This window comes from Macaca mulatta, chromosome 15 (assembly GCF_049350105.2).
Source record: "Macaca mulatta isolate MMU2019108-1 chromosome 15, T2T-MMU8v2.0, whole genome shotgun sequence".
NCBI classification, from domain to species: Eukaryota; Metazoa; Chordata; class Mammalia; order Primates; family Cercopithecidae; genus Macaca; species Macaca mulatta.
Window position 1 is genome coordinate 50,881,271 of NC_133420.1, and position 71,526 is coordinate 50,952,796.

Genomic DNA, 71,526 nt, shown 5'->3' on the forward strand with positions numbered 1-71,526 from the left:
GGGAGAACACTGAAACGACGGAAACAAAGGAGAAAGAATCTGTGTTATACTAAAATAAAGGCAAAGCCACTCTAAGAACTGCTTTTGTTTAAGCAGACAACAGATTTTTTTTTTAAAGGAACAAAGCTACTTTACAAGCTCAATTTTCAGAAGAGTTGCAAGAAGAGCTAAGGAGATAGAATGTCTCAGCCTTGAGAGCCAGCTGGTCCACTGCTCTTTACATTTCTAATGTGAGAAGATCTAGACTGGGTCACATGCAGTGGCTCATGCCTATAATCCCAGCACTTTGGGAGGCCGAGATGGAAGGATCACTTGAGCCCAGGAAAAAAAAAATTAGAATATCTGGGCGAAAGCCTTCCACCCCAAATCAAGAACTGACCTAGCCATCCAAATGAATCCTGACACTTTTGAGCCACAAAGACTGGCTTATCTCCCTCTTCTTGCTACAGATAAAGAGCCTAGCCTCTATGGGCTATGTCACAATCACACTTTCAGGAAGGTCCAGAGCTGAGATTAAGCATCCCTACCTGTCCTGTGTCTAGGTATGACATAGGTATTTATTTATTTATTTATTTATTTATTTTGAGATGGAGTCTTGCTCTGTCGCCCAGACTGGAATACAGTGGCGTGATCTCTGCTCACTGCAAGCTCCACCTCCCTGGTTCACGCCATTCTTCTGCCTCAGCCTCCCAAGTAGCTGGGACTACAGGAGCCTGCCACCATGCCCGGCTAATATTTTTGTATTTTTAGTAGAGACAGGGTTTCACTGTGTTAGCCAGGATGGTCTTGATCTCCTGACCTCATGATCCACCTGCCTCGGCCTCCCGAAGTGCTGGGATTATAGGCGTGAGCCACCATGCCCGGCCTCGAGTCAGCACCTTTTATATGTTGGGTCCAAGTACACAAATGACAATCTTTCTTTTTTGAGACAGTCTCACTCTGTCACCCAGGCAGGAGTGCAGTGGCACGACCTTGGCTCACTGCAACCTCCGCCTCCTAAATTCAAGCAAGTCTCCTGCCGAAGCCTCCCAAGTAGCTGGGATTACATGCACCTGCCACCACGCCCAGCTAATTTTTGTATTTTTAGTAGAGACAGGGTTTCACCATGTTGGCCAGGCTGGTCTTGAACTCCTGACTTCAGGTGATCCACCCGCCTGCGCCTCCCCAAAGTGCTGGGATTACAGATATCAGCCATCGCACCCTGCCAAGAGTGACAGTCTTAACGATGGATCGGATTTGTGTATGTGTATCCGTTCTGCACACTGTGTCTCTATAGTGAAGTCACAGCCTGAAAAGTGTACTTAATCTTTGACTGAGAGTCACCAACCCACCTGTGGACTTTAACCACATATCAAAGTCAATTTTTCAACTTTCTCTTTTTTTTTTGAGATGGAGTCTTGCTCTGTTGCCCAGCCTAGAGTGCAGTGGTGCCATCTCGGCTCACGGCAACCTCCGCCTCCCAGGTTCAAGTGATCCTCCTGCCTCAGCCTCCTGAGTAGCTGGGATTACAACTGTGCACCACCATGCTAATTTTTTTTTTTTTTTTTTTTTGTATTTTTAGTAGAGACAGGGTTTCACCATGTTGGTCAGGCTGGTCTTGAACTCCTGACCTCATGATCCGCCCATCTCGGCCTCCCAAAGTGTCAGGATTACAGGCGTGAGCCACCATGCCCGGCCAAGAGTGACAATCTTAACGGTGGATTGGATTTGTATATGAGAGCCTCAATCCATTCTTTTTTTTTTTTTTTTTTTTTTTTGAGACTGAGTCTGGCTCTGTCGCCCAGGCTGGAGTGCAGTGGCCGGATCTCAGCTCACTGCAAGCTCCGCCTCCCGGGTTTACGCCATTCTCCTGCCTCAGCCTCCGGAGTAGCTGGGACTACAGGCGCCCGCCACCTCGCCCGGCTAGTTTTTTGTATTTTTTAGTAGAGACGGGGTTTCACCGTGTTAGCCAGGATGGTCTCGATCTCCTGACCTTGTGATCCGCCCGTCTCAGCCTCCCAAAGTGCTGGGATTACAGGCTTGAGCCACCGCGCCCGGCTGAGCCTCAATCCCTTCTGCACACTGATAGTGAAGTCACAGCCTCAAAGGTGTACTTAATCTTTGAGAGTCACCAACCAACCTGTGGACTTTAACCACATATAAAAGTCAATTTTCAACTTTCATCTGCCTTTGTGTAGGAGATTCAGAACCTCAACAGGTTCTGAACAGTGCAAACACAGACCCAAGCTCCCACGTGTGCGGTGGCCAAACCCAGACTAGAGCCCAGGCCTTCCACCTCTGCAGTCAGGCCCTACCCCTGCCTAGCCTGCTCTGTGGCTAGATAAGACCAGACATTAAGCCTCTACCTCCCCACAACCAGCATGCCAGGCAAAGCTGACTGGCTGCAAGCTTTGCCTTCAGATCAGCCGTTTTCACTCCACATACACTCTTCTATGGTTTATTATCTCTCAGTGGCTTTTCATCCCCACAGGCATTCCTGAAACATCTGCAAATAGTAGCAACTTGGAAAACAAGTAGTGAGTCTATTGGTACTATCTTTTCTTCAATATTAACTGGTTTACAGGCAGCCTAAACTGATTGTGTTGCATTGGTCTTGAACACCAAGACAAGAGTATTTTAGTTGGCCCCAAGCTCTTTGAGGGCAAGAACTGTGTCTGATTTATTGGTGAGACCCTAGTGCCAAGGTTGACATCTGGCTTATAGTAGGATAACAAAATAAGAGGTTGTCCGAAACTCACACAAAATTTTGAAATTGAAGCTGGGGAGAACTGGGTGAGAATCCTTAAGCGGAAGCTTACAAAGTTACCTAATCTCTATGGGCCTCAATTATTCTCATACAAAATAAAACAGGCAGCCAGGCACGGTGGCTCACACCTGTAATCACAGCACTTTGGGAGGCTGAGGCGGGCAGATCATGAGGTGAGGCGTTCGAGACCAGCCTAACCAACATGATGAAACCCCCATCTCTACTAAAAATGCAACAATTAGCCAGGCGTGGTGGCACACACCTGTAATCCCAGCTACTCAGGAGTCTGAGGCAGGAGAATCGCTTGAACCTGGGAGGCGGAGGTTGCAGTGAGCCAACATCAGACCACTACACTCCAGCCTGGATGACAGAGTGAGACTCTGTTTCAAAATAAATAAATAAATAAAATAAAATAATACAGGCCAGGTGCAGTGGCTCACACCTATAATATCAGCACTTTAGGAGGCCTAGGCAGGATGACTGCTTGAAGCCAGGAGTTTGAGACTAGCCTGGGAAACAAAGTGAGACTCTGTCTCTACTAAAAATTGAAAAATTAGCCAGGCCTGGTGACACGCACCTGTAGTCCCAGCTACTTGGAAGGCTGAGGTTGGGGGATCCCTTGAGTCCAAGAGTTCGAGGTTACAATGAGCTATGATTGTGCCCACTGTGCTCCAGCCTGGGCAACAGAGCAAGACCCTGCCTCTTAAAAATAAAATAAATAGGCTGGGTGTGGTGGCTCATGCCTGTAATCCCAGCACTTCGGGAGGCTGAGGCGTTTGAGACCAGCCTGACCAACATGGTGAAACCCTGTCTCTACTAAATACAAAATTAGCCGGGCATGGTGGCGTGTGCCTGTAATCCCAGCTACTCAGGAGGCTGAGGCAGGAGAATCACTTGAACCCAGGAAGTGGAGGTTGCAGTGAGCCAAGATCACACCACTGCACTCCAGCCTGGGCAACAGAGCAAGACTCCATCTCAAAAAATAATAATAATAAAATAAAATAAACAGGCCAGGTGCGGTGGCTCACGCCTGTAATCCCAGCACTTTGGGAGGCAGATCGCCTGAGGTCAGGAGTTCAAGACCAGCCAAGACCAGTTCAAGCATAGCCAACGTGGTGAAAACCTGTCTCTACTAAAAAATATGAAAATTAGCTGGGTGGGGTGGCAGGCACTTATAGTCCCAGCTACTTGGGTGAGGCAGGGAGAACTGCTTGAACCCAGGAGGTGGAGGCTGCAGTGAGCCAAGATTGCACCACTACACTCCAGCCTGGGCAACAGAGTGAGACTCCATCTCAAAAATAAATAAATAAAAATAAAAAAATAAAAGTAAATAAAGGCCAGGCACAATGGCTCTTGCCTGTCATCCCAGCACTTTGGGAGGTCGAGATGGGTGGATTGCCTGAGCTCAGGAGTTCGAGACCAGCCTGGGCAACACGGTGAAAGTCCATCTCTACTAAAATACAAAAACTTAGCCAGGTGTGGCAGCATGCGCCTGTAGTTCCAGCTACTCAGGAGGCTGAGGCAGGAGAATCGCTTGAACCCAGGAGGTGGTGGTTGCACAGTGAGCCGAGATCGCGCCACTGCACTCCAGCTTGGGAGATAGAGCAAGACTCCATCTCCAAAAAAAAAAAAAAAAAAAAAAAAAAAAAAGTAAATAAAATAAAATAATACAAATACCACCTACCTTATAGAATTGCTATGAGAACAGAATGAGATAACAATGTATATGGAGCACCAGGCAAAGTCATAGCCCTGACAATAACCATGTCCCCCATCAATGTTAATGCAATGAGAGGATGAAGTCAAAGTCAGATTGGTTCTTTTCTAGGAGACGAGCAAGAAATAAAGAAAAAGAAGCAATGAATGCAATTACCCAGCCTGTGAGTGGTCAGTGTTTCTTTTGCTACTTGTTGTCTGAGCTTACAGTCTTGTTTTAAAGCTGGTCCTGCCTCATCTCCCAGCTTTTGCTTCATCTCTCAGTGAAGTCATAACTCTGGGCTGACTCTGTCTGTCTATTGACACAGAGAGCCTGTGAGTCACAAATTCAACAGGATGACTTTGCTGCAGGGTGATTGACTGGAAAATGTTCCCTCATCTGAAAAAATCTTCTTTTCAAGCAAATGGACATGCTTATTTTTGCAGCATGGAGTGCAGGCTCTTTATTTATTTGATATTGGTTTCTTGACATTCAAGTTGACCAAGGGAGGGCTCACGATATTCACGTTTTGCCTTGTGAAGTGATATATACTTTCCCCCCTCCTTCCCCTTCTCCCTTCCTGCTGACTATTATATCTAAAACAAACAGTCCCAGCACAATAGTTAGATTGCACTTGAATTTGGTGTTTACTTGACATTTACACACTGGCCATGCTGGACAGCTCAGTCATTCCAGAACACGGCCCGGCCAGCAAGGATTGTGTTCTACTTGTGCTCAACCCTGAGCAGGACAAGATCCTGAGACAGCTAGACAGCGTCTTGAGAAAGTGTTTTTGCTGACTCTTATGCCTGAATTACTCTTACACCTGAGTAAGTGTATGTTAGGGGAAAAGAGGGTATCAGAATGTCTTCAGTCTAACCAAAAAATCTCTCCCTTACCCACGCAGGGCAGACTGGTGGTACTCATACCACTCTGCCTCTTCTTAAATCCAACTGGAACACTGCCCAGTGCTAAATCTCCTCGGGACTGGTTGGAGATTACTAATTTGATCAATTTCATCTCCAGTTCTTTCATTTCCTCCTCTGTGTAACAGAATTAATAATACTTTAGGCCAGGCACAGTGAATCACGCCTGTGATCTCAGCACTTTGGGAGGCTGAGGTAGAAGGATTGCTTGAGACCAGGAGTTTGAGACCAGCCTGGGCAACACTGTGAGACCCCATCTCTACAAAAAACTTTTTAAAAGTAGCCGGGCTTAATGGTGGCTTCCTGAAGCCCTAGTTGCTCAGGAAGCTGAAGGGGGAGGATCACTTGAGCCTAGGTATTTGAGGTTGTGGTGAGCTATGATCATGCCACTGCACTCCAGCCTAGGCAATGGAGACCTTGACTCTAAAAATTAATAAAATAATAATAATAATACCACCTACTTTGCAGGATTATTTTGGGTATAACATATGCAAAGTATATGGGGAAGTTTCAGGCTTTTTAAAGGTTCTCTAAAAATGTTGGTTCTTGGTCGGGCATGGTGGCTCACGCCTGTAATCCCAGCACTTTGGGAGTCTGAGGCAGGCGGATCACAAGGTTAGGAGTTCGAGACGAGCCTGGCCAACATAGTGAAACCCCATCTCTATTAAAAATACAAAAAATTAGCCGGGTGTGGTGGTGGGCACCTGTAATCCAGCTACTCAGGAGGCTGGGGTAGGAGAATGGCTTGAACCCAGGAGGCAGAGGTTGCAGTGAGACGAGATTGTGCCATTGCACTCCAGCCTGGGTGACAGAGCAAGACTCTGTTTAAAAAAAAAAAAAAATGTTGGTTGTCACCCTCTTCTGAGGTCCATGCTTCTGGTTTCGAAAGGTAGATGGGCTCATAAAAGTAAAGTGTCAGGGCAGGGCGCAGTGGCTCACGCCAGTAATCCCAGCACTTTGGGAAGCTGAAGCGGGTGGATCACCTGAGGTCAGGAGTTCGAGACTAGCCTGGACAACATGGCGAAACCCCGTCTCTACTAAAAACACAAAAATTAGCTGGGCATGGTAGTGGGCACCTGTAATCCTAACTACTTGGGAGGCTGAGGCAGAAGAATCGTTAGAACCCGGTGAGCTGAGATCATGCCATTGCACCCCAGCCTGGGCGATAAGAGCGAAACTCTGTCTAAAAAAAAAAAAAAGAAGTGATGTGTCAGGGGTTCCTGCGTCATTGCTGTCTGATGCAGAGAAGGAGGCTTGGACTTGGCTAGGAGTTAGGACATGTGTTTTCTCTGCCAATGTGTGGCATGGGCAAGTTACCTCTGTTCCTTAGGCCCCTTTCATATGTGCAAAGTGGGGGCTTCCAATTATATTCTAATAACGTACAATTTCCGTATCTTCAGAGTTCTGAGGAAGTGCAAACTAACTGCCATGAAAGTTTCACCAGCCAAAAGCTGATTATGTAGATGCTAACATTTGAAAGATTAAGATCATAATATTCAGTACTGGTTAGTATGTAAGGAAACCAACATGTTGATATCTTGCTGATGAGAATGTAAACTGATGTACATTTTTTGAGGAACAATCTGAAATGGTTGAAATTTATTGTAAATCAATTTCTACGAATTGAGCCTAAGGAAATAAGTGAATAAGAGTACACACGGAAATTCTGTAGTAATGAAAAGTTGGAAACAATCTAAATGTCCATCAAAAGGAGATTGGGCTGGGTGTGGTGGCACATAACTGTAATCCCAGCACTTTGAGAGGCCAAGGTGGGAGGATCCCTTGAGCTCAGGAGTTCCAGACCGGTGTGGGCAACATAGTGAGAACTCATCTCTACAAAAAGTAATGAGCCAGATGTGATGCAAGAACCTGTGGTCCCAGCTACTCAGGAGATTGAGGTGGGAGCATCACTTGAACCTGGGACGTCGAGGCAGCAGTGAGCCGTGAGTATGCCACTACAGTCCAACCCAGGCAACGAAGCAAGTCCCTATGCAAATAAATAAATAAATTTTATTATTTTCACATATGTATAAAAAATATGAAGACTTATACAACAAATTGAATTGTGGTCATATCTGGGGAGCCAGTCTGTATATTTTATTTAAAATACATGTGTATTGATTTATTGATTTATTTTTTTGAGACAGAGTCTCACTCTATCACCAAGGCTGGAGTGCAGTGGCTTGGTCTCGGTTCACTGCAACCTCTGTTGCCCGGGTTCAAGCAATTCTCCTGCTTCAGCCTCCCAAATAGCTGAGATTACAGGAACCCACCACCACGCCCGGCTAATTTCTGCATTTTTAGTAGAGACGAGATTTCGCCCGTCATCTTGGCCAGGCTGGTCTCCAACTCCTGACCTCAGGATCCACCCGCCTTGGCCTCCTAAAGTGCTGGGATTACAGGTGTTAGCCACCACACCCGGCCATATTGATTTATTTTTAAAAAGTAAGCATGCATTTTTGAAACCAGAAAAAAAAATGTACCTTTAAAAAATGAAATAAAAAAAATGAAATAATAGGCCGGGCGCAGTGGCTCACGCCTGCAATCCCAGCACTTTGGGAGGCCAAGGTGGACAGATCACTATAGCTCAGGAGCTCGAGACCAGCCTGGGCAACATATAGTGAAACCCCATCTCTGCTAAAAAAAAAATGCAAAAATTAGCTGGGAGCAGTGGCACACGCCTGTAATCCCAGGTACTTGGGAAGCTGAGGCGGAAGAATTGCTTGAACCCCGGAGGCGGAGGTTGCAGTGAGCCAAGATCGCGCCACTGCACTCCAGCCTAGGCGACATAGTGAGACTCCGTCTCAAAGAAAAAAAAAAAATTAGCCAGGCATGGTGGTGCGTGCCTGTAATTCCAGCTATGAGCGAAGCTGAGGCAGGAGAATTGCTTGAACCTGGAAGGCGGAGGTTGCAGTGAGCTGAGCTCATGCCACTGCACTCTAGCCTGGGCTACAGAGTGAGACTCCATCTCAAAAAAAAAAAAAAATATATATATATATATATAAAATAAATAAATATAAATATATATATATATAAATATATATATATACACACACACAAGCAGACAATCCATTCATCCACCCATACGTACAGACAGACCCAAGACTCCTCACTAGCCCCGTGCAGCTGGGTGACTGCTTTTCCCCAGTCTGGACAGAAGGTTAGAGGTTTACTCTCTGGGGAACTTGATCCAGGTGCTCTGAACTCAGAGAAGCCAGGCACAGCTGAGGATAGGCTACTTACAGAGCAGTCATACAGCAGGCCTCCTCCTCTAGGTGGGCTCCGAGACACTGGCTGACTCCCTTACTTAGCTGCACAATCCTGGGCTGGGTTTAACCACTCTATACTGCAGTTTATTTGGTTGTTTTGATTTTATTTTTGTTTTTATTTATTTATTTATTTTTTGAGATGGAGTCTCCCTCTGTCACCCAGGCTGAAGTGCAGAGGCAAGACCTTGGCTCAATGCAGCCTCCGCCTTCAGGTTCAAGCGATTCTCTGCCTCAATCCCAAGTAGCTGGGATTACAGGTGCACGCCATCATGCCCGGCTAATTTTGTTTCATTTTGTTTCAGAAAGAGTTTTGCTCTTGTTGCTCAGGCTGGAGTGCAGTGGCGCGATCTCGGCTCACTGCAACCTTGGCCTCCTGCGTTCAAGTGATTCTCCTACCTCAGCCTCCCGAGTTGCTGGGATTACAGGTGCCCGCCACCACGCCCGGCTAATTTTTTGTATTTTTAGTAGAGACAGGGTTTCATCATGTTGATCAGGCTGGTCGCAAACTCCTGACCTCAGGTGATCCGCCCACCTTGGCCTTCCAAAGTACTGGGATTACAGGCATGAGCTACCATGCCCAGCCAATACTGCAGTTTTTTAAAAACTGTAAAATGGGGTTTATGTATTAAACAAGCATGTATTGAGCACCTATTATGTGCCAGCAAACTGTATTAGTCAGTTACTTCCTGATGACAGGTCAAAAAAAAGAGTAAGTCAGCCAGGTGCAGTGGATCATGCCTATAACCCCAGCACTTTGGGAGGCTGAGGCAGGAGGATTGCTTGAGCCCAGGAGTTCAAGACCAACCTGGGCAACATAGTGAGACCCTGTCTCTACAAAAAAATTTAAAAATTAGCTGGGCATGATAGTACATGCCTGTGGCCCCAGCTACTACGGAAGGTGACATAGGCGGATTGTTTGAGCCAGGGAGTTGAAGGCTGCAGTGAGCCATCATTGCGCCACTGCACTCCAGCCTGGGTAACAGAGCAAGACCTTATCCCAAACAACAAAACAAAAACTTATGATTAAAAAGAAAGTAATGGCTGGGCACAGTGGCTAACACCTGTAATGCCAACACTTTGGGAGTCTGAGGCGGGGGGATCACCTGAGGTCAGGAGTTTGAGACCAGCCTGGCCAACATGGTGAAACACCGTCTCTACTAAAAATACAAAAATTAGCCAGGCATGGTGGCATGTGCCTGTAATCTCAGCTACCCAGGAGGCTGAGGCAGGAGAATCACTGGAACCCGAGGGGCAGAGGCTGCAGTGAGCCGATATTGCGCCACTGTACTCCAGCCTGGGCGACAGAGCCAGACTCCGTCTCAAAAAAAAAAAAATATTAGCCGGGCAGGGTGGTGCATCCTGTAGTCCCGGCTGCTCAGGAGGCTGAGGCAGGAGAACCCCTTGAACCTGGGAGGCAGAGGTTGCAGTGAGCCGAGATCATGCCACTGCACTCCAGCCCGGGTGACAGAGTGAGACTCTGTCTCAAAATAATAATAAATAAAATGACATAAAAAATAAAAAGAAAGTCACACAACTGTGATGTATCAGTTTTTAAAAGAAACACACAAAAAGAGTAAGTCAGGCAGCGTCTCTGCCCCCTGATGCCTGCATTCTAGCAACAATGGCAGCACCAACCTCAGAGAAGTCATGTGAAGACAAGTGACTTACTGCATGAAACTACTTATCACAGTTACCCGGTACAGAGCAATGATGTTAATGAATTTGAAGGTGCCTGCTCCCTCCTTTTCCTGGAGCGAGAACCCAGCAGACCCTTTCAGTACCCTTCTAGGAAAGACAAGGTTAGAACTCTGCTAACATTGTCAACGACTATAGAATTCTTCAGTGCTGAATTTGACTTTGAAATTACCTTTCGTCCAACCTAACTCTTGACTGGCTTATGAAGGGTCAAGGTCACTGTCTTTAGCGATTTGACAGAGCTACAAAAGGCCTTTGCAAGTCATGGAGTGACCCTAGGAAGTGAGATTCCCAAGTTAATGTATACCTTCCCTACTTAAAACAGTGTCTTTGTGAGATTTTAGGTGAGCCTGGTCTTTGGTTGTGCATCTGTAGTGACACTGAAATATTTGTGGAAAGAAAATACTGTGACAAAGCATTTCACTCTTCAAACCAATATATTGTATCATCTTCCAGTGCTGAATACTGCAGGACCAATTTGAAGTTATCAAAGGGGGATTAACTATGTAAGGTTTCACTGGTAGAGAGGACACACTAACATTAATGCCAGTATCTCATTAATGTTCACACTAGCCTGGTGAGGCAGGTACCTTCGTAGACCCATTTTACAGACAAGGAAAGTACAGTGCAACTAGATGATGTAGCTTGTCCAAGGTCATCTGGCTAGTAAGATGCAACTCGGGCCTGGAGTCCAAACTCTTGCGTGGCAGATCCCACCTAAGTCCCCAGAGTCTCTGCACTACTCATTCCCTGTCATTTCTTCTCCCACAGCCCAGTGAATTCTGCCAAGTTCTCCTCCTTAATTGAGTTATGGCAAAATGGCTCTAAGAATTAAAGCCAGACAATGACACTCTAATCTGCACTCAGATAGACCAAAGATATTGTCTTGTCTTTAAAGCAACCCAAATAAGCTTCTTTTCAAATGGAAAACTAAGTGTGCTGAATGAAACATCAGAACATTGAAATTCAACACTTTGCCCTGAGAACTTTGTTGGGTAAATGTAGCAACCAGAAAAATTCATCACTAACTGACACCATAGGCCAAGTTCACTCTTTGACTAAATTACCTTTTTTATTATCAATGATAATGCTGGGAATTCTAAGATTAGGCAACTATTCCAGGCGCTTCCCCCTTTAAGAAGCTTCTGGTCATCCCTGGATATAAGAGGAGTTTGTGTCTAGATGTTAGTTTGAAATAAGGCATCACACACTGTATGAGATATTTAGTTGCTGCCAGAACATTTGCTTGGCTTTTTTTTCCCCCCACATTGGCACTTGCTAGCCCCCTTCCCACCAGCCAGGACATTGAAATTGATTAACGAACACAATGTTTGTGGAAAAAAAAAAAAAAGTCAGCTACAGGGTAATCAAATGCATTGTTAATTTTTTAAAAAATCATTTCCCTGGTTCAAAGTACATAATTTCAATTGGCAAAAATAAGCTCCCCTCTTGTCCAGCCCACAAACTAGAAGAAAATTAAACACAGAATTGTTTGTTTCTTATTTATAGTTCTCAGGGTGTGAAGCATTCATTTTTATACCTTCAACATTCCTACATTTTCCATAAAACAAAAAAGTTCCCTCCAATCCAATCTAAACCTAGGGACTTTGTTTTCCTCAGAAGAACTATATTGTCTTAGTCTAAGAATCTGAGGCACTGAGGCTTTTAAATAAAGGAAGTAGAATCTTGTTTCTCTTCAGAGATAATTCTCCCCTCAAGGGAAGCAGGCAGGAAGAAGTACTTTTATTTTTTCATTAAAATTAATACTTTTAAAATTTGCTAGTTCATTTACTTTTAAATGTGTTTCAAATGCATATAGTATTGGAGTTGCGCTGTATGAAGATGGTAAATGCTAGCCTGTAATTTCTTTTGTTAAGGGAAATATTACTGAGATGCTCCTCATTCTTACAAAATCTTTCTTTCTTTTTTTTTTTTTTTTTTTTTTTTGAGGTGGAGTCTTGCTCTGTTGCCCAGGCTGGAGTGCAGTGGTGCGATCTTGGCTCACTGCAACCTCTGCCTCCTGGGTTCAAGCAGTTCTCTTGACTCAGCTTCCCAAGTAGCTGGGACTACAGGCATGCGCCACCACGCCTAGCTAATTTTTGTATTTTTTAGTAGAGACGGGGTTTCACTATATGTTGGCCAGGCTGGTCTCCAACTCCTGACCTTGTGATCCACCCACCTCAGCTTCCCAAAGTGTTGAGATTACAGGTGTGAGTCATTAAAAATATTTCTCTCTACTTAAACATTTAAAAATAAGCAACCTGGCTGGGCATGGTGGCTCATGCCTGTAACCCAGCACTTTGGGAGGCCGAGGCAGGTGGATCATGTGGAGATCGAGACCATCCTGGCTAACACGGTGAAACCCCGTCTCTACTAGAAATACAAAAACAGGCCGGGCGCGGTGGCTCAAGCCTGTAATCCCAGCACTTTGGGAGGCAGAGATGGGCGGATCACGAGGTCAGGAGATCGAGACCAGCCTGGCTAACACGGTGAAACCCCGTCTCTACTAAGAAATACAAAAAATAGCCGGGCGAGGTGGCAGCGCCTGTAGTCCCAGCTACTTGGGAGGCTGAGGCCGGAGAATGGCGTGAACCCGGGAGGCGGAGCTTGCAGTGAGCTGAGATCCAGCCACTGCACTCCAGCCTGGGCTACAGAGCGAGACTCCGTCTCAAAAAAAAAAAAAAAAAAAAAAGAAAAAAAAGAAATACAAAAACAAAATTAGCCAGGCGTGGTGGCAGGCGACTGTAGTCCCAGCTACTCGGGAGGCTGAGGCAGGAGAATGGCGTGAACCCGGGAGACAGAGCTTGCAGTGAGCTGAGATTTCGCCACTGCACTCCAGCCTGCGTGACAGAATGAGACTCCATCTCAAAAAAAAAAAAAAAAAAAAAAAAAAGAGGGATTTTTTTTGTGTGTGTGTGTCCTTTTTAATATCTCAGAACAAGCTGAGGACATTGAAGAGCTGAATTTAATATACTGCAGTCAGCATACTTCAAAAGTCTTGAAGATAATTTCATTAATTTTAGATTTTCTTTTTAAATAGCTTAAAGGATGTATTGGGCCTAAGTTTTTTGAGCTAAGAATGTAACTTAAGTGATCAAACCTAAGGGTTCACGAAAAAGATTCTAATGAAATTTCTGAGAATTCATTTTTAAATGTCTGTGATTCATTTTCTGCTCTAAAAATTTCAATGCTTAAGGTTTGGGTTTTGAAAGGCAATGAATTTGGCTGCAGTAAAGAGTGGACTCTTTCTCCATTTGGTTTTGGTTTGGATTTTGGTTATTTTTGTTTGTGTTTTCAAGTTTGTTTTATTACAATGCCTTGGCCAGCACTGTTCTATTACTTTGTCCAACTGTTTTTGAGAGTACAGAGTTATGAAGGATTTTATTTCCTTCATAACTGTCTTTGAAAAGTTTTCCTTCATAGAACTTTTCAAAGAAAGAGATGAAGTGGTGAAGAGAAGGGATGGAAAATGAAGTACCAAACCAGTGACCTCTCAGAGAGAAACGCTATTGACAAGGACCGGGTCCCCCCACTCCCTGCCTCCACCCCATTAATAGTTTGCCAAGTCAGTTTTGCTCTCTTCATTCATTCCACAATTAATGGTCATTGGGCATTTGTCCTGAAGATGCCACAGGGGAACAGGAGCTACAAACAACCAGATCATGCAAGTCCACTGGGTAAACATCATAGCAGTCATCACACAGCTTTGTTAGAGCTTGGAGAAAAAAGGACTGGCTTAAAAGGGAACTCATAGACCAAGGAACAATTAAGGGGGACTTTTTGGAGTTTGGGTATGATGAGGGCCCTGAGGGGAGAAAGGGCATTTCAGACAGGAAAAACAGCTGATGAAAATACACATCCTGTATTCAGGGATTTGAGAGAACATCCAGTTAAGTTTAGAGAGGGTGAGGTCAGTCTCTAGAGAAGATTCTGGAAAGTTTGTCTAGGGCCAGAGTAGTAAGTGTTGGGTACATCAAGCCAAACAGTTTGGTTTTATTCCTCTAGGCAAAGCAGAGCTGTTTAAAGATTGGCTGGTGAGGAGGTGAGTAGAGACAGAACTGTGGTGGTATGTGAACAAAATGGATTAGATCTAGCTGGAGAATGCCAGTGGGGCTCTGAAGGAGGAGACAAGAGGACTGTTTGGAGTGTACAGACATAATTAAAAGCTGTAATTGAGGCTGGGCACAGTGGCTTACATGTGTAATCCCAGCACTTTGAGAGGTCAAGGTGGGTGGATGGCTTGAACACAAGAGTTTGAGACCAGCCCGGCCAACATGACGAAATCTCTATCAAAAAAAAAAAAAAAGAGAATCAGTGTTGCACGATACTCGCTACTCGGGAGGCTAAGGTGGGAGGATCGCTTGAGCCCAGGCGGTGAAGGTTGCAGTGAGCCAAGACAGTGCCATTGCACTCCAGCCTGGGCAGTAGAATGAGACCCTGTCTCAAAACAACAACAACAACAACAACAAAGCTGTAAATAAGGCGAGCTTAAAGCAAAGCAGCACAAGAGTAGCAAAAAGATAGTGGAGATATTGAGGAATGGAAATGGATGAGTTCTGCGGATGTCTGGATGCTCAGGTCAAAGACAATGAGGGAGGAGATGAAGAAAATCCAGGTTTCTATCTTAGAAACCGGGGAGAGAATGATGAAATTTTAAGTCTGTGTGTGTTGTGGTTCTTGATAAGAAAGGGGATTAATAAGTCTACAGTTGATTGCTGAAAGATGAGCTTCCTGCTAATGGATTATTCAAAAAGAAAAAGTACATTAAATGTGCATTATTCATTCATTCAGCAAACACTTACAAGGCATTACCATGTGCTAGGTAGGCACTATAAGACCTGGGGATACAGCAGTGAACAAAACAATAGCCTCAGCCTCATCATGTTTATGATACCCTGGGGAATACTGGTGATAGTAATAGCTACTATGTATTGAGTGTTAAGTCTGTGCTAAATACTTTACTTTAGATTATCTGATTTGATCCTCGTCACTCTAAGAAGTAGGCATTATTAATATCCCCGTTTTACAGAAGAGGAAACAGGCAAAGTGCAAAGTAAGGTCAGTAACTTGCCCAGCTACAAAGCAGCAGAGTCATGTTGGGAAACAAGGGTCAAAGCCCACTTTCCTGACCTCTAAAGTCTACACAAGACAGAGGGTAAAAAGAGGCTGGTGTTCACCAGGAGATGAGCGTGGAGGCTGAGAAAAGCTTTGCCACCTTGTGAAAGTTGCAAACTCCTTTTAGTTACTAGCAGGGATTTCATTTCAAAGCAATTTGGGTACTCAAAAGCATCTCGTTTTCACCTTTTTAAAAAGCAGTTTTTCAGGCCGGGTGCAGTGGCTCATGCCTGTAATCCCAGCACTTTGGGAGGCAGAGGTGGGTGGATCACCTGAGCTCAGGAGTTCGAGACCACCCTGGCCAACATAGTGAAACCTCATCTCTACTAAAATACAAAAAATTAGCTGGGCATGGTGGCACGTGCCTATAGTCTCAGCTACTCTGGAGCTTGAGGCACGAGAATCGCTTAAGCCCTGGAGGTGGAGGTTGCAGTGAGCCAAGATCACGCCACTGCACTCCAGCTTGGGCTACAGAATGAGATTCCGTCTCAAAAAAAATAAAAAAAAAGTAGTTTTTCTTGAGTCCTGTGGCAGTTATGCAGAGACACCCAGCCAGGGTGCAGCCAGGTCAAGGGGTGCTCTATGTGTCCAGACCCCATGCCCAGTTACGGGTCCTGAATCTTTCATCTGAAACATGGATGCAGCTTCTTCAGTCTATCGCACCCTTCCATGGCTCCACATTAATCCCCTAGTACTAATGGTGTTCATCACATCTTCTGCCAACTAATGCAGTTTGTGCTGGGAAAAAAATTATTTTATAACTCCAAGGATATTAATAATTAACTTCCAGTTCACAAAACTAGTAATATCAGTTTGTTGAAATAAAGTCACCAGTGTGTGTTTAATTCTTCTTTAAAGGGTGTCTTCTATTATTATTATTCTACAGTGCAATTTAGTCATCAAAGGTTTACTCAGCCTCATGTTTATAAATTATATAGGGCAAGGATTTAACTCTTCTGGCCCTACCTGTTCTGAAGACAGGGAGGGCCATAACCTTGTTGTCATACAGGGCACCTGCCTTGAAAGACTATTTGTGAACTTGAAGTTCCTTGCTTCTTTTAGAACTAACTCTGGGGTGAATATAGAGATTCCCCTTTATGACGCAATCAGAGGAATAACCAGAGTTGCCTGCCACCAAGAGAGACTGGCTTTTACAAGGCCGGTTGGAAACAAGTTCATCTTTTTCAATGGAGTTTCAGAATCTTGTCTTGATTATATGACATAATAATAGTGGCTTTCCACTTCATCTGTGCAATATTGTTTTTTCATTGTGGTGGTTACGGATAGTTTTTTTGAGGGGGAAGGGCTACTGCCTTAGAGAAATGAAAGTAGAGCAGAAATAATCTAGTGTGCTCCCTACCTAAGTTGGAAATTCCAAGTCCTGACCCACATGTTTACATCCCAAGGGAGATGGCTGCCCATCAAGGGCTCATCCACTGATTATCCCGGGTAAGGGACTTTGGCTTTCCTGAAAAAGTGGTGAGTTTTCCATGCAGCCCTCAAATCACAGCGTCCCAAGATGTTGCCATCACAATTAAAGGAGTAGGGGAGGAGGTGGCAGTTGTCTTCCTTTTTTGGTTCTTCCGTTTGAAAAGCGCTTAAAGTAAAAATCAGAGTTAAAGTAACTGGCCTGATCCTATGGGGGTGGGGTTGAACCCCTCGAGGCCATGGGAAGGGGGACCTCAGTTTCCCTGCCAAAACACTCCCCTCCCTCAGCTGCAGCCCTGGCAGCCCTTGGCCAGAGCCAAACTAGAGGATGGAAGTCACACTCAAGGGTGTCCGACTCTGGATCTTAAGAGGGATTCCTGGCGTTGGCAGGGAGGGCCTAGTCAATTCATTCTGGGCGAGATGCATTCCAAGAATGCTTCTGTGGTTGGTGAGGAGTGGAAAAATCAGGTATCACAAATATTCTGAGGAAACCTAATAGGTACCAGAATCGCAGGGTTCAAACAGGTGACAACGACAAAGGACGTTGGCAACTAGAACTCAAAAAGGGGTGAGCGCACTCTCTGCCCGGTGCCCGAGCTTCCATCCCTTTCCCCAGTCTCCCCTCCCTTTTCTTTCCTAGGTTGACACCAGGCTAAGCGCCAGCATTCACCGGTGAGGGGGCTCCGTGGAGAGGGGGGCGGAGCCCCGCGCCGCGCGCCCGAATCCAAAGTAAACACCTCGCCAAGCCTACGTTTAGAAAGTGATACCGAACACCACATTCACGTTTAAAAAAAAAATACTGTTTGCTGAGAAGATGAGAGCAAAACATTTCCCAGCTGGAAAATTACTGATCACAAACCAAGAGGAATGGGGGTTGGGGGGGGGCAGCGTTATAAGACTGAAGATCGCCGTTTCCTATTCCCTTCCCGGTGGGCGAGGACGCCTGCGGCGGCCTCGGTGTGCACTTTTCGGGAGCTAGGATCCTGGCACATAGTCACTTCCCAGCGAAGTCGGGGGGCCTGACCTACCCGGAGCCTGAGCCGAAGGAACGAGTTGTCCTTTGACCTTTACTGGCCATTTCACCTCTTTATGACTCAGTTTCTCATCCATAAAGAGGAAAGGAGAGTGCGTGGCTTGAAAAGTGTTTCGAGGCCGGGCGCAGTGGCTCACGCCTGTAATCCCAGCACTGTGGAAGGCCGAGGCGGGCGGATCACTTGAGGTCAGATGTTCGAGACCTGCCTGGCCCAGAAACTCCGTCTCTACGAAAAACAACAAAAATTAGCCGGGGTCGTAGAGCACGCCTGTAATCCCCGCTACTCGGGAGGCTGAGGCAGGAGAATCGCTTGAACCCAGGAGGAGGATGTTGCAGTGAGCTGAGATCGTGCCACTGCATTCCAGCCTGGGTGACAGAGCGAGTGTGTCCAAAAAGAAAAAGAAAGGAAAGAGAAAGAAGAAAGAAAGAGAGAGAAAGAAGGGGAGAGGGAGAGAGGGGGGGGGGGAGAGAGAGAGAGAGAGAGAGAGAGAGAGAGAGAGAGAGAGAGAGAAAGAGTGCTTCGAGACGGCTGGTTGAAAAGTGTCTCCGCGCCTCACAGTCCCTCTTCTCTCCCTCACCCCTTTGAGTAAATCTTGAGCCCTTTCATTCCCTTTCTCGCTTTTTAAAGTATCAAAACCATAACTCCCCACTCTTGCCTCTTTCTGCCTGTTCCCGGCGGAACACTCCTCTGGCCTTCTCCTGAGGCTCCCAGTTCACGCTGCACAGTGCTGGGCACCCGCTTCCTCTCCACACCCCTAGCGCCCCCCACCCCTCGGCAGAAGGGACCGCGAGGAACCGTGCGAGGTCAGGCCGAGCGCCGGCACGGGCACTGGCGCTGCGCGGCGAGAGCGGACTCCAGCGAGCGCAGGGAGGGAGGGGGAGACCGAGGGCTGGATGAGTCACGCGGATAATCGCGCTCTTCTCCAGCGCGCAGACAGCGCGGCAAGCGCGTATGCGAGCAGGGGTGGGGACGCGTGACCGTCCCGCCCGCTGACCCCACCAGTCTTCGCGGGCTTCGAACCCACGGAGCCGACAATGGCGGTGAGTACTGCCCTGGTCGCGCAGAGACCGAACCTGCGCCCGGTTCCTCGCGCCCAGCTCTGGGGCGGACGCCGCCGCCGCCGACACCACTGCCGCCGGCGTCAGCTCGGCTCCAGCCCGCCAGCTGCCCGGCTGGCGTCACGGCCCGGCCCGGCCCGGCCCCGCCCGCGCCCCTCCTTCCCCTCCCCCGCCCCCACGTGCGCCGAGTTTGTTGATTTAGCTGCCATAGCAACGATGGAGGGGAGCCTCGGGGGGGGCGGAGAGAAGAAAGGGAGGGGCGGGGCATGGGAGAAGGCGGAGGAAAAGGCTGTTAGCGAAGGAAGTTATAAGTAAGGAGCGCGCGCCGGCGGCCGGCAGTTCCCCGACCAGAGAGAGCGAACGTGTCTGCGGGCGCGCGGGGAGCAGAGGCGGTGGCGGGCGGCGGCGGCGGCACCGGGAGCCGCCGAGTGACCCTCCCCGCCCCTCTGGCCCCCCACCCTCGCACCCGCCCGTGGCCCGCGCCCATGGCCGCGCGCGTTCCACACAACTCCCCGGACTCCGCGCCCTGCGCCGCCAACCAGTTCGCAGCTCCGCGCCACCGCAGCCAGTCTCACCTGGCGGCACCATCCGCCCACCGCCCCGGCCACAGCCCCTGCGCCCACGGCAGCACTCAAGGCGACCGCGACAGCGGTGGGGGACGCTGCTGAGTGGAAGAGAGCGCAGCCCGGCCACCGGACCTACTTACTCGCCTTGCTGATTGTCTGTTTTTGAGTTTACAACTTTTCCAAGAACTTTTGTATACAAAGGAACTTTTTAAAAAGGACGCTTCCAATTTATATTTAATCCAAAGAAGAAGGATCTCGGCCAATTTGGGGTTTTCGGTTTTGGCTTCGTTTCTTCTCTACGTTGACTTTGGGGTTCGGGTGCCCCAGCTGCTTCGGGCTCCCGAGGACCTTTCTGGGCCCCCGAATTAATGAGGTAGGTGAGGCGCGCGGCGCTGGGAGCAGGGAGGGGTGAGGACCGGTGGGACGCGCCGGAACGACGGCCGAAAGCCGCCCCTGACTCTGTCTCTGCGCCCTGCCCGGCTCGCAGGCAGCCACCTGGCGAGTCTGACATGGCTGTCAGCGACGCGCTGCTCCCATCTTTCTCCACGTTCGCGTCTGGCCCGGCGGGAAGGGAGAAGACACTGCGTCAAGCAGGTGCCCCGAATAACGTGAGTATCGTATCACCCCGGGCCGCCGGGAACGCCCGGTGGGTTTCCGTGGGTGTGGTGGGGGCGGGCGGAGCTCTGGGGTCACTAAGCCACTGAACGAGGGTAAGGAGCGGCCACCGCGCGGACTCCGCAGCCTTCCCGGGTTAGCTTCCGTGCCCTTGGCTCAGCTGTACATGCCCGTGGTGCGAGCACTGCGGAGCCGCCTGGGGCGCAAGCCGGGTCTTCACCAGTCCCCGGGCGCCCTGTCGGTAGGGCGGGCGCGCGCAGGCCACCAGGCGGGAGGTGGCCGCATCCCCAGACACTGGCTGGGCCAGAGTGAGTTTAGCGCGTAGGCGGCCCCGTGGCTAGAGCGCACCGAGAGAGCCTCGGTGTGCCAATTCCGGGGACGTCCACGGGACTTGGCGGGGGAGGGACCAGCCGTGGCGCTCGCTCACACGCAATTGGGTAGACAGTACATAACGCCCGCGATACAGACGCATCACCTCTTCTCCGACCCGGGTGTGGGCCGAGATTGCAGCCCTGGCGCCCTGGGTTCCCGGGTGATTGCTGCCTGACCAGTCCCCATGTCTGGGCGGTGCAGTTGCGTGTGGCCCGCCAGCACGTCGGTATGTCGGGTGGCAACAGGGGACCACCACTGACGGGCCTCTCCCGCCCTGTCCCCTCAGCGCTGGCGGGAGGAGCTCTCCCACATGAAGCGACTTCCCCCGGTGCTTCCCGGCCGCCCGTATGACCTGGCGGCGGCGACCGTGGCCACAGACTTGGAGAGCGGCGTAGCCGGTGCGGCTTGCGGCGGTAGCAACCTGGCGCCCCTACCTCGGAGAGAGACCGAGGAGTTCAACGATCTCCTGGACCTGGACTTTATCCTCTCCAATTCGCTGACCCATCCTCCGGAGTCAGTGGCCGCCACCGTGTCCTCGTCAGCGTCAGCCTCTTCCTCGTCGTCCCCGTCGAGCAGCGGCCCTGCCAGCGCGCCCTCCACCTGCAGCTTCACCTATCCGATCCGGGCCGGGAGCGACCCGGGCGTGGCGCCGGGCGGCACGGGCGGAGGCCTCCTCTATGGGAGGGAGTCCGCTCCCCCTCCGACGGCTCCCTTCAACCTGGCGGACATCAACGACGTGAGCCCCTCGGGCGGCTTCGTGGCCGAGCTCCTCCGGCCAGAATTGGACCCGGTGTACATTCCGCCGCAGCAGCCGCCGCCGCCAGGTGGCGGGCTGATGGGCAAGTTCGTGCTGAAGGCGTCGCTGAGCGCCCCTGGCAGCGAGTACGGCAGCCCGTCGGTCATCAGCGTCAGCAAAGGCAGCCCTGACGGTAGCCACCCGGTGGTGGTGGCGCCCTACAACGGTGGGCCGCCGCGAACGTGCCCCAAGATTAAGCAGGAGGCGGTCTCCTCGTGCACCCACTTGGGCGCTGGACCCCCTCTCAGCAATGGCCACCGGCCGGCTGCACACGACTTCCCCCTGGGGCGGCAGCTCCCCAGCAGGACTACCCCGACCCTGGGTCTTGAGGAAGTGCTAAGCAGCAGGGACTGTCACCCTGCCCTGCCGCTTCCCCCCGGCTTCCATCCCCACCCGGGGCCCAATTACCCATCCTTCCTGCCCGACCAGATGCAGCCTCAAGTCCCGCCGCTCCATTACCAAGGTCAGTCCCGGGGATTTATAGCTCGGGCTGGGGAGCTCTGTGTGTGCTGGCCCCTTGGGGCACAGGGGATGATGCTCACCCCACCTTCTCCACCCCTAGAGCTCATGCCACCCGGTTCCTGCATGCCGGAGGAGCCCAAGCCAAAGAGGGGAAGACGATCGTGGCCCCGGAAAAGGACGGCCACCCACACTTGTGATTACGCGGGCTGCGGCAAAACCTACACAAAGAGTTCCCATCTCAAGGCACACCTGCGAACCCACACAGGTAGGGGGACAAACTGCGGAAGCAAGGGGTTAGCTTCCAGCCCTATGGGGCTACCAGTGGACACTCCTCAGTGCTTCCTTGGCTTCCCAGGGCAGTCTATCACCTTGATCTCTGGGATCACTGGGGAGGACAGCGAACCGGCGCCTACTTTTCTTCCTAGCCTTTTGCTTGATGGATGGTATCTGTGCTTGAATGTGCAATTTTGTTTGGCCTTTAAAAGGCAGAGATTCCCCGCGGTCTGTGGGCCTCTCCTAGCTTGGGCATTGTAATCAAGAAATTATACTTTGCTATGCAAAAGCATGATGGCTTTTTTTTAAACTAGGTTTTTAATGTTACCTTCCCAGGTTCACCCTCCCTTTCTATTATTTTGAATTTTGGTCTTAACAATTCGGTCTTATTTATTTTTTGTTATTTGTTTTGATTTGCATTTTTATTTTTTTTCCCCCACAAGCAGAAGGTTTTATTTTAAATTCCAAGAATATGATGGTCAAAATTGCTGAGGAGATTCTGATTTAGGATTGTCACTGCAGAGCATTTCCATGTCAATGTAAGTAGGTACTCAAAGTCACTTAGGCGCTTAGCATTCAGTAAGGTAAAAGTAAAGAAAACAAAATTGCCACCTGTGGCTTTTTATCCCCAATCGTAGTAGGAATAAGATTGCCTGGTTTGCACACACCACCAATCACAATTTGCAAATTTCATTTTCACCACTGACATGTCTTGACTCAAAAGAAACATTAGTATAGGTTTAGGTGGCGTGTTTGTGTGTTTTTGGTGAAACATTAGTATAGGTGTAGGTGGTGGTTGTGTGCTTAACTGACCCCCTAAAAACAAGACCAAATAAGTAACTTAAGACACGGAATGTATTCCTGTTTATGACATGGAATTCAATACAGCCCGTCAGTGGTATAAAGACTTTTCCTGGATTCCTTTAGGATAGGGTCAGAGTTGGTTTAGTATCTGGCCTTCAGTTTTTAAAAGGGCCCATTCTTTGATATAGCAGTGGCGTTAATTTTTTTTTTCTTTTGCCTTTACAGGTGAGAAACCTTACCACTGTGACTGGGACGGCTGTGGATGGAAATTTGCCCGCTCAGATGAACTGACCAGGCACTACCGGAAACACACTGGGCACCGCCCGTTCCAGTGCCAAAAATGCGACCGAGCATTTTCCAGGTCGGACCACCTCGCCTTACACATGAAGAGGCATTTTTAAATCCCAGACAGTGGATATGACCCACACTGCCAGAAGAGAATTCAGTATTTTTTACCTTTCACACTGTCTTCCCGATGAGGGAAGGAGCCCAGCCAGAAAGCACTACAATCATGGTCAAGTTCCCAACTGAGTCATCTTGTGAGTGGATAATCAGGAAAAATGAGGAATCCAAAAGACAAAAATCAAAGAACAGATGGGGTCTGTGACTGGATCTTCTATCATTCCAATTCTAAATCCGACTTGAATATTCCTGGACTTACAAAATGCCAAGGGGGTGACTGGAAGTTGTGGATATCAGGGTATAAATTATATCCGTGAGTTGGGGGAGGGAAGACCAGAATTCCCTTGAATTGTGTATTGATGCAATATAAGCATAAAAGATCACCTTGTATTCTCTTTACCTTCTAAAAGCCATTATTATGATGTTAGAAGAAGAGGAAGAAATTCAGGTACAGAAAACATGTTTAAATAGCCTAAATGATGGTGCTTGGTGAGTCTTGGTTCTAAAGGTACCAAACAAGGAAGCCAAAGTTTTCAAACTGCTGCATACTTTGACAAGGAAAATCTATATTTGTCTTCCGATCTACATTTATGACCTAAGTCAGGTAATACACCTGGTTTACTTCTTTAGCATTTTTATGCAGACAGTCTGTTATGCACTGTGGTTTCAGATGTGCAATAATTTGTACAATGGTTTATTCCCAAGTATGCCTTAAGCAGAACAAATGTGTTTTTCTATATAGTTCCTTGCCTTAATAAATATGTAATATAAATTTAAGCAAACGTCTATTTTGTATATTTGTAAACTACAAAGTAAAATGAACATTTTGTGGAGTTTGTATTTTGCATACTCAAGGTGAGAATTAAGTTTTAAATAAACCTATAATATTTTATCTGAATAATGTTTTTTATTGTTTTGTTTTTCTCCTGGAAAAATATGAACAGTAGTTGGTTTAAACACACTGGGGTAATAGGGCATGTAAGAAGCACGCACAAAAAAGCCAACTTTATGTCAACAAATTAAAATACCTTTTTTTAACAAAACTATTTAGTTTTACAATAAATACTATCAATATAGGGCTGAGAACTCTTGAATATTCTAAGTTTAAAAATTATAAGATTAAAAACTCAGTTCAGGTTTTCTCTTTCCAAATGTACATAAAGCTACATGAAAGCAGTTTCCTTACCTCTGATTTTCCCAGTAGAAACAGCTTAATCATTCTTAAAATTGCTCAGTTTAGTATGAAAATATTTATGAAATATATACATTTCGGTTTCACACTGAAAAAAATCCTTATGGTTTGTCTTTTAAAGTAAATAAAAATATACAAGTTTTCTGTGCAGGCCTGTCCTAGCACCCCTCACATTTGAGTAACAAAAGAACCTTCCCACAGCAGACAACCCTAAGAACGTGGTTCCACAGTGCCCTCCTGAGGATTAAAGGATTCATTTATGCGTGGTGTGTGTTACAAATACATTATTTCTACTAGTTATAGCCCTAAAGAGGTCAGAACTGAAGTTTCTGGCAGATTGTTTTAAAACTAAGTCAGTTCCCCTGATTGAAGGTGGGCAAACAAACTGAAAATAATTTTAAAATTATTCAAATTCACAAAACTAAGTGTAAAGTTGGTGTTTTTGTAAGTTTGTAGCATTTATATTAGAAGTTTTAATATTAAAACTCAAAACTGCCCTGTTAGAATCTCAAGTTCTTGAGGTGGGTGGCTGAGAGATTGAAATTCATTTGGGGCTATCACAAAATGGAAAAAGCATTTGTGACACTTGTTGACACCTTATATACTTGTAATAGTGATGTGGGTGACTAATACTTAACATCATCAAGGGGACAGAGCTCACTGCTCACTGGCATTTTCTTTACAGTGTTTATTAACTGTTGATTATATCTAGCGTCCAGAGGTATGTTTGTACCATTGGTACATTTACTAAATGAAATAAAAAATGGACATTTATAAGAGGCTTATGGTAGATCAACACAAGGTATTTTCTTTGGCTTTTGAGAGTCCAGCATGACTGGAAAGCATGGCATGTGTCTCTGCTTAAAAGAAAACAGGTGCATCAATAGGATGGAATTTTATGTGGCCAAGAACATATTCAAAGCATATATAATGACATGGAAAAATGCTCATGGTATGTTAAGTGGAAAAAGCAGGATATAAGACTATAAACAGTATCAATTCAACTGTGTACATTTAAGTGTATGTGTGCTTTGAAGGAGAGAGAGAAACAAAAGGAAATTAAGAGAAAACACTAGAAGGAATTGCCAAAATATTCATACTGGTTTTCTCAGTTTTAATTTTCTTTTTCTTTGTTTTTCTTTTTTCTTTTTGAGATGAATTCTTGCTTGTCACCAAGGCTGGAGTGCAGTGGTGTGATTTCGGCTCACTGCAACCTCCACTTCCTGGGTTCATGCCATTCTCCTGCCTCAGCCTCCCGAGTAGCTGGGATTACAGGCGCCCGCCACCACACCAAACTAAGTTTTGTATATTTAGTGGAGACAGGGTTCACCACGTTGGCCAGGCTGGTTTCGAACTGCTGACCTCAAGTGATCCGTCCACCTAGGCTTCCCAAAGTGCTGGGATTACAGGCATAAGCCACCATGCCCAGCCTAAATTTTCTTTTTTGCAGTTTTCAAATATTCTAAAGCTGCTATAATAAAGTTTGAAAAACTTTTTCATAAGAATGAAGATATAAATAAAGAACCATTAAAATTATTTAAACACAAAGCCTTCATTAGAACACATTATTCTGTAAATTATGTTTAGATTTCTTTAAGTTTAAATTTCTTAGATTTCTGTTAAATTGTGGTTGGTTGCTTTCATCATCCACCTCTGTTATACAGAATCATCTGGCACACAGTTGCTGTATGAAAATGACTATAGGCCGGGCGCGGTGGCTCACGCCTGTAATCCCAGCACTTTGGGAGGCCGAGGCAGGCGGATCACGAGGTCAGGAGATCGAGACCATCCTGACTAACACGGTGAAACCCCGTCTCTACTAAAAATGCAAAAAATTAGCTGGGCGAGGTGGCGGGCGCCTGTAGTCCCAGCTACTCGGGAGGCTGAGGCAGGAGAATGGCGTGAACCCGGGAGGCGGAGCTTGCAGTGAGCCGAGATCGCGCCACTGCACTCCAGCCTGGGCGACACAGCGAGACTCCGTCTCAAAAAAAAAAAAAAAATGACTATAAAATGCCATCTTTATATTTGCTAAGTTCATATTATCTCAAATAGAAGAAACATGCATAAATTATCAAGAATTTTAAATTTATTTGAAATTTTCTGATGTCATAGATTAACATTCCTCTATGTTAACTTTTTCTTCATTTTAAAATTTTTATGTAATTTTTTTCTTCAGCTTTTAAATTCAGGGTACATGTGCAGGATGTGAAGGTTTGTTACATAGGTAAACATGTGCCATGGTAGTTTGCTGCACAGATCATCCCATCACCTAGATATTAAGCCCAGCATCCATTAGCTATTCTTCCTGATGCTCTCTCTTCCTACCCCTAATTTTTTTAATTTTTAATTTTATTTTAAAAAGTTTTATAGAGACAGGGTCTCACTATGTTGCCCAAGTTGGTCTCGAACTCCTGAGCTCAAGCAATCCTCCTGCCTCAGCCTCCCAAAATGCTGGGATTATAGGCGTGAGTCGCAGCACCCAGCCTACTTAACTTTTTCTAGCCTGAAAAAGAAAGCTTCACTATCTAAAATGAATGACGAAGATTTCTCAAAACGGTGACCAAACAAAATACTATTCAACGTACACCAATAGCTAAATTATTTACTCTGGGACCTATCAGCTGTGGGCTCCTAGGTGTAGTGTCATTATGGTGTTACAGAGCCGTTTATACACTGTACAATAAGGAGTACCTAATAATTGTGATGCCTGCTTATTATATTTTCCTTATGACACTTAATTTTACTGCTTTTTATTTTAACTTGTGTGCCTACACACACAAAGGATTAATAATGATGTTTCCTACACACATCAACAGACTTAGTCCACCTATTTTCCAGCAAAATGTCTCTTCTGATAAAATTCTTTCTGCCTCAAAATGTATTTGACTCTTGCTACCCTGTTTCAGTTTGTAAAACAAAACAGATGCCTTCACTATCTCATGTAAGATGGTCATGGGGAATATTTCTTTTTCATCCAAAAATTGTTCCAGGCCAGGTGTGGTGGCTCACGCCTGTAATCCCAACACTGTGGGAGGCTGAGGTGGGAGGATGGCTTGAGGCCAAGAGTTTGAGAGCAGCCTGGGAAACAGCAAGACCCCATCTCTACCAAAAAATAAAAAATAAAATAACTGAAAAAGTGTTAAAATTTTTAGAAACATGAAATGCTCTTCACAGTTGGAGATTACTAATTTTTACATATAATTTATTTCCATATAAGGAAGCCCAGGTGAGGCCGTCTTTATGCTATAGAAGCAAGTCCACAGAGAAAAGATTAAAACAAGCAGCAGAGGTACCTGTTGTACTTCAATAAATGGGAGTATCTAAATTTAGCAGCCTGTGTCAGCCACCTGTCCTATTAAATATTCTAGCTTCTGAAGCTCCATTCAACACAACATACATACATAGATGGATTTGTAGCCTAGATACTTACTCCCTCACCCACTCTTGTCCATTTCCGTCTCTCTCATACAGACATGAACGCCACCCAGTCCCACATATAAACCCTTTTACTTTATGTATTATTATTATCGTTTTATTCATGATTTTATTACATATTATATTTTATCTATTTGTTTTACTTCTTTGTATTTGCTTAGCACCTTCTACAGGCTATTGTATAGTGACATGTTTTTATAGTGCTAAACCAAAGCTATGTCTGCCTCCTAAAGGATGTTTATGAAACTATCATTCATTGTTCACATGCAGAGTCATTCAATAATATTTCATATAAAACCTCCAAGACCAGTCTACATAATGAATGCTGTAAAAAATATCACGGAATGTTCTACCTGTGGGAAAAAAAAAATACAAACCACAAACTACTGTTAAAGTCAGAATACTGCATGAAAATAAAAACTTTTTTTTCTACATTAAATGAAACTAAAATGAAAGTTGGAAAGTTTCCCTTTGGAAAACTTAAACAAAAAGGTGAATCTTGAGCAAATTTCTCACCATCTCCTGAAAAACTAATAAATTCTTAAATCAGTTTGAAGAACCTGGTTCTTTAATCTCCTGGTCACAGTCAAAACAGAGGGAAAGCAACTGCTAAAATGTTAGCATACACAGAAAAATCTTTCAGGCTGAAATCAAGTCTACCACAGCCAGTTAACTTAGCTGGAGAGGAACGGGTGCATGGGGTAGAAATATTAGTCAAATTGCTTCTCTGGAGTCATGTGCATCTGGAGCCCATCTTTTTAATTGTTTTCCATGGTGCCCTTGATATAATATACTTTTTTGAATTGCTTTGGTCTTCTTGACACCCTAGATGAGTCAGCATGTTGCAATCGTTCGCCCAAATGTCTTTCTCCACTTGGTCTGGTTTTTTTTTTTTTTTTTTTTTTTTGAGACGTTGTCTTGCTCTGTCGCCCAGGCTGAAGTGCAGTAGCGCAATCTCGGCTCACTGCAACCTCCACCACCCGGGTTCAAGCCATCCTCCTGCCTCAGCCTCCAGAGTAGCTGGGACTATAGGCAAACACCAACACGCTCAGCTAATTTTGCATTTTTAGTACAGATGGGGCTTCGCCCTGTTGGTCAGTTCTCGAACTCCTGACCTCAAGTGATCCGCCTGCCTCAGTCCCCCAAAGTGCTGGGATTACAGGCGTGAGCTACCACACGTGGCCTCCACTTGTTCTTAAAGGAAAGGAGAAAAAAACAAATTCAATTTAATAACAGCAAAAAGTAAATTCACAGTTAGAAATCCCTTTGACATCTCATCTGAGGATACCTAACGGAACATTTTTCTTTTTTTTTGTTTTGGTATTATTAGTAGAGATGGGGTTTCACCATGTTGGCCAGACTGTTCTCGAACTCCTGACCTAAAGTAACCCACCCGCCTCGGCCTTCTAAAGTGTTGAGATTACAGGCGTGAGCCACCGCACCCGGCCTGCTTTTGTTTTTTGTAAAGACGGGGTCTCCCTATGTTGCCCAGGCTGGTTATGTTTCTTTTCATGTCCATTTTACATGTTACAATAATATAATCTAAACAGAGCAAGAAACAAGAAAGTTAGCTCTTTAGAGGGACAGAGAGGACCAGAAGGTCAAGTGGGGCTATAATTCCTGTCTCACCTATAATATTTGAATCTGTACAAACTGGCACTGGATCAATATATTACTAAATAGTGGCCAAATCCCCATGATACAAAACCAATGCACTCAGGTGCTATACCTATATACCCGTTTAAAAGCTGAAATGAGCCGGGCGCGGTGGCTCACGCCTGTAATCCCAGCACTTTGGGAGGCCGAGGCGGGCAGATCACAAGGTCAGGAGATCGAGACCACGGTGAAACCCCGTCTCTACTAAAAATACAAAAAATTAGCCGGGCGCGGTTGTGGGCGCCTGTAGTCCCAGCTACTCGGGAGGCTGAGGCAGGAGAATGGCGTAAACCCGGGAGGCGGAGCTTGCAGTGAGCCGAGATCGCACCACTGCACTCCAGCCTGGGCGACAGAGCGAGACTCCGTCTCAAAAAAAAAAAAAAAAAAAAAAAGCTGAAATGAGCAAATCACTTTACGGAGAAATTGGAGAAACCCTGAATACACTTGCTGAAAGACCAGGAGATAGTAATTGGTATAAACTATGAAAGAATAATCTCTTAGACATGACAAATGAAAGAGATTTTCTCTGTAGGGACGAGCATGCTTCTTGCCTGCTCCAGTTCACTTTTTGTTAGGGTATAATAATCCCTTCTGCACAGCTCTATGAGGCTTACAAAATACTGACACCCTATATTACCTCAATCTTACAAAGTAGGGATGGGATTTTCCTCTCCCATCTCCAGTATGCGGATGAAGAAACTCAGGTTCCCTTTACAGGTTAGCATTTTGCTGTCACTTCTCATTCTTGCTGACATACTCAAAGCACTTCTCTTCTAATACCTTTGTTTCAGTCTGCTGGGCAGGTAGGGCTACAGGTATAAAGGATCCACCCCAATTCAAAAGGATTTGCTAACTCCAGGTTCTTCCAGTAAACCTGTTGAAGAGTCAAAAGCCTCAGACTTTCTGTCTCCCAATCAATGTACTATTTCCTTTGTCAAAGTAGACATATGGGGAAGGCAGAGTTTCCTGCAGCCGTTTCTTCAGCTGGGGCCACTATGCCATGTACACAATTCATACTTTTCATTCTGAAGTTCTTGTTTCTGGCCTCATCTCTGGCCCAGCACACAGCTCTCCTGGTCAAATAGATCTGGTCAAGCCCATCCCCTATTCTGTAACTTCCCATGGTCCCCAGCACTTAGTGGATATAGATTTAACATGGTCATTTCCCTAGTTGTGGCTTCCAGCTGCTTGTTCAAGACCCTATCTAGGGCCAGGTGTGGTGGCTCACACCTGTAATGCCAGCACTTTGGGAGGCCAAGGTGGGCAGATCACGAGTTCAGGAGTTCAAAACCAGCCTGGCTAACATGGCAAAACCCCAGCCCTACTAAAAATACAAAAACTAGCCAGTCATGGTGGCAGGTAACTGTAATCCCAGCTACTCAGGAGGCTGAGGCAGGAGAATCGATTGAATCCAGCAGGTGGAGGTTGCAGTGAGCTGACATTGTGCCATTGCACCCCAGCCTGGGTGACCAGAACAAGACTTTATCTCAAAAAAAAAAAAAAAAAAAAAAAATTGGCTGGGTGTGGTGGCAGTAGCCTGTTATCCCAACTTCTCGGGAGGCTGAGGCAGGAGTATTGCTTGAACCCAAGGTGGAGGTGACATTGGACTGAGATCATGCCACTGCACTCCAGCCTAGGCGACAAGAGCGCAACTCTGTCTCAACAACAACAATAACAAAAGACCCCATCTAGTTCCTCCTTAGGTAAACCTGCCATGCTCAACAACTTCCGGTCCCCCAGTGCGCATGGCTGCTTCAGCATTTGAAACTTGCCTGCAATACTGGTCTCCACTGCTTCTGGAAAGACCCCTACTACCCTCACAAAAGCCTATAAATCTCTTAAAGCCCAGCTCTTAAGAATACTCCTCCATTCTATTTAGATCTTGCATTAAACACTTATTCTTATGTATTACAAGGTTATGTAGGGTTTTTCTCTGTGTTTTGTTTGTTTGTTTGTTTGTTTGAGATAAGGTCTTGCTCTGTTACCCAGGCTGAAGGGCAGTGGTGCAAACATGGCTCACAGCAACCTCAAACTCCTGAGCTGAAATGATCCTCCCATCTCAGCCTCCTGAGGAGCTGGAACCACAGGCACATGCCACTACTCCTGGTTAATTTCATTATTATTTTTCTGTAGAGATGGGGTCTCACTATATTGCCCAGGCTGGTCTCTAACTCCTGGCCTCTAAGCGATCCTCCTGCCTTGGCCTCCCAAAGTACTGGGATTACAGGTGTGAGCCACTGCACCCAGTTTATTATAAGGTCTTATGGGTCTGGTTTCCCCTAAAGACATGAGCTTCTGGAGGGCACTAGGAGGTTTCTTGATTTGTCCTTGAATACCCTCAATTACTAAACTTAATTGAATAAAAGTAACGATTTATTGAATATTTAGCCAAAATCCTGGGTCATCCAAAGAAAGGATAAAATTTCTCCTTTCCCCAGATTTTGGCATCCTTGAGGACATGCCCAGTGGTCTCTAAATTGCTTCCTGTAGGTCACCTGACATCCACCTGCCTTCCTCAACGCACAACAAACCCCTCAAATGAACAAAACTCTTTGCAGAGTCAATCCCAGCACTTTGGTAGGCTGAAGTAGACGGATCACTTGAGATCAGGAGTTCTAGACCAGCGTGGCCAACATGGTGAAACCCCAGCTCTATTGAAAATACAAAAATTAGCCAGGCATGGTCGCATGCACCTGTAATCCTAGCTACTTAGGGGGCTGAGACAAGAGAATTGCTTGAACCTGGGAGGCAGAGGTTGCAGTCAGCTGAGATCACGCCACTGCACTCCAGCATGAGCGACAGAGTGAGAGTCTGTCTCAAAATCCTGGCATCTCCTTTTAGTGAACTCTTCCTTGCCAAGTGATTCTCTGCATTGACTCTGGGAAAAAAGTACCTGTAATCCCAGCACTTTGGGAAGCCAAGGCGGGCAGATTACTTGAGGTCAGGAGTTCGAGACCAGGCTGACCAACATGGTGAAACCCCATCTCTACTAAAAATACAAAAATTAGCCTGGCGTGGTGGTGGGCACCTGTAATCTCAGCTACTCAGGACGCTGAGTCAGGAGAATCGCTTGAAGCCAGGAGGCAGAGGTTGCAGTGAGCCGAGATCGTGCCACTGCACTCCAGCCTGGGTGACAGAGCGAGACTCAGTATCAAAGAATAATAATAAAATAAAATAAAAGCTAAAAGAGGGTACTTTCCTGACCTCATGATCCACCCGCCCCAGCCTCCCAAAGTGCTGCGATTATAGGCGTGAGCTACCGCACCAGCTAAAAGAGGGTACTTTCTACTCTAGGATATTGAATGGGCCAGTCTGCCCAAACAGGAAGGTTTAGCACAGGAAGGTTTAGCACAGGAAGGTTTAGCACAGGAAGGTGCCGTGAAACCCACCCATTTGGTTTGCTCCACTTCAAGCTTGAGACTCTTCTAGTTTGCCTGGATGACAGTAGTTTTCTGACCTCTGAATACATCTAAAGAAACTGACTCTGACAGTGCATGGAATTGACCATTACCCTGCCTTTGAGGCACTGTTACCGCCTCACCTAGGAATGGGTAACACTGCAAGGACTGAAGCTGTAAAATTACGTAGGTGGCTTACACCTCTAATGCTAACACTTTGGGAGGCTGAGGTGGGAGAATCACTTGAAACCAGGGTCAACATAGGGAGAGTCTGTCTCTACAAAAAAAAATAATAATAATAACAAAATTAGCCAGGAGTGGTGGCATGTTCCTGTGGTCCCAGCTCCTCAAGAGGCTGAGGTGGAAGATTCCTTGAGCCCAGGAGGCTGAGGCTGCAGTGAGCTATGATTGTTCTACTGTACTCCAGCCTGGGCGACAGAGCAAGACCCTGTCTCAAAAATAAAATAAAATTATGTAAGATGTTTGAAAAGGAAAGCATCTTCAAGTCCATTTAACTCAAGGAAAAGACCCAGATAAAGGACTTGTGACCTTGCCCAAGGTCACATTGAATTGGCATCTGAGCAACCAGCACCTAGATCTGATTTACTTAACAGGCCAACCACAGATGGCTTCATCCTAACAGCCCAAGGGAAGCTTAGAGGAATCAAGACGATCAAAAACACCTTGCTGGCCGGGCGTGGTGGCTCACGCTTGTAATCTCAACACTTTGGTAGGCCGAGGTGGGTGGATCACTTGAGATCAGGAGTTCCAGACCAGCGTAGCCAACATGGCGAAACCTCATCTCTATTGAAAATACAAAAATTAGCCGGGCGTGGTGGTATGCACCGGTAATCCCAGCTACTTAGGAGGCCGAGGCAAGATAATTGCTTGAACCTGGGGGACAGAGGTTGCAGTGAGCTGAGATCATGCCACTGCACTCCAGCCTGGGCGACAGAGTGAGACTCTGTCTGAAAAACAAAACAAAACAAACAAAACACTGTGCTCACCTCGGCAGCACATAGCCTAAAACTGGAACGATACAGAAAAGATTAGCATAGCCCCTGCGCAAGGATGACATGGAAATTCGTGAAGTGTTCCATATTTTTCTGTTCTTGCATGGGCTCTTAAGCAACATGGAAATAAGGTTGATGGAAAATAAACATCAGTTTCTAAACAAACAAACAAACAACAACAAAACAAAAAAACAGCAGGCAGAAAAGATGGCTTTCAGAGGAAGTTCTGTTTTTTGGTTTTTTTCCTTTTTTTGAAATGGGGGATGAGGTCTCACTCTGTCACCCAGGCTGAATGGTGCAATCACAGCACACTGCAGCCTCGACCTTCTGGGCTCAAGAGACTCTCCCTCTCAGCCCCCTAAGTAGCTGAGACCACAGACATGCACCACCATACCTGGTTAATTTTTCCAAAAAATTATTTTGTAGAGACAAGGGTATCCCTATGTTGCCCAGGCTGGTCTCTAACTCCTGGGCTCAAGGGCCTCGACCTCCCAAAGTGCTAGGATTACAGGCATGAGCCACAGTGCCTGGCCCTGGAAAGTCCTAAATTCTATGTAATGTTGTGCTCTAACATCCAAAAAAGTATTTTACTGTGCTATATCATCCTTCTATATAGTGCTCTGTTACTGGCCAACTAAGACAGGACTACTCACTGGTCCCTGTGTTCCCTCTAGAGAGAACATAGGAAACCATTCCCTCAAAGTGTTATAGTATTATTGTGGCTTTGTTCTACTTTCTCTTTCCATGCAATTGATTCAAACATATGTAATCAGTTCAAGGATCTACTTTACCAGCCACTGTGCAAAGGGCAGGAGAAACAAAGATGAGTAAGAATATGTAAATATGGCCGGGCGCGGTGGCTCACACCTGTAATCCCAGCACATTGGGAGGCCGAGGTAGATGGATCACCTGAGGTCAGAGGTTTGAGACCAGCCTGGCCAACATGGTGAAACCCCATCGCTACTTAAAATATAAAAATGAGGCCGGGCGCGGTGGCTCACGCCTGTAATCCCAGCACTTTGGGAGGCTGAGGCGGGCGGATCACAAGGTCAGGAGATCGAGACCACGGTGAAACCCCGTCTCTACTAAAAATACAAAAAATTAGCTGGGCGCGGTTGTGGGCGCCTGTAGTCCCAGCTACTCGGGAGGCTGAGGCAGGAGAATGGCGTGAACCCGGGAGGCGGAGCTTGCAGTGAGCCGAGATCGCGCCACTGCACTCCAGCCTGGGCGACAGAGCGAGACTCCGTCTCAAAAAAAAAAAAAAAAAAAAAATATATATATATATATATATATATATATATATATATATAAAAATGAGCTGGGTGTGGTAGTGGGCGCCTGTAATCCCAGCTATTTGGGAGGCTGAGGCAGGAGAATCACTTGAACCCAGAAAGTAGAGGTTGCAGTGAGCTGAGATCATTCCACTGCACTCCAGCCTGGGTGACAGAGTGAGACTCAGTCTCAAAAAAAAAAAAAAAAAGAATATGTAAATATGCAGGTTTACAGATACTGTTTCTCCCTACAACTGCTCTGGAAAGGGCAAAAAGTGTAAGTTAAATGAAAACCAGCATTCTAGCCCCAGTAAAAAAATTGTTACCTTTCTTGAAAAAGTGATACATGATTCTTTGCAAGACTCAACCATGTTAACTACAACCACATATACCATTCTCCCCCCTACAGTTTTCTTGATTGCTTATTATTATTATTACTATTATTTTTGAGACATTGTCTTGCCCTGTTGCCCAGGCTGGAGTGTAGTGGCACGATCGCAGCTCACTGCAACCTCCACCTCCTGGGTTCAAGCATCTCTGCCTCCGCCTCCCGAGTAGCTGGGATTACAGGTGCCTACCACGCCAAGCTAATTTTTTTGCATTTTTGGTGGAGACGGGGTTTCACCATCTTGGCCAGGCTGATCTTGAACTCCTGACCTCGTGATCCACCTGCCTCAGCCTCCCAAAGTGCTGGGATTACAGGTGTGAGCCACTGTGCCCAGCCGATTGCTTATTATTTTTTAGATACATTTAACTTGTTTATCGCGTGCATGTTAAGGCATATTAATACATGTTTTTCAGATTCATCATGAAGGTTTTGGACTTCCTCAAAAATATCACAAAATTCTGTTGGAATTAGATTTGGTCAGAATGGATCTTAATTTTCAAACCAAGACACCTTGAGTTGCTATGGATTGGAAACTGCATAGCTAGACCACGAGAACACGTGATTTTGTTTTAAGCACAATTAACTCTACAGCGAGACAGCGTAACTGACATCATATAGCTCTCGCTGTGCCAAAGCCCGTAGAAACAGAAGAGGCCTTGCCTAGGGGATTCTTTGCATTAAACGACTTTGTTAGACAAAGCCACTCTGGCATGGGAATTGGATTTGCAATTTGGGTCTTTGTAAAAGGATTAGATGATCTCTATTGTTTAATGTTTGGATCTCAATTTGCATTTGGAAACACGTGACCCCGCTGGAGGTTTAGTTCTCTTTTATTTTCATTTTCTTGTCCCGATACACAATCGATACTGTATGTTAAAAAATTGATAAAACTGCTTGGTCAAATGGTCGTACTGATTAGGAAGTGTGATATGTTGGTCTTCTCTGTGAATGGTGGAGTCTACCTGGGCTCCAGCAAAACTGAGCCAGTAATCTATTTGCCAACTGACAAATAACTCATAGGTAGAGATCTGCACGTTTCATTGATTTCCTTAATTAGAATGCATGGCTCTTTGTTAGAGAAAGAAAGCACACAGAGGTATGGTCAGACAGTGGATCTGCAGAAGGAATGAAAGAGAAAAGCCTCCGACTGCCTCAGGACATAGTTGAACACTCCTGTTCAATGCCTTACTTTATAAATAAAGTTTCGAGAAAAATTATTTTAGGTTTCGGATAGCAACACTCTCAGCTGTACACGGTGTTTAACTACCTGTCCTTTGGTAAACTTTTTTTGTTGTTGTTGTTGATACAGAGTGGGAGTCTCACTCTGTCACCCAGGCTGGAGTGCATTGGCGTGATCTCAGCTCACTGCAACTTCCGCCTCTCAGGTTCAAGCGATTCTCCTCCTCAGCCTCCCGAGTAGCTGGGATTACAGGCGCCCGCCACCACGCCCAGCTAATTTTTGTATTTTTAGTAGAGATGGGATTTTGCTATGTTGGTTAGGCTGGTCTTGAGCTCCTGACCTCAGATAATCCGCCAGCCTCAGCCTCCCAAAGTGCTGGGATTACAAGGGTGAGCCACCACACCCAGCCCTGGTAAACTTTTTTTTTTTTTTTTGAGACAGAGTTTCACTTTTGTTGCCCAGGCTAGAGTGCAATGGTGTAATCTCGACTCACCGAAACCTCTGCCTCCCGGGTTCAAGCGATTCTCCTGCCTCAGCCTCCTGAGTATCTGGGAATATAGGCATCTGCCACCACACCCAGCTAATTTGTATTTTTAATAGAGACAGGGTTTCTCCATGTTGGTGAGTCTGGTCTCGAACTCCTGACCTCAGGTGATCCGCCCACCTCAGCCTCCCAAAGTGGTGAGATTACAGGCATGAGCCACCAAGTCCAGCATGGTAAACATTTTTAACTAACATTTGCTTTGAGAACCTTCTCACATTGGCCACGTGAAGCCTGGAATAGAAACTGCTTGAGGAGGGACAATTTCTCAGATTGTGGGTTTAGGTCACGTGGTTTATTTGTTTGTTTTCTTTTTAACTCTTCAGATTCTTCCTCCTTTATCTTTGTCATTGACCACAGGAAAACATTTTTTGCATGTCAGGATGAATGTACTGGGAAACACAAACTTGGAGTTGCTGGTTGATTGAGCTGGAGGTAAAATAGAAAAAGGCATTCACATTCATTGAACACCTATGGCATGCCAAGAACTCTGCTAGATGTTTAGGAATTTGTTATTATATAACACTGAGGCCCAGAGGAGTCAAGTGACATATCCAAGGTCACAGAGCTGTGATTGGAACCCAGATGTGCCAGATTGGAAGTCCAGGCTCCTATTGCCATATCACACCCTTTCTCAGATAAAGTAAAGCGAACTTCTGCTTTATCTGCTCCTCACCTCCTTGGAATGTGTGTTTGATTTTTTATTCTAAACAAGGGTTATATTTGGTGCACATGAAGCTATACGGGCAAGATTGGCCAAACCCATCCCTTTTTGTAATAGAGGCAAGTAATTTTTTTTTTTTTTTTTTTTTTCTGAGACAGTCTCGCTCTGTCGCCCAGGCTGGAGTGCAGTGGCACGATCTTGGCTCACTGCAAGCTCCGCCTGCTGGGTTCACGCCATTCTCCTGTCTCAGCCTCCTGAGCAGCCGGGACTACAGGTGCCCACCACCATGCCCGGCTAATTTTTTGTATTTTTAGTAGAGACAGGGTTTCACCGTGTTAGCTAGAATGGTCTTGATCTCCCGACCTCGTGATCTGCCTGCCTCGGCCTCCCAAAGTGCTGGGATTACAGGCGTGAGCCACCGAGCCGGCAAGGCAAGTAATCTTATCTGTCACTCGATTGAAAATACACCACATTCTTCTAGGTTCCAGTTTGGAAAGTGACTTAAGAAAAGGCAATAGTTTTCTGCATCATAGCACCCCCTTAACCGCTGTAAAATCACCAAGAGTAAATAGGTCATTGCCTTTCTTCCTGGGTATTTCACTCACGGATTTCAAAGCATTTTACACATGTATTCAATCTATTGAAACAAAAGCTAGCAGCCCTTTTTATAGTTGGGCCAACTGGAAGTACTCCGAAGAAAGAATCTTTTCTGAAGGTCACACACTCTGAGGCCTTCCTAAATGGAGAATGCAGGAGAGGAAGTTCACCCCAGGAGTGGCACGTTCGAGGGTTGTGCTTAGAGCCCACATTCTCAGCCATGGCCCATGGGAAACACTCCTGCTTCTTTGCCCGTCTTCCAAAATGCTTTGCCAACATTCTCCTAATGCTGCCAATATTTAAAGATAATCTCTTTCCCCTAAACAGGATCTCAGCCTAAAATAGATCTGGGTCTGTGTCACTGGGCATGAACAAATGACTCAGAGAGCCATTTAAGATCTCAGAAGCAAGGAAGGCTCTTTGGAGCACCAGAGCAGAGTCTGGGAACAAATGAGTGACAGAGCTGGAAGGTGTTCCGAAGAACATTTTATTTCTTTTTTCTTTTTTTGAGATGGAGTCTCACTGTGTCACTCAGGTTGGAGTACAGTGACACGATCTTGGCTCACTGCAACCTCTGCCTCCCAGGTTCAAGTGATTCTCCTGCCTTAGCCTCCCGAGTAGCTGGGATTACGGCACCCGTCACCATGCATGGCTAATTTTTTTTTTTTTCTGAGACAGTGTCTCACTCTGTGACCCAGGTTGGAGTGCAGTGACGTGATCTCGGCTCACTGCAAGCTCCGCCTCCTGGGTTCACGCCATTCTTCTGCCTCAGCCTCCCTAGTAGCTGGAACTATAGGTGCCCGCCATGGCGTCCAGCTAATGTTTTGTATTTTTAGTAGAGACAGGGTTTCACCATGTTAGCCAGGATGGTCTCGATCTCCTGACCTCGTGATCCGCCTGCCTCGGCCTCCCAAAGTGCTGGGAGTACAGGCATGAGCCACTGCGCCCAACCCCAAAGAACATTTTATTTCAAGCCTACTTTGCACAAATGAGGAAGATGAGACCTCACATCCCCCACAGCTAAGCCACTGCAGAACTTCATTCCAAACTAACACTTCCTGACCCTCATCCTCCGCCTGCACAGGAGGTCACAGAAGCAAGACCTAGGGGGTCTCCTAACCAAGACACAGGTGATAGGTAAGAAGGCAGGTTTTTATGAGTGGGTATGTTTAGCGTCAGGGATAGCAGAAGAAAGATGAGTCTCTCCTAGAAAATGTGTTGATTTGGACATTTTCTACACGTGTTGGGTTTTGATTATTTTGTTTAGTTGTTTCACTTTTCTCCTTTAGCTTATTCGCGTCATCTGCTAGGTTTATATCCCATTCTCTCTGCCCAACAGTAGGGCATTGGTTCTATAAGTTCTGACATCCCTAGAATGGACTCCTATGTGCCATTAAAATTATCTAGCAAACAATAATAAAGGCAGGGAGTGGTGGCTCATGCCTGTAATCCCAGCACTTGGGGAGGCCAAGTGGGGCAGATCACCTGAGGTCATGAGTTCGAGACCAGCCTAGGCAACATGGTGAAATCCTGTTTCTACTAAAAATACAAAAATTAGCCGGGGGCAGTGGCAGGGTGCCTGTAATCCCAGCTACTTGGGAGACTGAGGCACGAGAATCACTTGAACCCGGGAGGTGGAGGTTGCAGTGAGCCAAGATCGCGCCATTGCACTCCAACCTGGGCAACAAGAGCGAGACTCTGTCTCCAAAAACAAACATACAATATAATAAATAAGGGCCAACATTTAGAAGGGTTTACTCCATGACGTCTCTGTACTCAGCATTTCACAGGCATTTTTTTTGATTCAGTCCCCATGATAATCCTACAAGGTAGTCATGACTGTTTGCATTTCAGGGATGAGGCCTCTGAGGCAAAAAGAACTTAGGTAACCTGCCTTGAGTCACAAAACAAGCAGGTGATGGAGCTGGAATTTAAACCTGATTCTACTCAGACCCATATTCTTGAGCCACCTGCTCATTAGATGCAGAAGAATGCTCAAAAGTTAACAGCGGGGAGCGGGTGGCGGGTGGTGTGTGAAGGGGAGGAGCTTAGATAGTATTATCCAACTTGGTAAAATACATTTATGTTTATGTGTTGGAGGGTATATTTGCACTCAGAAAATTCTAGAAGGGCCACTCAAATACCAATTCCTTGAAGCAGCCTTTTCTGACTATACTAAAAGAGCCCTCCCACCTTGCTCATGTTATTATCTCTTTAACCTGCTTGATGTTGTCTCATGACACTTACCATTACCTGAACTGTAACATATACTGGATCTATTTACTCTGTAGCTTCCCTCTAGAATGAGGAGGAGGACAATGCCTAGGAAACTACCTGGGACGTAGTAGGTGTTCAATAAATATTGTTAATTTGAAAGCCTGAACCAAACCCTTGATGTTGGTTGCTGTTGTCCTCCTCCACCCCACAACCACTGCCAAATGGGAACCACTTAGATTATTATCGTTGTTATTACTTTTATAAGGCAGCTTCCTGAGCCAGAGTAGGCTCAGAGAGACTCTCAATTTAGATTCCTGATACTTAAATGGATTGAAAATTTTTCTTCATGTTTCATTTAAAATATTCCAAGTGGAAAAAAAAAAAAAAAGACTGGGTGCAGTGGTTCATGCCTGTAATCACAGCACTTTGGGAGGCTGAGGCAGGCAGATTACCTGAGGTCAGGAATGTGAGACCAGCCTGGCCAACATGGTGAAACCCCATCTCTACTAAAAATACAAAAATTAGCTGGGCATGGTGGCAGGCACCTGTAATCCCAGCTACTCAGGAGGCTGAGTCAGGAGAATCTCTTCAACCTGGCATCGGAGTGGCGGGGTCAGGGCGGGTTGGGGGGGGGGGGCATTGAAATGAGCCGAGATCACACCACTGCACTCCAACCTGGGTGACAGAGAGACTCTGTCCAAAAAAAAAAAAAAAAAAGAAGCCAAGCATGATGGCTCACTCCTGTGATCCCAGGGAGGCCACGGCAGGAGGATCACTTAAGGTTAGCAGTTCAAGGCCAGCCTGGGCAACTTAGTGAGATCCTGTCTCTACAACAACAAAAATCAAGAACCTAAAATGGTCCACTTTAAAGTGCGAAAAGGTAATCTCCTCCTTCCTGGACAGAGGCTTCTCTAGAGCAGAAAGTTCTTTTGATTGCAAAAGAGAAGACCATTGGAAATCTGCTTAGATAAACTTGCTTTGAGTCAAAAGTGAATCATTAATGTTTCAACTGCTAATCCACTTAGTGTCCTATTCACCCAGATGGCTGTTTTGAGCACTCACGTCATGGTTTTTTAGAAAGATAAAAGTTTCCAGTCACCAGATTCAGTTGAGCAAGGGTAAAAGACAATTGATGGTAGATGAAGAGATTGAAGTTTCTGAGATGAGTGAACAAACACTTATCTGGTCAATGTGAAAATGAATGAAACATTTGAAATCAACTGATATGAGTTGGTTGGGTTTTATCCCTACAATAAACTCTTTCCGTTGCCCTCCAAAAAGGATTAGGTCTTATGTGAATGGAGTTATAACTAACTCATCTCTGTCCTCAAGCCATATGGCCTTGACCTTTCTTAGTGACAGCATAGTCACTTTAAACCGTGGGTGGCTGTTGGAGATTTTTCTTGTTTGCAGCTAAGTCCTTCTGAAGGGTGACTTTGGCCCCATCAGCAGCTTCAGGAGCCATGTAAAAGCCAGGAGCAATGCATCCCTGCATTCCCTGAAGCCAAGGGGCTGCTTTAGCTGGCTTCCTTCCCTCTTCCCCAAACAGAACCAAACTCCTATAGAAAATTCATAAATTCTTGGCAGGAAAGAAATCCTCCCATTGGAAGGAACAGATGTTGTACGAGTAACTTTTGCCGTTATACTGTTCCTAATATCATAGTTTTAAAGCGTGGGGGATGTTAACTTTTTTACAAATGTCAACATGTTCTGGGCAGTTTTTCCATCTCCATCTGTGGCATACACATCACCAATCCTTCTGCTGCCCCTTTTAAAAATTTTCCAGGGAGTAGTTAGAAATTGGAAATATATTAAAAAGTGAAAGCGGAAAATTCAATTCAACAAGTATGCTAATGTGTACCCTAATGCAGAAAGTAATATGCTGTTTCCCTCCCAGTTGTAAATCTCAGAAATATTCTTTCTCTTGTCGTCTTAGAACTTGGAATGGTGTACAGATTTCTAACAAAGTAATTATGACCAATTAACAATCAGAGACTATGGCTGTTACCAGAATTCCCTGAGTGAGTAATCTACTCATAAACCCCCCTTCTAAAGAAAGACTCCGTCCTGCTTCAAATTCAAGGGGCTTCTAGGCCATTTGCACTTCGTTTACACCTCATTAAACTGCCCACATTATATGCCTGGGTCCAGGTGACTGTGGGAAAGGATCAAGGTCAGTGGATGCCATGTATCTAGCCTCCGAGTAAACTTAAAAAGGGTGACTGCACCTCTACTGGTGCTAGCTGGGGTCCCCTCCCCGGGGACAGCGATGCCCGCTTGAGGCGGCTTCTGCGAGGGCCAGAGCGCCCACTGGCTGTGGCCGGGCCCAGAACACGCTTGACAGCTTTTGGGTTCAAAGTCTGAACTGGGTGAGCGGTCTGGGTGGGATGGGGTGGAGTGGGGTGTGGAATCGCAGCGCAGAGGCAGAGGAAGGTGACAGCGGGGGCGGGGCGGGGAAGCATCGGAGCCAGATTTAAGGGCGCCCCCGGAACGTCTCGCAGTCTCCGTTCTCGAGCCAGGTTCCCCCCTTCCGCCAGGTCGGAGCCAAATGAGTCTCCAGATAGGTGTGGGGCCTAGTGTCGGAACCCGCACCCCAGAATAGCCTGTCCTTGAAGCTCCGTGCTCAAGTGGAGTGCAAGTGGTAGCGCTTGCCGGGCGGCGCGCGGCTCGGGGGGCACCCACATCCAGAGCCAATCCCATCCCGCGCCCTTACCCGGTTCCCGTGGGCCCCGGTGCGGCTTTCCCCGCATCCTCGCTGGGAGGCCAGTCCGCTCTCCCCGGCGCGATCAGGGGCGCGAGCAACACAGGAGACCGTGGCCACCCCTCTGCGTTTGGAACTAGAGGCGCGCGCAGCGCCCGCGCGGTCTGCAGTGCCCCCCACCGGACGGCCCGGCACAGGACGGCTCCGGACAGGGCTACCCGCGCCGTGCAGCCTTTGCAGGCGGAAGCCGGCGCCCCTCCTCTTCCTCCCTATTGAAGCCACCAAAGTTGTGAAATTTAAAATCAAGTCAAGGAGGATACGCTGGCGCTGTCACTGCCTGGCTTCCAGCTCTCGGAGACTGTGGACTTCTAGGCCACCCTTTGGCTAACGTGAAAATAGAACGGACAAGGTCATGTAACCATTAAGTGGGAGTGTGCAATAACGTGTCTGCTACGTGACAAATACTCGCTGAAAGATGGACATTGTTATGATTACTCGCTGGCTAGAATTTGGCTTCTCTGGAGTCTGCTCCTCTGTGGCAGATAGGGATGGTTTCTACCTTTCCTTTGAGGTGGAAAAGGAACCTGAGCACCCAACTGGGGTCCAGTCTTGCAGTGCCACTAACTCCATCTCTGGCTGTGGCTTCAGCTGTGTCCTTTTTGAATCTAAATATTCTCATCGCAAAATGGGAGTAATCATACTCCACCCATAGAGTTGCTACAAGATGAGAAATGCAGGGCTCCTGGTTTGGGGCAAACTCACTCCCATTGTCAGCCGGCCTGTCCCAGACCACCTGCATCTGTAGCGGGTCCCGGACCACCTGCATCTGTAGCACGTAGCAGGTGCAGTGCACAACATTTGACTCTACTCGTAGGCGGCGCCCTTTTCTTTTTAATTAAGTTTTGTAGAGAGAGGGTCTCACTTTATTGCCCAGGTCGGTCTCAAATTTCTGGCCTCTACCAATCCTCCCACTTCAGTTTCTGAAAGTGCTGGAATTACAGGAGTGAGCCACCATGCTCAGGGTCCTTGCTCAGGGTCCATGCTCAGGGTCCTTGCTCAGGGTCCATGCTCAGGGTCCTTTTTCCTGAAACACATTGCAGGCACTCAGTGCAAGCCTCGCCCACCCACAGCAGCTAGCCCATCCAGGATGCCTTTTGCAGCCCTGTCTGTGACTAGGAAGCCTGGGCTGAGGAAGGTTTTAACTGTTGGGATTCTTCTTCCTTCTCTCCCCTTGACACCCCTTCCACAAATGCCTGGGATCCTTTCTGGAAATTGGTGATGTTAGAAATAGAAACACACAGTCCTGAGACATAGTGTAATGGAATGCACAGTCAGAAGACCTGACTGTTAAGGGCAGCCCTGCTAGTTAGTTCCTGGCTAGCTTTCTCCTGCAATCTCTCTGAACTCCAGTAACCTTGTCTTTCTTTCTTTCTTTTCTTTTCTTTTCTTTTTTTTTTTTTTTTTTTTGAGACAGAGTCTCACTCTGTCACCCAGTCTGGAGGGCAGTTGCACGATCCTGGCTCGCTGCAACCTCTGCCTCCTGGGTTCAAGTGATTCTCCTACCTCAGCCTTCTGAGTAGCTGGGACTACAGGCACCCGCCACTATGCCTGGCTAATTTTTGTATTTTAGTTGAGACGAGGTTTCGCCGTGTTGGCAGACTGGTCTCAAACTCCTGACCTCAGGTGGTCCGCTTGCTTCAGCCTGCCAAAGTGCTGGGATTACAGGCGTGAGCCACTGTGCCCAGTCTGGTCACCTTATCTTTTTACTTTCTTTCTTTTTTGTTTTTATTTTTTGGAGATGGATCTCACTCTGTCATCCAGGCTGGAGTGCAGTGGTGCAATCTTGGCTCACTGCAACCTCCCGCTTCCGGGTTCAAGCAATTCTTGTGCCTCAGCCCACCGAGTACCTGGGATTACAGGTGCCCACTACTATGCCCAGCTGATTTTTTTGAATTTCTTTTTTTTTTTTTTTTTTTTTGGAGACGGAGTCTCGCTCTGTCGCCCAGGCTGGAGTGCAGTGGCCGGATCTCAGCTCACTGCAAGCTCCGCCTCCCGGGTTCACGCCATTCTCCTGCCTCAGCCTCCCGAGTAGCTGGGACTACAGGCGCCCGCCACCTCGCCCGGCTAGTTTTTTGTATTTTTTAGTAGAGACGGGGTTTCACTGTGTTAGCCAGGATGGTCTCGATCTCCTGACCTCGTGATCCGCCTGTCTCGGCCTCCCAAAGTGCTGGGATTACAGGCGTGAGCCACCGCGCCCGGCCGATTTTTTTGAATTTCTAGTGGAGACGGGATTTCACCATGTTGGCCAAGTTGGTCTCGAACTCCTGACCTCAGGTGATCTGCTCTCCTCGGCCTCCCAAAGTGCTGGGATTACAGGTGTGAGCCACTGCTCCTGGCTGTAATACAATACTTTATGCCAGCAATCCAAATTTTGGGACTGTGTGATAAGGCACCAGCAACTTTGAGGTCCCATCCCGGTAACTTCTCAAGCTCTCCAATATGATGAACTTTAAGTGAGAAAAAAAAATTTACAGAAAACCAGTGTTCAATATTTACATGGCCTCACCAGTCACGGTGCACTTCTGCGTACATTATATCCATTTAATTGTCAGTTAGCCCATTTTCCAGATGAACCTCAAAGAGGGAGGGTGACTTTGGACACAGTGTTTATCTCCACAACACAGAGTCACCTCTCAATTCAGCCTTATCTCTATGCTGTTAGACAAAGATGCTGGGTCAGGTGCAGTGGCTTATGCCTGTAATCCCAGCACTTTGAGAGGCTGAAGCATAAGGATCGCTTGAGCCCAGGGGTTCATGACCAGTCTGGGCAACATAGCAAGACCCCATCTCTATTTATTTATTTTTAAATTTTAATTTTATTATTTATTTGTTTTGAGACAGAGTCACACTCTGTCGCCCAGGCTGGAGTGCAGTGGCTTGATCTCAGCTCACTGTCACCTCCACCTCCCGGGTTCAGGTAATTCTCCTGCCTCTGCCTCCTGAGTAGCTGGGACTATAGGCACATGCCACCATGCCCAGCGAATTTTTGCATTTTTAGTAGAGACGGGGTTTCACCATGTTGGCCAGGATGGTCTCGATCTCCTGAACTCGTGATCTACCCACCTCGGCCTCCCAAAGTGCTGGGATTATAGGCAAGAGCCACCAAGCTCGGCCTATTTATTTAAAAATAAAATAAAAAAAGATGCTGCTCTCCTAGGTATGACAAAGCAGGACTTTTCACCAGCCATCTGAGCAAGGGTTCTTTGAGACTCTTTGGAAATGATAGGACACAAACTTTATTAATACAGAACATTAAACAAATTAGAGAGTGTTTACATATTATGACAAGACATGCAGCAGGCTGTTACTTTACCAAAACTATTCATTATGGGGCTGTTTGTTTAAAGGTTGTCCTGGTGGCTTGGAGACAGTGCCTTTTGCTCTCTGACTCACAGGAAGCAAAAATAAGTCACTATCAGGTGGTGAGCATACTTAGAAGCCAAACTAAAAATGAGAGGGTTTATCATCCTCTGGTGTACAGCAGTCGGCTCCACTTTCAAACTGGTAAATGCCAGGCAGTTGAAAATTTAAGATTTTATTTGTGTGACACATGTTGTGTGTGTGTGTGTGTGTCTATTTTTTGTTTGTTTGTTTTGAGACGGAGTCTCGCTCTGTCGCGCAGGCTGGAGTGCAGTGGCATGATCTTGGCTCACTGCAACCTCTGCCTCTCAGGTTCAAACAATTCTCTGCCTCAGCCTCCTGAGTAGCTGGGATTATAGGTGTCCGCCACCACACCTGGCTAACTTTTTTTTTTTTTTTTTTTTTAGTAGAGACCGGATTTCACCATCTTGGCCAGGCTGGTCTTGAACTCCTGACCTCATGATTCACCCGCCTCGGCTGCCCAAAGTACTGGGATTACAGGCTTGAGCCACCGTGCCCCGCCTGTGTGTGTTTTTTAAAAAACTATTTACCAAGCATTTGCTAATTACAGTATGCTAATTTCTGTGCTTGGAAACACACAAAGGGATATGATAAAATCTCTGTCACCAAATGGTCCACAGTCTGAGAGAGACACCTATATAAATGTGTCTAGTAGTTGCCTCATTTGTAAAGTGGGAACAACCATAGGACCCCTTTGTGGGGAGCTTCTGAGGACAAGCCATGAAAAACATGGGTGAGAAACAGTTGTTGGAAGCATGAGCCAAAATAGGCTCTTACATAGATATGGCTTGCATTAGCCCCTTTTTCACATGAAGAAGCTGAGGCTCTGAGAGGGGAAGAGATTTGCTGATTCACTGCACAGCCAGCATTCAAATTTAGATCTGATCCTTCTCTTCCCACCACATTACATTCAACGTTTATGTTGCCCAGGCTGGTCTTGAACTCCTGAGCTCAAGCGATCCTCCCACCTCCCAAAGTGCTGAGATTACAGGCATGAGCCACCACGCCCAGCCCAATAAACAGTTTTATTTTTTGTTTTTTGCTTTATTAGCTTTATTGAGATACAATTGTATACATTTAGATTGTACATTTAATGTATACAACTTGGTGAGTTTAGATATACCCGTGATGCCGGGCGCGGTTGTTCAAGCCTGTAATTCTTGCACTTTGGGAGGCCGAGACGGGCGGATCACGAGGTCAGGAGATCGAGACCATCCTGGCTAACATAGTGAAACCCCGTCTCTACTAAAAAATACAAAAAACTAGCCGGGCGCGGTGGCGGGCGCCTGTAGTCCCAGCTACTTGGGAGGCTGAGGCAGGAGAATGGCGTAAACCCGGGAGGCGGAGCTTGCAGTGAGCTGAGATCTGGCCACTGCACTCCAGCCTGGGTGACAGAGCGAGACTCCGTCTCAAAAAAAAAAAAAAAAAGATATACCCATGATTTCATTACCACAATCAAAGTAATAAACATATCTATCTCTCAAAAAGTTTTCTTGTATCCCTTTCTGTGTGTGTAGTTTGTGGATTTAACATGAAATCTTAACATGAGATCTTAACAAATTTGTAAGTGCACAATACCATATTGTTAACTGCAGGTGCTATGTCATACAACAGTTCTCTAGAACTTATTCATCTTGCATAACAAAAATTTTACACACATTAAGCAACAATTCCCCATTTCTTTCTTCCCCCAGCCCCTTACAACCACCATTTTACTCTAAGTTTTTATGAGTTTGATTATTTTAGATACCTCATATAATTGAGATCATGTAAAATTTGTCTTTCTGTGGCTGGCTTATTTCACGTAGCATAAGTGAAATTAGCTCTTTATCAGATTTTCTGTTTTTTTTTTCTCGTGCCTCAGCATTTCTACTTTTTTATGGTTTCTATCTTTTGGTTGATTCTTTTCATTTAGTTGTGTATTGCTGTCATGGTATTGTTTAGTGTTCTATCTATATTCTCTTGTAGCTTGCTGAGCTGCTTTAAGATGATTATTTTGGGCCAGGCGTGGTGGCTCACACTTGTAATCCCAGCACTTTCAGAGGCTGAGGAGGGTGGATCACTTGAGGTCAGGAGTTCGAGACCAGCCTGGCCAACATGGTGAAACCTGTCTCTACTAAAAATACAAAAATTAGCTGGATGTGGTGGTGTGTGCCTGTAATCCCAGCTACTTGGGAAGCTGAGGCAGGAGAATCGCTTGAACCCAGGAGGCAGAGGTTGCAGTGAGCTGAGATCATGTCACTGCACTCCAGCCTGGGTGACAAACCCAGACTCCATCTCAAAAAAAAGTTATTTTGAATATTTGTCAGACAATTCACAGATCTCCATTTCTTTAGGGTTGGTTATGGGAGATTTATATCATTCCTTTGGTGATGTGATATTTCCCTGATTCTTTGTGTTCCTTGTAGTTTTGCATTCTTGTTAGCACATTTGAAGAAGCAGCCACCTCTTTCAGTCTCTGTACATTAGGCAGGGAGAGACTTTTACCAATCAATCCAGTTAGAGATTCTGGGAATCTCTCAGATCTTTTGTGTGTGTGTGTGCCTACTTTACTCCTCTCTCTGTCTCCTGCTGGAGAAGTCTCAGGATTGTGTGCCTTCTCTTGATCCTGCAGTGCTCTGTCAGGTGCTGAGAGCTGTCCAATTTTTTTTTTCCTGGGGTTATGCACAGAGATGCTGGTTGTTGGGTGCAAGCTCTCCCTCCTGAAAGAGAAGTCTCAGGATTGTGTGCTTTCTCCCAGTCCCACAGAGCTGAGCCGGCTGCTGAGATCCGCACTGGCTATAGATATCTGTGCTGGCTGCTAATATTCATATCAGCTGCTGAGACCCACAGGCCAGTTGCTGAGATTTGTGAGCTCGTTGTTGAGATTTACATGTAGGCTTCTGAGAGTCCCACTCCTTCTCTTTGTTCTTAGCTGCCCAAGACATTCTAACTATTCAGACTCTGGGTGAGAGAAGACAGAATTGGATCTTCAGCTCTATGGGGCATTGGCCCAGAGACTCTACTCTGCTAATTAGCAAGTAGTGCTTAAACCAGCAAGGTGGCTTTGAAGTTTGTTTAGATAACAGAGCTATTATGACTTTATTTACAACATGCATCCTGAAATCTCTTAATATGTAACGTCATAACTTATCACATATCATCTGCTTGCTCTGGTGACAGAATAAGAAAATGGCAGACTTGGGTCAAATCTCTGCTCAGTCACAGATTAGCCATGGGACCTTGTGGAACTCACTGAACCTTTTTTTTTTTTTTTTGATGAAGTCTTGCTCTGTTGCCCAGATTGGAGCACAGTGGCGCAAGCTCAGCTCCACCTCCCAGGTGCAAGCAATTCTCCCAACTCAGTCTGTAGAGTAGCTGGGATTACAGGTGCATGCCACTACGTCTGGCTATGTTTTTTTAGTAGAGATGGGGTTTCATCACGTTGGCCAGGCTGGTCTCGAACTCCTGACCTCAGGTGATCTGCCCTCCTCAGCCTCCCAAAGTGCTGGGATTACAGGCACGAGCCACCATGCCCAGCTTGAACCACTTTGAACCTTATGTTTACCCTTTTTTAAATGGGCAGTTGGAAGGACACAAGGAAGCAACAAATGGGAAGTGTCTCTGCACACTTACATGTTATGAATATGAGTTTTGATGTACATTTGAGAAGCCCTACTTGACCCTTTCCAGCTCCTTCCAAACACTGGCCTCCAAAGGTCCATGGTGCTTACTCCCACTCTTCATGGTGCTGTGGTTAAATAAATTTGAAACTGGAAGCCTAGACTCAAGTGGAGATAAAGCCAAGGTAAAGGGTGAGACTTTGGTTTAGGTTATTTAACCTAGCTAAGCCTCAGTTTCGTCATCTGTAAAATGAAAACAATAGGGCTTGTTAAAGGTAAGATTGTTAATAAGAATTAAATGGGATACTGCTTATAAGTGTTGAAAACAGTGTCTGCCTCATAGCAAGCATTTCATAAACACTAGCTGTTTTTTTATCATTATTATTAACTAGGTCACCTTTCCAGGGTATTGGGAGAAGGAGTACAAGCTGAGGTACAGTTCCTAAGTAATGATGATAATGCCGTCTCTAAGAAGAGATTGTTGGAGTGAAGTTCCTAGGGCCTCTGATGCTTGATGATTTCCACCTTTAGCTCATCTACTCACTGGCCCGTGATCTTAGAGTCTAAGGCAAGTCCCTTCCCCTGTTTATACCCTAGTTCCCCCATTCCTTCACCAGTCTTTTAAAAGACCTAGAATTGATCTAGGTCTGTAAGAGCACTAAGCATGCTCTTTGCTATAACTCGGGAGACCTCAAAAAAATTTGTCATTGTTCTTCTGTTTCAATTCCTTGCCCTGAAAGTAGAGAAGAATACACATTAATCTCACTCCCCATGGCTGCAACTTGAAAGGTCCAAGGGGCCACATCTGGCACCTTGAGATGAGTTCCAGACAGTGAAAACCTAATATAAATTGACTGACAAATTTGGAATATGGATGGTACATAAGACAAAAGTCCCATATCAATTTAAATGTATGAAATGATAAGTGAAGTTGAATGAAGTTGGATATTCCTATCTTTTATAAATGCACACTGAAGTATTCAGGGGTGAAAGGCCATGATGCCTGTAACTTACCCTCAAACAGAGTACAATCTTAACAATAGGTGAATCTGGGTAAAGGATATATGTTGTGACTTACACTATTTGTGCTTTTGCAAGTTAAAAATTATTTCCAAATAAAAATTTAAAAATAAAAACCTAGGAGCAGTGTGAAGAATAAGAGGGGAGAACAACCCCCGGACAGACCAAAGCCCTGCACCTTTGCATCCTGTGCTCAGCACCCACGTCCCGCCACCATCATCATCACCATGCCCAAGAGAAAGAGCGGAGGGGATGCTAAAGGTGATAAAGCCAAGGTTAAGGACGAACCACAGAGAAAATCCACGAGGTTGTCTGCTAAACCTGCTCCTCCAAAGCCAGAGCCCACGCCTAAAAAGGCCCTGCAAAGAAGGGAGAGAAGGTGCCCAAAGGATAAAGGGAAAAACTGATGCTGGCAAGGAGGGGAATAACCCTGCAGAAAATGGAGATGCCAAATTAGACCATGAACAGAAAACTGAAGGTGCTGGAGACGCCAAGTGTACTGTCTGCGTTTTTGATAACTTGTGTACTTCTACTGACTGTACAGTTTGAAATCCTTTTTTTTTTTTGATACGGAGTCTTGCTCTGTTGCCCAGGCTGGAGTGCAGTGGCGCGATCTTGACTCACTGCAACCTCCGCCTCCTGGGTTCAAGCCATTCTCCTTAGCCTCCCGAGTAGCTGGGACTACAGGCACCCACTACCACGCCTGGCTAATTTTTTTGTATTTTTAGTAGAGATGGGGTTTCACCATATTAGCCAGGATGGTCTTTGATCTCCTGACCTCATGATCCACCCACCTTGGCCTCCCAAAGTGCTGGGATTACAGGCATGAGCCACCATGTCCGGCCCTTTGAAATACTATTTTTAAATCAAGTTTTATAAAAATGCAGAGTTTTGTTGTCCCTTTTTTTTTTCTTTTCTTTTTTTGAGATGGAGTCTCACTCTGTCGTCCGGCTGGAGTGCAATGGCGCAATCCCAGCTCACTGCAACCTCCACCTCGCCGGTTCAAGTGATTTTCCTGCCTCAGCCTCCCAAGTAGCTGGGATTACAGGCGCCCGCCACCACGCCCAGCTAAGTTTTTTTGTGTTTTTAATAGAGACAGGGTTTTACCAGGTTACCCAGGCTGGTCTTGAACTCCTGACCTCAGGTGATCCACCTGCCTCGGCCTCCCAAAGTGCTGGGACTACAGGCGTGAGCCACCATACCCAGCCTCTTTTCTTTTCTTTCTTTCTTTTTTTTTTTTTAAAGCTATGTTTTGAGCACATGGAACACTTCATTGTTGTTTTGTGGGGACGGGGCATATGTCACTAATAGAATGTCTCTGAAGCTGGATTGATGTGGGGAAAACATGTTTCCCTTCTAGTTTTGAGAGACTTCCTCTTGGCTCCAAGGAGGAGGGACTCCCTGACTTTGACACACTTGGCCACCTTGGCACAAAACTTGTGGTATGAAAACACAAATTCGTTTTTATGTCCTCTTCTCCCTTTCCATCTTTCAGCATAGAGTTAACTCCCTTAAGCCCAGACATCCGTTGGGACCTGAGCCCCAGTCATTGGTTACTAGTGTGTCAGGCAATCTGGACTTTCCAGTGATGCCACTGAGATGGCATCCCTCAAAAGAGCCGTGGTTCCACCTCTAGATTGTGGATCTTCAGATAAATTCTGCCATTTTCATTTCGCTTCCTGAAAGTCAGGGTTGACTTGTGAAAAGTGATTAAACGACATGCTAACTGTGAAATGTCAGCCCTCACCCTAAACCTTCCCTGTTCAGAGCATCAGATGAAGACTTCATTGGACTTTATAGGGGCTTCCCGATTTTTGGTAGTCCATTGAAAAAAGGAGTTTGAAGGTTGTTGTATACTGTTAACGATTGTCTACCCATGTCCTGTCTGAAATACCATGATTGTTTATAGAAAGTATCTGTAATAAAGCCGCATACAGTCTGAAAACTTAACAAAACAAAACAAAAAACAAATAAAAACCTAGTAAGGGACGAGGAACTCATGACTTTCTTGTTAATCCTTCCTCAACTAACATGAGCACTATAAAGCAAATAGATGAGGTTCTGGAGCAAAAGTTCCCAAGCAAATACTTCACTATAAAACACTGAGTTCTGAGGAGTATGCAAATCCTATTCAGGCCGCCAATCACTTGACAGGCTTTTATGCATATCTTTCATTTCAGCCACAAATAGTTACTAGATAAAGTTTAATTAACCTCTAGGGGCTCACACATTAAATAGCCTGCTCAAGGTTGCCCAGCCACTCTATGTCAGAGCCAGGCTTTGAGTCTAGAGACAACTGTCTCCAAACCCTGTGCTCTTTTCTCCCCCACCCCCAACCCTGTGCCAACGTGGGCCCTGCCCTGGGGGAATTTACAGTTTACAGGGGACAGTGCATACCTATATGAAAAGAGAGGCCAGGACTTGCACGTAAATCATATATGGGGTTGTAGAAGCAGCTGTAAAAATAATGGCATCATTACAGAAGATTAAAATGAAGTCAATTTCAGCCACAGAACAGGCTTTGTGTGCTTTCAGCATGGACTCCACAGACTGTATCTGCAGTTAAAAGGAAACCCCCAGGTGTTTTATTAACAATGTGTTTCAAAATCATATAAACATAAGGAAAGAAATATGCTGGCATTTATTACCACATTTACCTTATTATATTCTTTCTTTCCTTCCTTCCTTCCTTCCTTCCTTCCTTCTTTCTCTTTTTCTTTCTTTCTTTCTTTCCTTCTTTCTTTCTTTCTTTCTTTCTTTCTTTCTTTCTTTCTTTCTTTCTTTCTTTCTTTCTTTCTTTCTCTTTTTCTTTCTTTCTTCTTTCTTTCTTTCTTTTCTTTCTCTTTCCTCCTTTCCTCCTTCCTTCCTTCCTTCCTTCCTTCCTTTCCTTCCTCCCTTCCTCCCTCCCTCCCTCCCTCCCTCCCTCCTTTCTTTCTTTCTTTCTTTCTCTTTCTTTCTTTCTTTCTTTCTTTCTTTCTTTCTTTCTTTCTTTCTTTCTTTCTTTCTTTCTTTCTTTCTATTTCTTTCTTTCTTTCTTTCTTTCTTGACAGACTCTCACTCTGTTGCTAGGTAGGAGTGCAGTGGCACGATCTTGGCTCGCTGCAACCTCCAACTCCCGGGTTCAAGTGATTCTCTTGCCTCAGCCTCCCAAGTAGCTGGGACTACAGGTGTGCGCCACCACACCTGGCTAATTTTTGTATTTTTGGTAGAGATGGGGTTTTACTATGTTGGCCAGGATGGTCTCCATCTCTTGACCTCATGATCCACCCACTTCAGCCTCCCAAAGTGCTGGAATTACAGGTGTGAGCCACTACGCCTGGCTGTTTTTACATCTTTTCTCCCTAAACATTGTTATATTGCCACATCTTATATGGTTTTGTCCCTTCCTAGGTTTCCTGCAACCTCACTGGGCATTTTCAGAATGATCTGTACAAGTGTTGACTGAATGATTGATTCCAAGTCCCCCTTCCTAGGAATTCAGACCTCGTCTTGACAAGTGATGAATGGGCCATCTTAATCTTGTTTGGATCAGAAAGGACCATACAACTGAGGTAAGAGGGGAGCTGGTTTCTTGAGTGTGACAGAGACAACATCCTGTCATTCAGGTCCCCTCACCAAAAGCTTTTTTTTTTTTTTTTTTGAGATGGAGTTTCACTCTGTTGTCCAGGATGGAGTACAGTGGCACCATCTCTGCTCACTGCCACCTCCACCTGCCAGATTCAAGCAATTCTCTTGCCTCAGCCTCCCAAATAGCTGGGACTACAGGCATGTGCCACCATGCCCAGCTGATTTTTGTATTTTTAGTAGAGATGGGATTTCACCATGTTGACCAGGCTGCTCTCAAACTCCTGGCCTCAAGTGATCACTTGCCTCAGCCTCTCAAAGTGCTGGGATTTTAGGCGTGAGCCACCATGCCCAGCCACCAAAGCTTTTATTTTTTATTTATGTTTTGTTTTTTTTTTTTTTTTGAGACGGAGTCTCGCTCTGTCGCCCAGGCTGGAGTGCAGTGGCTGGATCTCAGCTCACTGCAAGCTCCGCCTCCCGGGTTCACGCCATTCTCCTGCCTCAGCCTCCCGAGTAGCTGGGACTACAGGCGCCTGCCACCTCGCCCGGCTATATTTATGTATTTTTTTGAGATGGAATTTTGCTCTTGTTGCCAGGCTAGAGCACAGTGGTGCGATCTTGACTCACCGCAACTTCCGTCTCCCAGATTCAATTGATTCTCCTGCCTCAGTCTCCCAGGTAGCTGGGATTACAGGCGTGCATCACCACGCCTGGCTAATCTTGTATTTTTTGTAGAGACAGGGTTTCACCATGTTGCCCAGGCTGGTCTCGAACTCCTGAGCTCAGGTATCTGCCTGCCTTGGCCTCTCTCATTGTATTTTGTGTACACCATACTACCTACAAGGTCTGGAACTGCCCATGACCTCCTCAGATGAGCAGTCTGAACCAAGAACAATTGTCTTTCTGAAACAGCGTTCATGTGGTGGTGACTGCAGCTCAGAGCAGCAATCTCCTTCCTATTCCTTGTTGCTTCCCAACCAGTGAAAACTGATAACACAACTTTGCCCAGTTATACGCCCATAATGTGTTTCTATCGTGTGCTCATATGTGCACTTGTATAAAGCCAGGTGTTCATGGGGCCAGACATATATTATATGCCCATGTTGGTGTTTATATACACACAATTGTATAATAGGTAGATTTTAAGCATATAGATACTGTGAAAGAAATGGCACGAACACAAGTAGAAACTGAAGTTTAAATGCTTTTCTCCAGCCCCACAGTGGGCCAGGCAAACCTCTTGAGGGACCACTGCTCCAAACTAGTGATGTACAGTGTAGCAGGCGGGATCAGCAGCACTCAGATTGCCCGAAGGCAATATTAAAAATGCACATTCATCACTACCTCCCTCGCCCCATCAGAATCTCTGCAGAGAGCCAGAAATTAGTATTTAAAAGATGCCCCCAGGTGATTCATAAACTTAGACATTTTAGTAGGTTTTCAAGACCTTAGGTCTAAACCTGGCTTATATATCCCTGGCCACTTATCTTCTCTGAGCCTCAGTGTGTGCATTTGTAAATGAAGATAACAAGACCCATTCTCAAGGGAGATGTATGTAAAAGTGTCTATCATGCACTATTTTTCAAACGTTAGAAAAATGTGGCCTATAGTAAGAAATGCATTTTATATCACCACTAGTATAAACATATATCTGTCCATGTATATATAACTGCAATAAATTCTATAAAACAATACTCTCGGCCGGGCGCGGTGGCTCAAGCCTGTAATCCCAGCACTTTGGGAGGCCGAGGCGGGTGGATCACGAGGTCAGGAGATCGAGACCATCCTGGCTAACATGATGAAACCCCGTCTCTACTAAAAATACAAAAAACTAGCCGGGCGTGGTGGCGGGCGCCTGTAGTCCCAGCTACTCGGAGGCTAAGGCGGGAGAATGGCGTGAACCCGGGAGGTGGAGCTTGCAGTGAGCCAAGATCGCGCCACTGCACTCCAGCCTGGGCGACAGAGCAAGACTCCGTCTCAAAAAAAAAACAACAACAACAACAACAACAAAAAAAACAATACTCTCAAGCTGTGGCTCATGCCTGTAGTCCCAACACTTTGGGAGGATGAGGCAGGTGGATCACGAGGTCAGGAGTTTGAGACCAGCCTGGTCAGCATGGTGAAACCCCGTCTCTACTAAACATACGAAAAATTACCTGGGTGTGGTGGCACATGCCTGTAATCCCAGCTACTTGGGAAACTGAGGCAGGAGAATTGCTTGAACCCAAGAGGCGGAGGTTGCAGTGAGCTGAGATCGCGTCACTGCATTCCAGCCTGGGCGACAGAGTGAAACTCCATATTGGAAACAAACACAAACAAAAAAACCAGAAACAATACTCTAAGCCTTTCTACGGGCAGTGCCCCCGAGAACTTCTGATTTATTCTATTCTGATTCATTTAAGGAAAACACGCTGCTAGGGATCCTGGGTGGCTTTTCTGAGTAACAGCTGGCCTTTATAAAGTTCTTGTGCATACGTGACTTCACTGTAGTTTGGATCTTCACAATACCCCAGTGAGGTGAGAGGTAAAAAGTGGAGGTGCAGAGGGGAAGGAGGGATCTATGGATCTGGGACTGGGATCTATTTTGTTTTTTTGAGACATAGTCTCACTGTTGCCCAGGCTGGAGTGTAGTGGTGCAACCTCTGCCTCCAGGGTTCAAGCAATTCTCCTGCCTCAGCCTCCTGAGCAGCTGTGATTACAGGCATGCACCACCATGCCAGGCTAATTTTTATATTTTTAGTAGAGATGTGGTTTCATCATGTTGGCCATGCTGGTCTCGAACTCCTGACCTCTAGTGATCCGTCTGCCTTGACCTCCCAAAATGCTGGTATGACAGGCATGAGCCACCGTGCCCAGCTGGGACTGGGGTCTTAACCTTGGCCCATATTGCTCTATGCTGTCCCCCAGTGTCACCCCAGCCACGCCTCCCAAACAGGAACAGGTCCCACTGGGCTTCTTGGAGACTGAGTGCAGCTGTGGCCATTTTCATTTTTGAGGGCTCTCTCTTTTTTTTTTTTTAATGGAGGTAGTGCCAAAAGAGGATGAGAACTATTATATTTCACAAATTAATGCCCTGAACATACAAATACATCAACTGCAATGACTACACATGTACTCTCATTTGGAGATGATGTCTGAAGCCTAGGTTTAAGACCGTTCATGACGTGGGACCCTGTCTCAATAACCCTCTTGTGTCCCTCTCCCTTGATTGGTGATGGGTCCTCATGGCCAAACTTGTTTCACATAAATTTAGCTGAATGGAGGTTGCAGGTGAATATGCTGGAGCGGGTTGCCTGGAAGGTGAGGATGGAAGCCACCCATCTATGATCCAAGGTAGCAAAGAAGATAAAGAAGGAGAATGAATGAGTATAAAAATGCTTTCCCGGCCGGGCGCGGTGGCTCACCTCTGTAATCCCAGCACTTTGGGAGGCCGAGGTGGGCGGATCAAGAGGTCAGGAGGTCAAGATCATCCAGGCTAACATGGTGAAACCCCAAACCCCGTCTCTACTAAAAAAATTAGCCGGGTGTGGTGGCACGTGCCTGTAGTCCCAGCTACTCCGGAGGCTGAGGCAGGAGAATCACTTGAACCTGGGAGGTGGAGGTTGCAGTGAGCCAAGATCGCGCCACTGCACTCCAGTCTGGGTGGAAAAAAAAAAAATGCTTTCCCAAAGCGTAGCTCTGAAAGGCAGTTGAGAACCAGGGTTAGTAATAGCATGGGTTGCTTTAAGGAGTACTGAGACAAGACGAGAGAGATTGAGCATGTAAAAAATGATAAGATGGTCTATCTAATAGACAAGGCTGAATTTAAAGACACAGAAGGAATTAAAGTGTGGAAAGATGGGAAAACATGAAGACACAGACTATGAGAAATTATTGTCTTATATAGAAAGGCACTTTCTTTTTCTCCAGAATCAAATGTAATAGGTGAACTGCATCACTGAGCCACCAAATAATATGTTAGGGAAAATGTCTCCTTATAAGATTTTCGCAAGATCAATCTGCAGAGGACTTTAAGAAAAATAGAAAATGTATGGATCATGCCCTCCAGGTTTATCTATGTTGTTGCAAATGGCAGGCTCTCCTTTTAAAAGGTTGAATAATATTCCATTGTGTGTATATGTGTGTATATATGTGTGTGTATGTGTATATATATAATATACATATAAAAATATATAAATATACATATATATATATAATTTTTTTTTTTTTTTTTCCTGAGGTGGAGTTTCATTCTCGTTGCCCAGGCTGGAGTGCAATGGCGTGATCTGGGCTCACTGCAACCTCCCCATCTGGGGTTCAAGCGATTCTACTGCCTCAGCCTCCCAAGTAACAGGGATTATAGGCATGTGCCACCACCCACCATGCTCCCCACACCCCAGGCTAATTTTTGTATTTTTAGTAGACACGGGATTTCACCATGTTGGTCAGGCTGGTCTCAAACTGCTGACCTCAAGTGATCTACCCGCCTTGGCCTCTCAAAGTGCTGGGATTACAGGCGTGAGCCACCGCCACTGCACCCAGCGGATCACAATTTCTTTATTCATTCATCCATCACTGGACACATAGGTTGTTTCTATATCTTGGCTATTGTGAATAATGTTGCAATGAACATGGGAGTGCAGATATCTCTATGAGGTGCTGATTTGATTCCCTTTGGTATATATCCAACAGAGGGATTGCTACACAGGTAAACCTGGAGGACATTATGCTAAGTGAAACAAGCCGGGCTACATAAAGAAAAAGACTGCGTGATCTCACGTATAAGTAAATCTTTTATTTATTTATTTATTTTTTGAGACGGAGTCTCGCTCTGTCGCCCAGGCTGGAGTGCAGTGGCGCGATCTCGGCTCACTGCAAGCTCCGCCTCCCGGGTTCATGCCATTCTCCTGCCTCAGCCTCCCGAGTAGCTGGGACTACAGGCGCCCACAACCGCGCCCGGCTAATTTTTTTTTTTTTTTTTTTTTTTTTTGAGACGGAGTCTCGCTCTGTCGCCCAGGCTGGAGTGCAGTGGCGCGATCTCGGCTCACTGCAAGCTCCGCCTCCCGGGTTCACGCCATTCTCCTGCCTCAGCCTCCCGAGGAGCTGGGACTACAGGCGCCCACAACCGCGCCCGGCTAATTTTTTGTATTTTTAGTAGAGACGGGGTTTCACCGTGGTCTCGATCTCCTGACCTTGTGATCCGCCCGCCTCGGCCTCCCAAAGTGCTGGGATTACAGGCGTGAGCCACCGCGCCCGGCCATAAGTAAATCTTTTAAAAAGTCAAATACATGCCGGCCAGGCGTGGTGGCGCATGCTTGTAATCCCAGCTACTTGGGAGGCTGAGGCAGGAGAATCGCTTGAACCGGGGAGGCAGAGGTTGCAGTGAGCCGAGATCGCGCCATTGCACTCCAGCCTGGGTAATAAGAGTGAAACTCTATCAAAAAAAAAAAAAAAAAAAAAAAAAAAAAGTCAAATGCAGGCCGGGCTAGGTGGCTCACACCCGTAATCCCAGCACTTTGGGAGGCCGAGGCGGGTAGATCACTTGAGGTCAGAAGTTCGAGACCAGCCTGGCCAACATGATGAAAACCCATCTCTACTAAAAATACAAACATTAACTAGGCATGATGGTGCGTGCCTTGACGGAGTGAGACTCCATCTCAAAAAAAAAAAAAGAAAAAAAAAGAAAAAAGTCAAATACATAAAAATGGAGTAGAACATGGTGGTTACCAGGAGCAGGGAGGGGAAGAAAAGGGGAGAAGCGGGTCAAATGGTACAAACTTGCAGTTGTGTAGTAAGTCTAGAGCACTAATATGCCTCATGAGGACGATAGTTAATAATATTGTATTGTAGGCTGAGTGTGGTGGCTCATTCTTGTAATCTCAGTACTTTGGGAGGCTGAGGTGGGCGGATCACTTGAGGTAAGGAGTTTGAGACCAGCCTAGTCAACATGGCGAAACCCCATCTCTACTAAAAATACTAAAACTTAGCTGGGCGTGGTGGCATGTGCCTGTAATTCCAGCTACTCAGGAGGCTAAGATAGGAGAATTGCTTGAACCTGGGAGGTGGAGGTTGCAGTGAGCTGAGATTGCGCCACCGCACTCCAGCCTGGGCAAAGGTGCGAGGTTCCATTTCAAAATAAATAAATAAACAAATAAAACTGTATTATATATTGAAAATTTGCTAAAAAGTAAATTTTAGGTGTTCCTACCACATGCACATGCACACCACACACACACACACACTCACAAAGATAACTATGAAAGAGGATAGATAGGGCTGAGCATGGTGGCTCACGCCTGTAATCTCAGCACTTTGGGACACCGAGGTGGGCAGATCACGAGGTCAAGAGATCGAGACCATCCTGGCCAACACGGTGAAACCCCGTTTCTATTAAAAATATAAAAATTAGCTGGGTGTGGTGGCACGCACCTGTAGTCCCATCTACTGGGAGGCTGAGGCAGGAGAATCGCTTGAACCCAGGAGGCATAGGTTGTGGTGAGCCAAGATCGTGCCACTGCACTCCAGCCTGGTGACAGAGCAAGACTCCGTCTCAAAAAAAAAAAAAAAGAAAGATGATGGATAGGATATTTTCTTGACAGTAGTAATTAGTTCACTATTTATATGTATATCATATATATCATCATATTATATACTTTATATCTTTTTACATTTTTTTGAGACAGGGTCTCGCTCTGTCACCCAGGCTGGAGTATAGTGGCGCAATCTCAGCTCACTGCAGCTTCTCCCTCTTGGGCTCAGGTGATTCTCATACCTCAGCCTCACGAGTAGCTGGCATTACAGGCGTCCACCACCATGCCTGGGCTAATTTTTGTATTTTTAGTAGGTACAGGGTTTTGCCATGTAGGCCAGGCTGGTCTCGAACTCCTGGCCTCAGGTGATCCACCCACCTGAGCCTCCCAAAGTGCTAGGATTACAGGCATGATCCACCATGCCCAGCCTATGTAATATACTTTAAATATATGTTTTAAAAATCAAATCAATAGATTAAGTATATTTAAGAGACATATCAAAGTTCTTTTAAAAAGAAAAATTATTATCATGTTTAGAGATGCCTAACTGGATGGTGGATGCAAGAAAGTGAGTGTTGTAGAAGTGAGAACCTAGTTGGGCATGGTGGCATGTGCCTGCGGTCCCAGCTGCATGGGAGGCTGAGGCAGGAGGATTGCTTGAGCCCAGGAGGTTGAGGCTACAGTGAGTCGTGATTGTACTACCACACTCCAGCCTAGGTTAGAGGGTGAGACCCTGTCTCAAAACATAAAATAAAATGACAAAATAAATAAAAGTGAGAACCGTAGTTACTTTTGGAGTAGGATTGGAGCCATGATTGGGATGGGGTTGGTAGATGGTTATTGGGATGACTAGCAAATTCCTTCTCTCCCTCCTTCCCTCCCTCTCTTCCTTCTCTCCCTCCCTCCCTCCCTCCCTCCCTTTCTAAATTAGAGACGGGTCTAGCTAACTTGCCCTTGCTGGTCTCAAACATGAGGCCTCAGGCGATCCTTCTGCCTCAACCTTTCAAAGCACTGGGATTACAGGCATACGCCGCTGTGCCTGGCCAAAGTTCTATTTCCTGATTGGAGTGGTGGTTAAAAAGAGATGTGCCTCATAATAATTCACTAAGCTAGATTTGTGTGGTTTTGTTTCTCAGCTTTAGACAAGACTAAAAATATCAAAGGCAGCACCCTGCAATTTTATGTGCATTTGGCTTGGAGCTCTGACACCAACACAACAGCTAAGGAGGCAATGACTGTGGTACTTCAAACCCTAGCACATTGGCAGCTGTCTTCCCTCCTCACAATACCAGCAGGAAGGAGAATTTGTAGCCTGACATAAGAGAAATAACAAAGGACTTGGAATCAGGTAGTCCTGGGCTAAAGTCTGCTGTCTACACTTTTGACTGGTTGCCTTCTATTTAGTTGCTGTGCAGCGTTGTGCAAGTTGGCCAATCCCACAGAGCTTCAATTTCCTCATGTATCAAATAGGGATAATGAATTGCATGGATTAGATAAGTGTGTGCAATGTACACAGTAGATACTCAAGTGATACCAATACCATAATTGTTTTTATGAGTCAAAGAACAGGTTGACCAGGTTCTAGGACCTAGAAACTGTGTGTGAATCTGCTGCCATGTGGGCTCATTGTCCTGATTATTCCCATAGTTGCTCTAAACTCCAAACAAGGGTCTGTTCTCCTTCTGCTGGCTGCCTTTCCACGAAAGACAGGCCCAAGCAGGGAAGCAATGGGTCATGCTTTTGAGTGCTGGAAGCATGTGACCCTCTTTGAGATGTCTTTCCTTGCACATCAAATGATAGAATCAATAGTCAATGAGTGTTAGGGAATCAATGAGTCACACTTTCAGTGACAAAGGCAATGATAAAAACTTCTTCGTTGACTATTCCTTTCCCATCTGGGGTTCTGAAATTGTGTGGCACTGGTTCATCTGCTGGAAGCCTTCTGCTCTCCTAGCTCCAGCTTCAGCCAACACTGCCGACACCACCAGCACTCACTCTCCCTCTCCAAAGACAAGTCTGGGTGTCATCCTCCTCCTCCTCCAGGGGCATTTGGCAATGTCTGGAGACATTTTTGGGTGTCATAGCTTGGAGGATGCTACTGGCATCTAATCGGTAGAGATTAGGGATGCTGCTAAACACGCTACATCACACAAGACAGCTCTCCACAGCAAGGAATTGTCTGGCCTCAAATGTCAATAGGGCCAAGGTTGAGAAATCATGATCTAGAGGGAAGTGGACAAAGAGACTTGGAGCCCACAACCTCCAGGTCCTGCCCAGGTCCCTTGGTATGCGTCCAGTTCACAGACAGCATACTTGAGGCCACGGGAGGTCATATGACTTGCCCAAAGTCATGTAGGTGTCAGGGTGATGGTTTTCTGACTCAAAGACTTGTTCTAGATTAGAAATCTGCCTCCTCAAGACTTCCTGATAATTGAGGTCTAGACCTTCAACCTACAGCCTGAGTCACAGGAAAGAGGTCCTGGCTTTCTCTGGCCTTGTGAGCTGCTCACAGCATACCTTTCAGTGGCTGTCTCTCCACGACTCTGAGATGATCCAGCCTGAGTCAGGAATGCAAACCCTTCCAGGTTCAGGTCTGTTCAGTCCCGTCCTCACATCCCAGTTCCCTCTTGCTCTTTTTCTTTTTTTTTTTTTCTTGAGACGGAGTCTTGCTCTGTCTCCCAAGCAGGAGTGGTGCAGTGGCGCAATTTTGGCTCGCTGCAACCTCCGCCTCCCGAGTTCAAGGGATTCTCCTGCCTCAGTCTCCCTAGTAGCTGGGATTACAGGCGCCTGCCACCACACCCTGCTAATTTTTTTTTTTTTTCATATTTTTAGTAGACGCGGGGTTTCACCATGTTGGCCAAGCTGGTCTCAAATTCCTGACCTCAGGTGATGCGCCTGCCTCGGCCTCCCAAAGTGCTGGGATTACAGGCATGAGCCACCACTCCTGGCCACCCTCCTGCCCTTTCCCGCTGCTTTTTCAGTGGCCCCATCACCCCCACACTCTTACTCATCACTGTGCCTTTGTTTACAGATTCCCAAATGTGGTACCCATTCTACCTGGATATACCAGAGGATTTTGTGGGAATAAAAGGATGACTGTTTTTCACTTGAATAATTAGGTACATAGGTATGTATGTATTTATTTATTTTTGAGACAGAGTTTCACTCTTGTTGCCCAGGCTGGAGTGCAATGGTGCAATCTCGGCTCATTGCAACCTCCGCCTCCTGGGTTCAAGCGATTCTCCTGCCTCAGCCTCCCGTGTAGCTGGGATTTCAGGTGCCTGCCACCACGCCTGGCTAATTTTGTATTTTTAGTAAAGATGGGGTTTCTCCATGTTGGTCAGGCTGGTGTCAAACTCCTGACCTCAGGTCATCTGCCTGCCTCGGCCTCCCAAAGTGCTGGGATTAGAGGAGTGAGCCACTGAGCCCAGCTAGGTGTTTATTTTAATGTATATTAGAAAAAAGCAGCAAGCAAACCCATGATATACTATGTCTTTTTTTTTTTTTTTGAGATGAAGTTTTGCTCTTGTCATCCAGGCTGGAGTGCAATGACCTGATCTCGGCTAACAGCAACCTCTGCCTCCTGGGTTCAAGTGATTCTCCTGCCTCAGCCTCCTGAGTAGCTGGGATTACAGATGCCCACTACCACACCCGGCCTTAGTAGAGACAGGGTTTCACCATGTTGGTTAGGCTGGTCTTGAACTCCTGACCTCAGGTGATCCATCCACTTCGGCCTTCCAAAGTGTCGGGATTACAGGAGTGAGCCACCACGCCCGGCCTACTATGTCTTTTTTATATAATTATATTTAAATTTTAAATATAGTCCAATATGAATATTACATAAATATTGTACAGGTGGCAATCTTATGGAGTAAAAATCATGAAGGTGGATGCGTAGACATGAAGTTTATCTTCACTCAAGATCTTTGCCTAGGTTAATGTCCTTCTCCCTGCCTGACCTCTATGTGTCCTCACTCACTGTACCCCATGCCTGGCTAGTGGCCACTCATCCTTGAACACTCAGCTCAGGCTTTCATTCCTATAAAAGCTTCTCTCACCAATACCCAGCACTCCTACCCCAGGCTGGGTCAGGTGTCTCCTCTGCGAATCCTTGGAGGCAGGACACATAGCTAAGTTAATTCAGAAATAAGACTGCCTACCATAGGGCCATATTGAGTGGAGACTCTAAAGAGCTACAGTTGTTGAACTTGCAAGACATGGAGAACTGCTTTCTTTCTTTCTTTCTTTTTTTTTTTTTTCCTTCCAGACAGAGTCTAGCTCTGTCGTCTGGGCTGGAGTGCAGTGGCGCGATCTCAGCTCACTGCAACCTCCGCCTCCCGGGTTCAAGCAATTCTCCTGCCTCAGCCTCCTGAGTCGCTGGGATTACAGGCGCCCGCCACCATGCCCAGCTAATTTTTTGTGTCTTTAGTAGAGACAGGGTTTCACCATGTTAGCCAGGCTGGTCTTGAACTCCTGACCTCGTGATTCGCCCACCTCAGCCTCCCAAAGTGCTGGGATTACAGGCGTGAGCCACCACACCCGGCCAGAGCACTGCTTTTCTAGCGTGAAGTTTTAGTTTCCCATTCAGCTCAGCCTGAGAAACAAGCTTCTGACCAGAACTGAGTCTTAATAACAAGCCAGGGCATGAGAGCAATGCAACTTCATCCCTGGACAGAAACCAAGCACCATGTACTGTACCTGGACAGAAACCAAGCCTCCTATACCAACCCGTCACTATGTGCCAGGAAGTCTCTGACTTTGGGACTGGGAGACCTGGATCTGTTTGACTTTGGCCGAAATAGTTTCCCTCTCTGAGCTTCGGTTTCCCTATTTGTAAAATGAAAGGAATGAACACTACTCACCTCCTAAGGTTGCTGTGAGTTTTGAGCTGAGTGAATGGACGTGGAAGCACTTTGGAAATCATGAAGCACTTCTGAGTGAATGGAAGGGGTTGTTGTTTTTAAGCACTTAAATGAGAACAGCCTAATACTGTGGGGTTTTCAGTGCGATGCTGTGTAACCAGAATTACCAGAGTGCGTGTTTGTGCATCTTTACCCACATGCATACACACACCCTGACTACAGAATGTGGCTTTGGGCCTCTTTGAGATGCTGCGAGGTAGAGCGCACACATGCAGCTCATGGAGGATAGTAGGGCTCTGGGGTTTCGAAGTGCAAAGTCTGAGAGGAGAGATGTACGATCAAAATCGAGAAACAATTCCTTTCCTTCAGACGTTCAACAGATCCTGCTTGAGCAGCACCTCTGTGCCAGACTCTGGCAACACTGGAGATAAAGGATGTGTCTCTGTCCTCAACAAGGATCGATTCCAGCAGGGAGAACCTACATGTGAATAAACCACTCCATGCAAGGTGTAGCTGGGATTACAGGTGTGCGCTAGCACTCAGCAACACACGGTGCTGCAGAAACCCTAAGATTTAACCCCAAGTTCTGGAGAAGAGCTCACTGCAAGACAGATGAGAAAGAGGTTGTAAGATAAAAAAAAAAATGAAGTACTACTTGATTCATCATCTTATACATGATTCACAAGAAAAATATAATGTCTTTATTTTTCAGAGGGTTTTTTAAAATTAAGAGATGGGATCTTGCTACATTGCCCAGGCTGTAGTGCTATGGCTATTCACAGGCATGGTCATAGCTCACTACAGCCTTGAACTCCTGGGTTCAAGCCATCCTCTTACCTCAGCCTCCCCTGTAGCAGGGACTACAGGTGCCTGTCACCACATCTAGCTTTCCAGTGGGTTTTCAAATGACCTAAGTGTTTGAGGAGAGGAACAGGCTGGCACTGAGAGGCATGACTAAATTGTGAGCCCTCCTTGAGGATTGGAGCTGTGTCTTGTATTCCCAGCATAAGGCCCAGTGTGAAGCAGCACACTCTGCATAGTGATCAAAGCTGCTGTTAAATATAAGGTCAATATCAGGACACTCTGACAGCCTCACACAGTCAACAAACACTGACTTGCCAAGTCCTGTGCAGGGCACTGGGGATGGGAGGGGATGGGAGGATGCACACTAGCTAGAAGTCAAGAAGTCAGACTGCAAACAGTCGCTCGATAGCGGGTTGGCAGAGGGGTAACAGTGTGATGGTGCCTCCACCTGGGCAGAGAGCAACAGGGTGCACAGGAAGACAACATCTGCCAGTGATGAAACCAGCTCCACCCCTGCCAACCATGGCCTCCTCTGCAGCATATCCCTGCGGCCACCACCCGAGGCCCAGAGGAGCCAGGAGCTGATTCCATGGCTTTGCTCTATTTGGTATTTCTGGGTTCCTACATTTCACACCCTGTCAACACTTTGAGCTCTTCTAGAGCAAGGACCAATTCTTTATCTCCAAATCTCTGGAACAGAGTGGGAACTGAGAATGGGTGCCGAATGAATGAAAGATTGAAACAGTATTTCATATCCAATAGAATTGCTCCAGGGACCTTGTTGTATTCTCAAGAGTTACAAGGGGGCTGAGCACGGTGGTTCATGCCTGTAATCCCAGCACTCTGGGAGGCTGAGGAGGGCAGATCACTTGAGGTCAGGAGTTCAAGACCACCCTGACCAATATGGCGAAGCCTCATCTCTACTAAAAATACAAACATTAGCTGGGTGTGGTAGCGCACACCTGTAATCCCAGCTACTAGGGAGGCTGAGGCAGGAGAATTGCTTGAACCCAGGGGGTGGAGGTTGCAGTGAACCAAGATCGTGCCACTGTACTCCAGCCTGGGCAACAGAGTGAGACTCTGTCTCAAAAAAAAAAAAAAAAAGTTACAAGGGGCTGTAATTTAGATCTCACTCATTTAACATATTTGAGCATTTCTACTAGACTCCTCTACATTAAAAAAAAAAAAATTGTGGCTGGGCATGGTGTAATCCAATCTCTTTGGGAGGATGAGGTGGGAGGATCGCTTGAGGCTAGGAGTTGGAGACCAACCTAGGTAACATGGCAAGACACTGTCTCTATTTAAACTTTAAAAAAGTAAAAAATTAAATTAAAAAATTAGTATTAGGAGGCAATATATATAATTATATATAAAAGTTACATGTACTACATATGTACTGCATACAAAAGTTACATGTACTGCATATGTAAGTATATATGTTTTTAGATAAAAATTATATAAATTATATCACATATTTTTATATAATAAAAAATGAATACATATAAACCACCACCCACGTTAAGGATTAGAACATTTCTAGTGCTATTGCATCCACTGAGGTGAGTCCTTCCTAACTCATGCGCTAGAAGACCCCTCCAGCCTACCCGCCATGGCCACTATCCTGTGTTTGCATTCCCTTTACTTTATAACGGGTTTACTCCCAATGTATTTGTAAGACAACAATCTCTTATTGTATTTATTATTTTGCTTTTCTTTTTTTTTTTTTGGAGACGGAGTCTCGCTCTGTCATCCAGGCTGGAATGCAGTGGTGTGGTCTCGGCTCACTGCAGTCTCCGCGTCCCAGGTTCGAGGGATTCTCTTGCCTCAGCCTCTGGGGTTGGGACTACAGGCGTGGGCCACCACGCCTGGATAATTTTTGTATTTTTAGTAGAGACGGGGTTTTGTCATGTTGGCCAGGCTGGTCTGGAATTCCCGACCTCAGGTGATCCACCCACCTTGGCCTCCCAAAGTGCTGGGATTACAGGCATAAGCCACTGCGCCCGGCCTTTTTTGCTTGTTTTGAGCTTTATAAAAAGGCATTATATTCTAATGTTTTAAAATTTTATTGAGGTATAATCGATATATCAAAAATTGCACATACTTAATGTGTCCGTGTGTGAGTTTGAACAATCACCACAACTAAGGTTCTGAACATACCCCTCACTTCCAAATACTTCCTTGTATTCTTTGTTTTTCTTTTCTTTATGTAGTAAGAACACTTAAACGTGAAATCTCTCCTCCTCGCATAAAGCGCACAACACCACATTGTTAACTTTACGTGCTGTGTTGTACGACAGATCTCTAGAACTTATTCATCTGACCAAAACTTTACACCCATTGAGCAAAAATTCTCTATTTCCCCTTCCCCCAGCCCCTGGCAACCACTGTTCTACTCTCTGCTGTTCTACTTTCTGCTAAAGTAGTTTGACTACTTTAGATGCCTCACGTAAGTAAGTGAGATCATGCAGTATTTTTTTCTCTCTTTCTCCCTTCCTCCTTCCCTCCCTTCCTCCCTCCCTCCCTTCTTTCGTTCCTTCCTTTCTTCCTTTCTTTTCTTTCTTGACAAGGTTTCACTCCCATCACCCAGGCTGGAATGCAATGGCGCAATCTTCACTCGCTGTAGCCTCCGCCTCCCAGACTCAAGCAATTTTCCTGCCTCAGCCTCCTGAGTGGCTGGGACAGTATTTGTCATTCTGTAGCTGGCTTATTTCACTTAGCATAAAGTCCTCCAGCATAATGTCATCTACGTTGTCACAAATGATAGAATTTCCTTCTCTTTAAGGCTGAATAATACTTCACTGTGTACAGCTTTCTTTCTTTACTTATTATTTCCATGTTACTGAATGTGGCTTTAATTCATTCTGTTCACTTTTGTATAGTATTCCATTGTGTGAATAGACAAACAGATCTTTTTTTTTTTTTTTTTTTTTTGAGATGGATTCTCCCTCTATCACTCAGGCTGGTGTGCAATGGCGCAATCTTGGCTCACTGCAATTTCTGCCTCCTGGGTTCAAGTGATTCTCCTGCCTCAGCCTCCCAAGTAGCTGGGAATACAGGCACCCACTATCATGCTTGGCTAATTTTTTATTTTTAGTAGAGACGGGGTTTCTCCATGTTGGCCAGGCTGGTCTTGAACTCCTAACCTCAGGTGATCCACCTGCCTCAGCCTCCCAAAGTGTTGGGATTACAGGTGTGAGCCACCGCACCCAGCCAAAAAAATCTTATTTATGTGTTGGTAGACATTATGCTTATTTGTAGGGTTTTTTTTTTTTTTTAAACCATTATGTACAATTCTGCTAAGAACATTCTTATGTATATCTCGTGGTGCACAGGAGCAAGGCTTTATCTGGTGTATAGATCTCAAGAAGTTTATTGCTGGGTGGTAAGATCTATGAATGTTCAGATGGTGATGTATATTCTTGGCCTGGCATTCAGAGGTGTCCGTGACCCGGCCTAGGATACGCTCCCGCCTGGCTCCCACATCCCCAGCTAAGCCCACTCCCCTGAGTGCCATTTCTGGAACTCTGATTCACCCTGCACTTCCATGTCTCTAGGACTTTAGCCACGCTCTAGTCTCCTGCCTGGAAGGCCTTCCTGCCCCTCCTCCCTCTCCTTTGCTCTTTTAAAATCTGGCTCAAAGCCCCTCCTCCCTGCCTGATAGTCTCTTCTGTGCCTTTGCACACTTTGTGTTCGGGGAGGAAAGATCCAATGCTAAGCCCCAGCTTTATTATCTCCTGGCATTGTGACTCTAGAGAGTTTTTTTAATCTCTCTGAACCTCAGAAGGCATAAAAGAGAAGGGAAATGCTACAACTTATTGTACTGAGGCTGGGCTTACATTTTTTTTTTTTTTTTTTTTTTTTTTACAAGCATCCCTCGATTAATAAAATGAGGTGTCACATTGTGGTTAAGATCATATGCTTTGGGATTAGATCATCCTGGGCTTGAGGATTAAATGAGACAATGTATATAAATGATTTAGCACAATGCCTAGCCCACAGAAAATTTCCAGTAATTTCTGGCTGTTATTCATACTCATATCCTTCTACAGGAGTCACTATTTCTTTCTTTTTTCTTTCTTTCTTTTCTTTTTTTTTTTTTTGAGATTGAGTCTTGCTCTGTTGCCCAGGCTAGAGTGCAGTGGTACGATCTCGGCTCACTGCAAACTCCACCTCTCGGGTTCAAGCGATTCTCCTGCCTCCCGAGTAGTTGGGAT

At 46.0% G+C, this 71,526-nt stretch overlaps 1 protein-coding gene and 1 non-coding gene across 3 annotated transcripts; both read left to right on the top strand.

Annotated features, from left to right (window-relative positions):
• The first annotated feature begins 19,301 nt into the window (after positions 1-19,301).
• On the top strand, positions 19,302-24,155 carry KLF4 (KLF transcription factor 4). Of its 2 annotated transcripts, NM_001142793.2 has the most exons (5): positions 19,592-19,906; positions 20,021-20,141; positions 20,807-21,779; positions 21,879-22,043; positions 23,081-24,155. In NM_001142793.2, exons 1-5 carry the CDS (start codon positions 19,902-19,904, stop codon positions 23,254-23,256), a joined length of 1,440 nt encoding a protein of 479 aa, NP_001136265.1. In that variant the 5' UTR covers positions 19,592-19,901; the 3' UTR covers positions 23,257-24,155. The 2 variants fall into 2 exon arrangements, with proteins under 2 accessions (XP_028690192.1, NP_001136265.1); XM_028834359.2 differs by having other exon boundaries at positions 19,302-19,906; positions 20,807-22,043.
• Positions 24,156-33,937: 9,782 nt separating this feature from the next.
• Positions 33,938-34,044, top strand: LOC114672957 (U6 spliceosomal RNA). Its single transcript, XR_003723471.2, has one exon. It is a non-coding gene; the product is annotated as a U6 spliceosomal RNA (small nuclear RNA).
• The last annotated feature ends 37,482 nt before the right edge of the window (positions 34,045-71,526 follow it).

Excerpts from the sequence above, each read along its gene's own strand:
- KLF4 (XM_028834359.2), top strand. Across the intron at positions 20,142-20,806 it reads AAGCAGGTGCCCCGAATAAC|CGCTGGCGGGAGGAGCTCTC; the intron begins GTGAGTATCGTA and ends CTGTCCCCTCAG. Across the intron at positions 22,044-23,080 it reads ACACCTGCGAACCCACACAG|GTGAGAAACCTTACCACTGT; the intron begins GTAGGGGGACAA and ends TTGCCTTTACAG.